This window comes from Ascidiella aspersa, chromosome 1 (assembly GCF_963924565.1).
Source record: "Ascidiella aspersa chromosome 1, kaAscAspe10.2, whole genome shotgun sequence".
In the NCBI taxonomy this organism is placed as follows: domain Eukaryota; kingdom Metazoa; phylum Chordata; class Ascidiacea; order Phlebobranchia; family Ascidiidae; genus Ascidiella; species Ascidiella aspersa.
The window spans coordinates 10,066,943-10,130,560 of NC_139447.1; the positions used below are offsets into that span (position 1 = coordinate 10,066,943).

At 36.4% G+C, this 63,618-nt stretch overlaps 2 protein-coding genes and 7 non-coding genes across 9 annotated transcripts; 3 read left to right on the top strand and 6 right to left on the bottom strand.

The window, feature by feature from the left end:
- The first annotated feature begins 281 nt into the window (after positions 1 to 281).
- LOC146167404 (protein kinase C and casein kinase substrate in neurons protein 2-like) lies at positions 282 to 21,490 on the top strand. Its single transcript, XM_083388728.1, has 10 exons — positions 282 to 428; positions 1,203 to 1,346; positions 2,591 to 2,719; positions 3,585 to 3,767; positions 4,122 to 4,214; positions 6,890 to 7,065; positions 7,988 to 8,108; positions 9,101 to 9,255; positions 17,919 to 18,109; positions 18,990 to 21,490. The coding sequence occupies exons 1-10, from the start codon at positions 366 to 368 to the stop codon at positions 19,097 to 19,099; spliced, it is 1,365 nt and encodes a 454-aa protein (XP_083244854.1). The 5' UTR covers positions 282 to 365; the 3' UTR covers positions 19,100 to 21,490.
- Positions 21,491 to 24,639: 3,149 nt separating this feature from the next.
- LOC146167405 (uncharacterized) lies at positions 24,640 to 58,111 on the top strand. Its single transcript, XM_083385563.1, has 23 exons — positions 24,640 to 24,647; positions 24,727 to 24,910; positions 27,023 to 27,158; positions 28,001 to 28,193; positions 29,412 to 29,562; positions 30,104 to 30,223; positions 30,908 to 31,039; positions 31,578 to 31,671; positions 33,123 to 33,148; positions 36,298 to 36,621; positions 36,906 to 36,951; positions 37,631 to 37,759; positions 38,532 to 38,662; positions 39,282 to 39,452; positions 40,206 to 40,597; positions 41,513 to 41,627; positions 42,446 to 42,571; positions 42,947 to 43,066; positions 43,468 to 43,564; positions 45,083 to 45,163; positions 45,786 to 45,909; positions 46,904 to 47,020; positions 58,000 to 58,111. Exons 1-23 carry the CDS (start codon positions 24,640 to 24,642, stop codon positions 58,109 to 58,111), a joined length of 3,129 nt encoding a protein of 1,042 aa, XP_083241689.1.
- Trnat-ggu (transfer RNA threonine (anticodon GGU)) lies at positions 33,793 to 33,867 on the top strand. Its single transcript has one exon. It is a non-coding gene; the product is annotated as a tRNA-Thr (tRNA).
- On the bottom strand, positions 51,251 to 51,322 carry Trnad-guc (transfer RNA aspartic acid (anticodon GUC)). Its single transcript has one exon. It is a non-coding gene; the product is annotated as a tRNA-Asp (tRNA).
- On the bottom strand, positions 51,442 to 51,513 carry Trnad-guc (transfer RNA aspartic acid (anticodon GUC)). The gene has a single exon. It is a non-coding gene; the product is annotated as a tRNA-Asp (tRNA).
- Positions 52,181 to 52,252, bottom strand: Trnad-guc (transfer RNA aspartic acid (anticodon GUC)). Its single transcript has one exon. It is a non-coding gene; the product is annotated as a tRNA-Asp (tRNA).
- On the bottom strand, positions 52,371 to 52,442 carry Trnad-guc (transfer RNA aspartic acid (anticodon GUC)). The gene has a single exon. It is a non-coding gene; the product is annotated as a tRNA-Asp (tRNA).
- On the bottom strand, positions 52,562 to 52,633 carry Trnad-guc (transfer RNA aspartic acid (anticodon GUC)). The gene has a single exon. It is a non-coding gene; the product is annotated as a tRNA-Asp (tRNA).
- On the bottom strand, positions 52,753 to 52,824 carry Trnad-guc (transfer RNA aspartic acid (anticodon GUC)). Its single transcript has one exon. It is a non-coding gene; the product is annotated as a tRNA-Asp (tRNA).
- Positions 58,112 to 63,618: the final 5,507 nt, after the last annotated feature.

Here is a 63,618-nt window from a genome sequence, read left to right on the forward strand (position 1 = left end):
TCTGTAGTTAAGTGTTGCAAACTTGTTAATGCATATAAAATAATAATATAAAAAACATATTTTTTTAATTATTCAACTAATATAGCACTTGACAACCATACTTTAAATTCCAATCATACTTTAAATTCCAATCATGGCACAAACTGCTCCTTAACTAATAAAGTAAAAGTTAATTAAACAGATTTGATTTATTAAACAGATTTGATGTGTTTTAATTAAACAGATTTGATGTGTTTTTGTGTATAGTAGTTATTTTATATGTGTCTCCACTTGTTAGCAGGTTTCATACTAAACTAACCTTGGAGTAGAACTGTTCCATTGTCTGCATTTTGTTTGATATTTCGGATTACCCCTCCGGCTCAAAAATGTCTATGACAATTGCACCTTACGATGCACCGGTTGAATGTACAAGTGGAAGTTTTTGGGAGGTAGGTTCTGCGATTTGTGAAGGTTAAATATTATATCAACTGTTGAACTACCAGGCATATTATAAATTAAAAATAGCTGTGTTGGTAATTTTAGTTCTTCTCAAATGTTTTAGAAACGTTATTAGTTTGCTTAAACTTCGAAGAGCCAATAATTTTCCAGAAGAGCTGTTATGTTAAAATTTATTTTAAGTAAGAGATCTTTTATTTGATGCAATAATATTATGTGTTAAATTTAAATAATTTAAAAAAATGTTAACTCTGTAAATTAGGTCATTCTACAATTATTATGTGTTAAATTTAAATAATTTAAAAAATTTTAGCTCTGTAAATTAGGTCATTCTACAATTATACATTTACTGACATTAGATATTTTTTGTTTAGTCTAATGTGGAAAATGTATCCTTATTTATTAGATTGCAATTCATCTCATTTAATCGCAAGGTATAAATCTAGGTACACACAATGTATGGACTGTTATATTTTTAAGTGTATATTGATAAATGGTTTTTAAACCTTAAGCGCTTAGATATATTGTGGCAAGTATGCTTGTTAAGTTTAAAGAAAGTATACTGACTATTTCATGTCTTCAAAGTTCAAGATAAGTATCAAACATTCATTTGAGACATTATTTAAATGAACACATAATAAATGGTATAGTGCCAATAGGACAGACCTCATTAGTGATATCCATATGGTTCTTAGCAAATAGCAACCCATTAATGCAGCATGAAACTATTAAATATGTAGCAGAAATAAATGTCAATTATAATTTAGGTAAACCAATTCAAACGGACAGTTACGCGTATTGACGATGGAGTAAAGCTATGCGATGACCTTCTTGCATTCATAAAAGAAAGGGCTGTAATCGAAGAGCAATACAGCAAGTTGCTAAAAGCTTGGAGCAACAAATTTTGCAAGGTTTGTATTCTGTGAATGGTTTGTTCTAATGGTGTGTATAAATCAGGTTTATCTTAATAGTAACACAAAGGCAATACTATTCAATAAATCATCATTTTCGATGCTTACAAACATTTCAACAATACCTGACGACAAACGTTTAGCTTTTTAAACTGATGATGTGTTAAGTAATGTTGCAACAGTTGTGAACAACAAAATGTTAATCTTATTAAATACTATGGCTGTAATATTTTTATTGAACCACTAAGAAAACCTGTACATTGTGTTCCATGTTTTGCTGTGAAAGGTTTTATTGAAAGAGCACATTTGTTCTGCCTGGTTTGCCAAACACAATAAACTGTTTTCCAGCAAAATTTGTTAAACAGTTAATTTTTAACGGTTTAGCAATACTGACCGAAACTGTGTATGTGTAGTGATTCCAACCGGTGTCTTTTGCATTTATATATAAGTACACAAAGGTCACTGAATACCAATAAGTGTTAAATTGTTTGTTTTGCATGTGGTAATATGTGGCAGGTATTCACTGCACACAGTCAATCAGTCATGCATGCATCATGTTGTTCTGTTGATTTAAAGTATCCATTTAGCCTCGAGCAAACTATAAGAAGTTGCACTATAGTGACTAAACTGCAAAGCCTGTTAATCATCTTTCTGTCTTCTGACTGTTTCACAGTCAAAAGCTCAGAGTGGCATTCATACATTTCTGTTCAACTGCCACTTATGCACCATAATGGTGATTTTGTGTGAAAGAACAAACAATTTAAAGGTAGCAAGGGTATGATAATCTAATTTACTTATCATATGCCTAAAATACATTTTTCCAAATCAAATTGGTTTTGAAACACAAAGTTAATATTTATGCTTTACTGTCAATTTGTCATTGTCCCGTTTTATTTTTCCTCTTTTTACCAAAAAAAACAACTCGCAAAACTGAAAGATAATAAAACAGGTTTTTCACAAAGTCTTTGAATGGTTAAATGTCTTTAAATTTATTTTATGTGCAGCTTAAGCTATGTTTTTCGAAACTACTGTAGTAAAGCAAACCTGTTTTATTATCTTTTAAACTTTTTGTTATTGTGGTGACCATTGCTTTAAAAGTATTTTGTTTTAGAATTACATTCAAACAATTTGAGTGTTTTAGGTCATTTAAACTTTTTTTTTTTTGCCCATAGATGTTTTAGAATTTAATTAGGAAAAAGTGTGCCAATCCTGTAAAACGACACAAATCTTCACTTTTAATTCAGGTGATTGAAAAGAACTCATCGTACCACACTCTTGAAGGGACGTGGGGAAAAATGTTGGGCGAGGCTGATCGAAATGCTCAGCTACATCAGAATGTTAAAGATTCGTTAATGTCGGATCCTTATGAGAAGGTTTGTTTTGCATCCCTAATCCAGTGATTAGCCGTTTGGTTTGTTTGTCTGTTATCTGTTAGTCACATGCTTGGAATTTCGATTATTTACTTTTAACTATTTACCATTTGTGCCATAGTCCATAATTTTGTTTACTACCTTTACAGATTTTTTCCCTATCCTTTACACATCAATAAATGAAAACGTTAATGTTTAAAATTAATAAATAGATCTATTTTCAAAATTTTTCCAAATATTATCTTCTTCTATATTGACTTTGATATTCCTACTGCAAATAAACCTGGCCTAACCAACTAAAAATCACCTGTAATGTCACTGACATAGATAAGATATTATTCAAAAATTGATAATGTGAAAGAAAAAATCATCCACATTTGTAATGGTTTTATAATGCGGTCTGTTTTACTTTTAATTTATTATATTCACCCACATTTAAAACTAATTTTGTTCTTTTGGGCCTTATGGCAGCGAAGAAAAACTCATTTTTACAATTAACTATAGCAAGCAATACAATAAACTAAATTAAATACCTGCTATGGAATTCTGCTAGCTTAAAATATCAGTTATCTCTGTGATTCAACTGATAGTAGTTAAATGTTTATCTATTACGGTGTCTCGTTTAAAAACCTGAGATATGTAGGCCAAATGCCATGAATATTTTGTAAACATGGTATTGTGCAAACAAGCAAGACATTAAATGAACCCACGGCCACAGGACTTAACATTAGTCATTTTAATTTAATATCAGTCACAGCTCAAAATTTAGTCGCTGTTTGTTGTGTTTGGATCATCTACTACACTTAGATTTGAGAAAATTGTTGGAGCAATAATACATTTTAATTTATTATATAATTGTCTTATTCAGGTTAAACAGTGGAAGAAGAACAACTATCACAGCTTGACGCTGGGAGGCTTCAAGGAGACAAAGATTTGCAACGACGAGTTCATGAGGGCACAGAAGCACTGGGCAAAATACCTCAAGAAAGTCAATGACACAAAGAAAATGTACTTTACTGTCTGCAAAGAGGAGCGATCAGCCCAAATACAGGTTTGCCAATGTAGATTTTTATATCTGGTTGAGTTTAAACTGTTTTAAAAAATCAAAACGATGTGACAGTTTGGTAAGCTTTTTGCCCACAATAAACTTTTATTATTTTTTATAAACTTTTTTAATTTCCTAGTTTTGTTTGTCAATGCCACCTTTTGACATGAGGTGAAGATTTTATTTATGAATATGTGGCATTTAGAGTATTTTTCTTGACGTTCTATTTGGTAGTTTAAAATTACATAGTTAGGTAGTTGAAAAAAAACAGATCCAACTTAACATTTTGTATTGCTGCAACTGTCACCATATGTTATTTCTGGACAATTTCATTCAGCTTAAAAGCAAACTTCTTCTCAGGAAAACACAGCGAAAAGTGACCCCTCCCTTCCGCCAGAGAAAGTAAAGAAGCTTCAAGAACTTGTGGAGAAAAAGGCATCTGATAGAATTAAGGTAACTTTTAAGGCTAAGCTCTTTGCAAAATATTTCTTAAGATAGTGTTTTTTAACGTATATGTAGAAAATAACAAAAATTGTGTCATTGCTTGATTTGGTTGGGTCGCACTGTAATAGTTTATATGGTTAGATTTATCAATATTGGTTCTGAGGTAGATTGCTTTCCCCCTATTTAAGAAAGATATGAAGCAATACAAAAATATGGCTCATCCTAATTTAATATAAATATAATAATACTTTTGTCTTATTTGTGTTTGGTTCACTTCGCAAAAAGTTTAGTGAAGAGAAGTGTGTCTCCTAAACTTCTTTGTTTTACATACGCTTAGTATTTGCACTTCCTCGCAAAAAAGTTTGAGGAACACTGGCTTAAGTAAAATAACAGCCTTTCCTAAGGTTATTGTTTGCTATAATAATGATAGTGAGATACCAGTTGGTCTAAATTGTTATTGTTAACAATGAATCCTATATTGACTACTTCCTTTGCATTGTGCTATTTATGCTACAGATTCCAGAAGAGTGTGCTTATTTTTCTTTCATTTCTATTTAAAATGAAACATAGATTACAGTGACAATCCATTCAATCCCTTATAATGCAGAATAGTTGGATCCAATATCTGTAAACGCATCCTATTGAATGTTTTTTACAGCATTACTTACAAACAAACCCAATTTGCATTGGTTTAATGTGTGTGTGTATGTGTGTTAAGAAGTAGAACAAACCATCTTTAATAAATTAAACTTAATGTAACAACTAAGGCAAAATGTAATAGCCTGTTTAATTGTTACAAACTAACATATAGAAGCTGTAGTTGAATCTTTAGGGAACAGCTTCAAACAATTTTTTGGACAGGGATATCCCTGTACTCTGTTCTACAGTACCAAAAAACTTAGTGTAAGTGTAATTAAAAGTTCACTTCCCTAGGGATTAGGAATGGCCTTTCAGTGAAATTGCCTAATTTACTTGTAAAGCTCATTTATTTGCACAGTGGTATACACTTAGTTGGATTGCTATTGATTTTCTAATGTTTTTAGATTGTCAATGTACATAAATTTCAAAGCACTTTACAGTACTTAAAAAATCTAATTACTGAAATAGTTTACTTAGTTGCTTTGTTTCTGAAGTCTATGTTCATTTTAAACTTACCAATGTAATGTTTAAAGCTGAGTAAATAACATACATTTTTTTAATACCCGATTTTTTACAGCATTTGTTACCAGGTTTTTGTTTGTTGTTACATTGTTATGTAATAGTTTTCCCACGTTCTTCCTTCTTATATTATTTTTGAGAAGGAATATACATCAGAAATGTACATTTTTTTTGGCATATCAGTTTCAACTTAACTATTATACTCATCAAACTAACTATTGTCTTTGATGCATATTTATAATGAATATTGGAATTTTTACACTTATATAAAAGCAATTTAAATCGCATGCCTAATAATTAATGGTTTCTTTGGAATATTTATAGCGTTTCTTCTGTTAATTCTTGTGTTATTCAAATAAAACGTGCAGGCGCCAAAACGGTAAGCTCATGTGGTAAAAAATTAACAACTTTGCTCTGTGCATCGCAAAGACAGGTCTTCGCTTTTTAACCACAATTTGTGTCCGTTTCCAACTGCTTGGCCAGCTGCCCTTGTTTCATGTCACTTGTATCCAGATCAGCGGTTTAGGCCAGACACGAATTGCCCTATGTTATCATTGCCAAAAACGTTTGCCAAAAATTGTATGGACCACTTGCCGTCTCTTTGCGTCCTTATTTAGAACAAAATAAATGTTTGTTCGTTTGCCAACATCCAATCTCACTTGATTCTGTATTTTGATAAATGCGAAATATCGTTTCGCGGTGTTTGTTGGTTTTATCAAAACGTTTAGACATCGCCGTAGTAGGATGTATAAATATAATTCTCGGTCTTTGGGACTAAGGACCAACACCATTTTTGCTCCTTTGTCTACCAATTTTTTAATTTCCCGTCATAAACCGAATTGCCGTAAACCGAAACATGGTCAATGTTTTTTTTGGTATTTTTGTGTTTTTCCGCCAAGAACTCTAAGCAAGAAAACAAATAGATTTCGTATTTTGATGTTCGAAGTTTGAACTATTTCACACTTTCTGTTTTTGGTTCCTTGGGTCGACTTTTGTTTTTAGGATTTGCATGTGTTGACGACGTTTTTGCTGTTTAAAGGAATGGGGCTAGAGCATTCCTTTGAGTTTGAACCTAACCTGTGTAAACTATGTCATTGTCGTATTTAAACGATTTTGAGCCTAGGTCAAGGCTACCGCGAAATATTTGAATCGCCCATTGCCTTTGAAGGCTTGGATTATTTTTAAACATTTAAAAGTCCTTGATTGTTTTTGAATTAATTTTCATGTTAAAGATTCTTTGAATATCGTTTTGTCTTTGGATTTATTTTACTTGCAGCTTACGTTATTTAAGATTTTGAAAAGTACATTAGTAAAACAATTTTTTAAACTATTTGTTATTGTGTAGACTGTAGGCCATGGTATTTATACTTCGTTTTCGAATTATAGTCAAAACGTGTCAGGTGATCCCATTTTAGGTGTTTAAAAACCTATAAATTTTCTTAGAAAATCTATTTAAATTCTTTTTGAACTCATTTCATAAAAAATGTGAGAAAACCCTGCATGTCCAATAAATGATCGCTATTCAGCAACGTGACAAGTACGAGAACGCGGTTCGCGACCTGACCGACGACACACCCCGCTACATGGAAGACATGGAGAAGGCTTTCGACAAGTGCCAGGACTTCGAACAGAAACGACTCGATTTCTTTAAGGAGACCTTCTACGCCGTTCACCAGCACCTAGACTTGCCGAGCAACCCTGAGTAAGCTTTGGAATTTTTTTAAGATTTAAATATAATATACACGAAAGAAAAATTTTTATTAATGTATTTTTATTCAAAAAAATATATTGTTAACTTTGGCGTATTGTAAACTTTGTTGAACTACATTATTCCACAGTGTTTAGTTATACGCAAACATGGACAAAACATAGGGTTTTCTGGTCCCCTTTATTTCAAGGCTATCCTTTACGTCACTGCTATAACGTAAAATCTATTTCGTTTTTGCAGGCCTTTTTGTTTGGCGAGCGTGTCAAAATACCATATTACATCATCAATTAAAGACTTCCTCAATAACCCGAAATAGACATAGACGCTGTTTTTTTCACTAAAAACCGACTCTTGGCATGCCAGCTTGTGTTTCTAAATCTAACGACAAAGTAATTCTTAAAAAAAAGTAAAACTGCAAGTTGGAAATGAAGAAAGATTTATTCGAAACGTTAACAATGTGCTGCATACTTGCTTTGATATTAATTATACTTCCAAGTAAAACTCAAGTTTTGAAAATACTTCAAATTAAAAATAAAATAGGTATACGTGTTTATAAAGTCAACAATCAGAATACAGACCGTTAGAGTCTGTTTTTTCAAAGGATTTAACATGGAAAACAGTTCGCATTACTTAACAAGACTCTCTTGTGTGTAGTGCCTATTGTTAAACGTTCGGCACCTTTCGTAATCAATCATCATCCTAAAACAACTTGTTTCGCCGTCACCCAGGACGCTACTCCACTATTGCTGCATGAGATATGAGAGCGCGTTTTTAAATGTAACTCAATTCAACATGCATAGTCGACATATCCAGCAGTACCGCCACATACAGCTACGCGTAATTGGCATCTGTTGGCGCTGGAACGCGCTAATACGCTCTAATAGACCTCACGACTCACGACGCCGCTGTTGCTTAGACTGGGAGCGATCTACCGAGACCTGCGGACCAATATAGACCAGGCTAACTCGGCCGATGATCTCACCTGGTGGAGGAACAACCACGGCCCCGACATGCCCATGAACTGGCCGCAAGTCGAGGTAACGAGCGTTATGTGCTGTGCCTTGTGTAATTGTCAGCTCTCTTCGAAATGCGGCGGTTTAGCGTTCTATGCTCCACATGCTATTCGATTTGGCCGCATTTTCGGCGACATTTTTTTAATCTGGTATTTTTTTATTAAACATAACAAATATACTTAAAAATAATCAATTTTTTTTTTATGTAAAAATTAATTAAAGATGTTAACTGCTGCGTAGACATTATTCGATAATGCCGCACAAAATGCCATTATTTGTTCACTTTAATCTTATGTTTTTCCAGAAATGATTATAATAATCTTTAAATTTATTATGCTTAGTGTAACTGCCTGTTTTTGAAATGCAGAGGTTTAGCGTTACGGCGTCATGTCGATTATATCAAACATAAGCGTGAAATGATAAAAAATAAGGATTTTTTTAAAAAGTCTTTGAATGTATTTGAATATTTTGAATACGTGTTTGAATATGTTTTAAAAATATGTGGCAACCCTGTATTACCTATTAAAACGATTGATTGTTAGATCTTGAACAAAGGTTTATGTCTTGACTTAGCTAAAAGAAAGCTAAAGAAAAAATCGCCCATCGTTCAATTCAAATCTATCGATTTTGTGCAATATGATAAAAGAGACGTCCTATTAACTTATTGTGTACTACCTTTAAACTTTATGAATTGTTCGAACTTTTTAAAATACATTTGATATATGTCGAGACTATTTAACGCAGAAATCCACCCTAACTTAGGGTTAATTTTTTTAGGTCTCCCTCAGTCCGGTCGTTTTTAAGGTTACCCGATATTTTTTGGGTGCAAATCAAAAATTCAATCTCTAAAATGAAAATGACTTTATTATGCTTTTAATAGATGTTAAAACGGTAAAGGTGGCCAAATAGCTGTCGAAACTGTAAAGATAACATTTTCTTCACTACGAAGGTTCTATTCCACCAAAACGTCCAAAACAATCAGATATTTTGAAGTTTTCAAACCAATTTATTTCCAGGAGTACGACCCGGAAAAGATCCATGTACAGAAGTCCCTGACGAGAAAGCAGGGCAGCAAGGCTTCGAAGCACGTGGCTGGAATGGACGGCATGTCCGGGGCTCAGTTCACCTCAACCTACCCCAACAGTGACGTCAACAACACAACGGACAGCAGGTGTGTGATTGAGATGATTTTTCGTTTACCGACGTCGATTACATTTCGTGGTGGGAGAGGCTGTTTCTGGTAGTTGTTTTTTGGTGGGGTTGGACATATTCAGGGATGACGTTATACAGTTGCGTCTTTATGTTACGTCGTGAAACAAATTATATTGGAATAACGTGCAATTTTTAGGTGAAGCTGGGCGCCAATATGCAGCTGAAACCCAGTGTATTCGAAAAAAGTGCGTTTATTTGATTTACAAAGAGATTTTTTAAATAGTTTTCAATTTTTTTTGTGGAGATTAGATGAGATAAAAATTTGACGTTGTGAAGATAACTGTTAATACACTCAAACGCCTAAATAACTTGCAAAATACATTTTAAAATGGTGGAGTGGTTTCCTAAAAGCTTTTACCATGTGAAATAATATCGCTAGGTCCGTGTTAGAAATATAGTAGTTTTTGGTGATTTTGACGAGATGTGGATAAACAGCCCAACCTGGAGAAGTATTTTCAGCCGAATAGAGTGAGGGCATTTAGTGGTTTATTTGTTTTATGTTTTTACAAACTCGAAAAACAGATGCTTTGATTTTTTTCTCGTCACAGTTAAATTACGCTTTTTTAATTTTCTTTTTTATATATTCAACACTTTTATAAATTCATTTCGTGTACATTCGATGATCGTTGCTGTCAACGGGTTTTAGTTCTAGCAGACTCATTCGTATATCAGAATATTTCGAAGTGACTGAGCCATTGAATCCACATGTGTATGAATACCAGTGGTTTCCAACCTTTTATATGTCTTACTACGCTCTCAGAAATAATAAATAGATTTCGGCACCTCAAGTGGAAATTTCGTCTTGTGATTTACAATAATGCCACAATAAAACGAACTTGAACAATACACATTCACTCAACACAACGTCGGGAAAATTGTAATTTGATTTAGTGTAGGCCCTACAATCAATCTTGCCCAGCTAAAGTAGTATCGTCACAGGATAACGGCATATACTCATATAATAATATACCGGGTGCCGGAAAGGTTACCAAATCAGTTGTGGCCAAACCATTTGGATAAAAGCCTTTCTGATGGCACTAAGTATATTTGGAAGTGTCGCGGGCTGCAGCCGTATTTGCCTTAAAAGTACACGTTAGATTACTAAAAAAGGTTGGTTAAATCAACTATCGATTTTTTGTATTGATTTTTATCGTTGCGGCGTTGAAAGTCGACTAAATCCTCCTACGAAGATGTTTTTAGCGCCTTATAGAGTTTTGCACATTTCTTGCAAGTGGTTAAGCGCAACACATTCGACACATTGTAAATGTCAATTTCCAAACCTTGTTATCGGTGATCTTTAACACTTTGGCATCGTCCCATTAGCTCGGTGTTTCTCAACTCATCGATTGTCATTTGATTTGGTTGGGTCACCTACTGCAGTATAGTTTTATATGGCTAGATTTATTAAGATTGGTTCGGATACAACATTTATTCAAGGTACACTATGCACGGGTCTGTAATGTAGCTCGATAATTAATGTCAATGCCGAACTGGTTGAGTAAATCGTCATCCTTGATAAAAAACGTTTCGTATCATCATCATCAGTTAATGTAGTAAATGTACTGTAGTCGCATTAACTAATGGTGATACAAATGTATATGTAAACGTCTTTATCAAGATGATTCAGATTTCTCAAATACTTGAGAAAATTACTAACGCACTACAAAATTACGGATAATATCACTTTAAACTCGAAAATGCTTAAATCTTACATTTGCTCGCTTACAAAAAATCTGTCAAGAGAATTTGGTAGCCGAATCTTTGCCGTTATACTTACTCTCAGTATTCGGGTAGCCACAAAACCAGAAACTCGCTACTTTCTCAAGCATGTCGCCGGGGGTTTATAACGCTTAGCGATTTCGCCGGACGACCAGCTTCATTATTAATTCATTAATGATTGGAAAGCCGAGTATTAAAATTCTTCGCTGACCGGTTATAGTAGTAGCTTATAAAGTTTGTCCTTTTCTCGACCGCGTTCGTATTGTGGAACGCTTTCGGTTTGCTGGACATTGTTTTGTGGGTTGCCTACTATACTCATTTGCAATTTGCGTCATTTCTTACCGCGACGTTTCCTGCTTGAAATTATGACGCAGTTTGCTGTTTATTTATTTATGACTGTTTTGCTTTAAACAGTATCGTATGTGGTTTTCAAAATTTTCACTTGGCCGATTCGTTTTGCCAACTTCGAAGGAGAAAATCGAAGGACCCTATATTTTTGTTAAACAAGTTAATAAAAGAGGAGCGCAGTACAATAGGTAGTCAATCACACAAATCAGTACTCATGTACACATACTGTTAATTCTCCGTTTATGCTGTCCTATGCTTTACATAAAAAAAACACACAAGTGCATAGTTAGGTACCTAAAAGTGTGATTCACAATTTTGTAATTTGCGAGTTTTGCTCTTAATTTGACGGTTTCTAGAAATTTGACCGCATTTTATTTTTTACCATTAATTTTGGACTTTTTTTAGTCCGAACAGTCTTAGTCGAAACAATTTGGTAGAGATAATAAAAATATGATTGGTCAATGATTTGCTATAAAATTTTATTGAGAAAGATGTACTCCAGGTAATATACATTATATCAGTCAATAAATTTAACGTATGTTGCGTGATGCCATCATCCTCACGTAGCCCAGTTTGAGCCCGTAAAAAAAATGAAACTTACACTCTTTGTTGTTTTGTGTTGTTGTTCTGTTTTTATTTACTTGCGTATCATGGCGTTAATTGTATACAGGCCAAAATTATACTCCCTCTTTGTTGTAGGAAGCGAGGTTTATTTTAACGATATCACTGTGTTTTCCTGTTGCCGTGACGTAAGAGGATATCGGTCGACGTAATGATGACGTCATTTTGTCGTGTCTTTGAACCTTTCGAAGGCCGATCGATCATTTTTGCGATTGACTTTTCCTTGATATTTTGCGAAAGGGCAACCTCCCAAACACGAATTTCAGCGTAATCTTTAAAGAGCTCGTCGCGGCCCAATGAACAGGCCAGGGTGATGTTCTGGGATTGTTTGCGAAATGCCAGAATAGTCATTTGGCTGTTTTTTCCGCTGTTTTGACGGGTAGTTTGCACTCAGAGGTTAAACGAGTCGTCTGTCATTTTTTTGTTGTGCTTGGATTATATATATTTTTGTAACATTTTTTTAACAAAAAATATTTTTTTGTGTTATTTACAACCTATTCAGTGAAGTGTATTTGCTTGTTGAAGAGCAAACCTGTTTTATTCTACATTAACTCTAGTGGATTTTTTGTAAGTTTAAATTCCCCCGAAAAACATTAGGCGGAACAAAACGTAAAAAACTCTTCAGTTGGAAAATTTGAAAACGTTCGCACAATATTACCTATTTCTGTACAGGCCTTCATATATCTCACGTTTACAACAAGCTTTAACAATTACACCACAATTCCGGGCCGAAGCTATAAGAGCGGCCAACACCCTTCTAGCAATATTGCTACCCTTGGCTTTACCTGGCTCGCCACTTCCTATTGCTCCAGCGTCACCGCCATACATTCAATGAATTTGTGAAATGCGGTGCCAGCAGTTGTAGTAGTAGTAACGGTTGGTTGCCGGATTGTCGTAAACAGCTTGTTACCATTTGTGATTTAGTCAACTACACGTCACCGTTGGCCAAAGCAAGCGCCTAAGTTGACTGCCTGCCTTACAAGGTACTTGTGGTTGCAGGGCTTGTTGGGACGACCTATTTTACACACATGTGTCAGTGTTTCGAGGGACCGCCAGACTCTCAATTTTTTTCGAAGCAGCCTCTAAAATTTAGCGCTGTGAGCCGTAAACGGTTTCCTTCGTGGTTTAAAGAGCTACCAAGGATTTTCGAGCCCAGACGAAGGGCAAGCGTTGTATTTTTATTGACAACGCTGTTTTTATGTTTATAGGGCCATTAGCTAGACACTATAGGGTTGCCGCGTATTTTTCCTGGCCACGTATTTTATTGTAACACCTTATGGGTCCTATGGGAATGTTGTCCAGTTTTGTACAGCGTTTTTAGGGAAATTGGAAAGTGTTTTTTGGTTTTAAAATTTTAAGCAAAATATACTGGAATTTTGCCAGGTAAAAATGGCAACCCTACAATACACTTAAAACACGTACTTTTTCTTCACTGCAAAATCCCTTTCAGCCAAATAAGAACCGCAGCCCATGGCGCAATTGTGCATTTTACAGCGAAAACCCGAGATAGTTTGAAACATCGCGGATACGAGGGTTTCGAAAGCCATTCCTGTCTTTTAACATGGTTCATTGGCTTGCACGCTCATCTCGGTAATAACCCACACACAAACATTTACTACTAATTCACGATGACAGCGCTTTGACATAAGCGCGTGGTGTCATTAGAATAAAGCGGCGACACGATTATGCACATAGCATTGTATACGGAAATGCCGCATGTTTTAAAATGCGAAATAGCCATCGTTGTACTGCGCAAACTGAAGAGGCCGTAAAATATCGGAATTCGACTGCAATGTTTGTACACCAGGTTTTTTGGTTAATGTGTAACCGAAATTGCGATGTAAGCTCGTCCGAATCTCGCCCTACGGTTTATTTGCTGACGACACGCTAAGTCTAATCCAGCAGTTGCCCAAACTCTCGTTGACTGTTTGATTTGCTTTCTCGCTTGGTAAAATCTGGGCTTGAAAGCGTCAAACGGCTTAGTTTAGAAGATTGAGATGTCGTAGGCCGAAGATGGCGAATTACGGTCCACTTGACTTTTCAAAATTAACGAAACACAACCCAATTTAAGATAATAATTATTGTTTCACAGAATTTTTTTAATAAAAACTCCTGTTAAAACCATGCTAAAACACAATCCTCACAGCATAACGCTTTTGCCGAATTCGTTGATACTACTGAAAGACTGGTTGTAACTTTGTTGAATTTTCGAACCCTTATTTTTGTAACTGAAATTGAATCGTGTCAATAAACTCAGGTTTATGGTTTATGGTTTACACAATAATTTTTTATTACTTAAAAGATGGAGCAGCAATTTAAGGATTAATATTGACATGTAATTTAATATATGACCCACTTGCACCTTTTTGATTAAGGTCTCGTTCTTAACCCACGCAATAAAAACGGGTTGTTATCCCTCTCCAAGCCGCTGTGGCCAACTCTGATAGCTGAGCTAACTGGTTTGCGGCATAAATGCTAACCCAAGGGCTAAATAGAAGGTCCACGTACAATTGTGGGATTTCCGCTTGGTTTAATTGTGGATGGGAAATTTCAAATGAACAATACTTGAAACGTATTATTTGTAATTCTAAAAGGGAACTATTAAACTAGGTACAGGCGTTTGTATATTTTACGTGGCGTTTAGGCAGGGTATTTGCTTCATCGGTATTGTTATTTGCAAAAATGTATACCTGCTAATATATTCCTGTCTTTTAGCAATTATTATCGTGTACATGTCAAGGAAATTGAGTACGTTTGTTTAAAAAAAGATCAATTTTCTAACCAGTTTTCTTTTTTTTAAATAAATCTTTTACGTAACGCAGTACAAACGCCCTAAGAGATAGAAAGGCACACACACTTTTAAATAACTTGTGATTTTAATTACAAGACAAACAGTATTTGCAAGGCAACGTTCTTGCTAGATTTTTTTATAGTCCCCTGTTTGTTTATTGTTGACGCATTCGCGCGTATCGCGTACCGAAATTGCCAAAACGAATTTTTTCGTGCCATTACGAATCGACTTGTGTTCACGAACCTCCGTCACGTCACGTGACATGACGTCACATTTCCGAAGCATGTCGCCGCCACTGTTTCTCTGCAGTTGACAGCATCTCGAAGATTGATCGAAAACTAACTACGCCATTGTTGTAAACAAGTGAATTTAAAATGACTCTAGTTCAAACCAAGTTATTTTGCGAAATTGGTTTAGTCAAGTATTTATCAAAAAATGACAAATCAATTCCCGGTCAAAGCCATTGCCATAACAAGTCAATCCCAAGCCAGGTCATTGGGATCAAATTAAATGTTAAACTATTGGAATTAGTAAATCCATTCAAGCAATACTTAAGTATTTAAAGCTTAAATTTGCCCAGCATTGTTATTTTTAGAACGCTATGATATCATTGTTTAAATGCAATGAACGAGAAAACATTGTATTTGCGTTTATACTTTCCGATCATGAATAGTTTTATTTGTTTGTTTATGTTGCTTGCGCAATGTAAGTCTAAAAATACGTAAAGTTTTGTTGTTTTATCTCAGTCAGTTATTTTATAAAGGAAATATGTACAAGCAAATAGATTTAATGCTTTCCATAAGGTTGGATCTTTACAAAAGTATTTACGGATTTATAAAAGACCAATTTATCAAAGGTATCTATGAAAATTTTAGGAAAACGAACAGCAAGTATTGTAATATGCAACATATAACGATTGGCTTTTAAAAAATTCAAGCTTGTTGCATTACAAACATGTAAAACCATCGTTCCGCGGCGTTAAATCAGATCCGCACAAAAATCGAAACAACCACCTTTTTCCCGGTATAAATTGTTCGCTATGTCTTACGATTGGTGCGGTGTGTGGTTTTGATGTGTGTGGCAAACAGGCTTTATACGCCCAACTTCGGAATGCCGCGGGTACACAGAGATACAGGCTTTGCAGTCCAAAGTGCCGGTATAATGCCAACGACTGTTATCTCTTGGTTAACAAGACTGATTCTCCGTAATCGGTTCCTGCAAATTTACCCGTTAAACAGGGATAAAACACTCTTCAGCACCCGTTTTATTTCCCGAAAGAATGTCTCCAAAGGCATAAACTTGGTATATCACAGAAGGTTCGGACTACAGCTGAGCTATTTTAACCTGCTCTTGAAACTTGATCTAAAAGGAACTGTTTTATTACCGGAGTTACATTTGTGAGACGAGTGGTCGATTTTACGACAAAGACGACGATTAAAACTAATTAAGTTACCACCTAACTGCGTTTTAAACGAGAAATGCAGTTCGGTGCTATGCTTAGTACCAAATTCGTATATAATATAAATTAACATATTTTCGTTTACGCTTTTACCATAAAGGTAAACAGTGAAGCTGATAGATTGCGTGATAGTATCGCCCACTAGACCAGTGGTTCATAAATTGCTGCTTACTTACCACTAGTGCTTTCGGAAAATTATCAAGCCTAATATTGTTGGGGTTGACGTAGGTTTTATTTTCTCGTTGCCACCTTAAATCAACCTGTAATTTGAAATCTGTGGCTAGCACTACAAGCTCTTTTTTATTTTATATTTTGGCTACAATAATCGTTACTAAATTTGAGTAAATTTCATTTTTTAAATCAATTGACATTGAAGCGACAGTAAAAACCGAATCGATTTTAATCGGTGAGAATATTGGGATCTAGTCGTGTCACATCTTTTGTATTGGCTTATTTTTAGCGGTTTCGAAGTCTATTTTAACTTCGGCTTTACAATCTGTTAATTTGTGACATATACACAGCAAGCTGTAGTATAATCCTTCAGTATCAGTGTGTCTGTCGATTACTAAAAGGAACACCAGTTCTTTAAACATCGTTCAGGTAAAACAGATAATAAATCTATCGCCTAAATTACTTTCTTAGAACTAGTATTTCAATTAATAAACTAAATGCGTCGATTAGGCCAATTTTTAGTGTAGTTTTATTTTTGACTGTTTTTATTATATGCACCTTTCTTAAAATGTTTCTTAATCAAATATAGATGATTCGGAAGCCATCTTTAAGTGGAAGATTTCGATCACGACTTACATGCTTACACGATCATTATCGTAAAGGTTGATTCCGACTAGAGGTGTCACGATGCAAATGCACGGGCTTAGATTTCGCGGGCGGCCTTATGCGATTTTTATCGTGATGCAGCGTAACTTCGCGCGTGCTTAAATTATCCCAAGTGACGTGAAAGTCAATGTGGGTGTGGCCACACCTCGTCTTTCAACATGAAGAAAAGAAGAATTGTCAAACGTGTTATTTGTTTTGGACAAGTTTACCTTTCTAGGTGGAAAACCCTGTGTTAGATCGCAAATCATGACTAAATTTCGATAAAAATTTGGTATCGGATCGCCACCGATACCGTCCTAGTATCGGACGAGTTGTGAACTTTCTTTTTGAAAAAAGGAAAACAAAGTCATTATTTCTTATCCGTATTACAAACATTCTTATCCCTATAAAGTGGCCTATAAGTAGGGATGACAGGTATTTTTATTTTTACCAAATGACGTCGTTATAATGCTCTAACAAGTAAAATGTATATAGTTGAAACTTGTTAAGGATTTTTTCATTTGGTTATTTCTCCATAATTCGCTTTAGCGTCAAGCAGTTCAGTTACCCACAGTTGTTAGCCTACTTTCATTGTGTCGGACGGCTGAATTTCCTGTAATAAATTGGTGTCAGATCGGCATATATATCGCCCGAGTATCGGACGAGTACCGATACTACCACTTGGCATCGGGTATCGGCTCCCATACTATCGGGCATCCCAACTCACAATTATGCACTCTACTTGTGTTTTTCACAACAAAAAACGTCCGCTTTTCGTTGGTTAGTACCACGCCTAAAGCGGCTTATCCCGATTACAGGCAAACATACGGCTTCAATATTCTTTCTAACAACTTCTATTTCCTTACAGCGCGAACAACGCGGCCAACAACCGACCCAACTCGTGGAGTGACGATGAGCAGAATAACCCCTTCCACGATTCGGGGTCAGAGGGAAACCCATTCGGGAGCACCGAAAACAACCTGGGGTCAGGTGGGGTCAAGGTCAAGGCGCTCTACAACTACGACGGACAAGAGGACGACGAACTCACATTCGGCGCAGGTGATTGACAGTTTTAAGCTGCTTGGAATAACATGCTGGTCGATCAACTTAATTAGACAATGTGAAATCGTGAAGAACTGTTTTGTTTGACGTTTTATTACCAAAATCACAGATTCCTTCTAAGGGGAGATTGTGAAGTTTCAATAGGGAATTTGGAATTTCACATAAAAATAACATTTAATTGGTTGAAATATATTGATGCAAGTTATGAGCACAGCCCACTTCAAAATCTAAACAGTGCAAGTGTTTTTTGCAAGCGAGACAAAACTGTGATTGAAGTATTTAGCTCGTTATTGGTAAAAATGCGCTCTCTGTTATTTACTACGACTGCATGTATTGTTTTTATCAAAATATCATTAAAAAAAAAGATTACTAATAATTTGGTACTATAATTTTGCAGCTAAATTATTGCTAGTGTTGCTCATATTTCCGTCTATTGCAATGTCTGTAGCTCTTTTCAACTTAGTCATTCAATTCTATCAGAATTTTACATTTTAAACAAACGTGATTTGATAATACCATTTTGAATTTGTTAATTTTGAATTCATTACGGCGTCGAGAGTTTTGAAAACTTTGGGCGCCGTCAACAAAAAAAAATTAAAAACCGCTGGGTAAACTAATATATCGGGCTATCTCTATAATGTGCATTATCAATCAATTTTGACTTAGACGTGGAAATTTTAACCAGTCATTAGTATGCGGAAGCTGTCGAATGTTGTTATTAAAAGAGTTTTCGCGGTAAAAAACGCGGGCGGCGTTCAAATCTCAATAGGCCAAGCTGTGACCTGGCTCTGAACTTTGAATGTTGGCCGACGAGTTGACTTTGACTGCTAAAACAATATGCACTGATCATCTCTAAATTAAACTTCCCAAATTTTAGGCGAAGTTCTGTACAAGTTGGAAGACGAAGACGCCCAGGGTTGGTGTAAAGGAAGGCTCTCGTCGGGAAAAGTCGGACTCTACCCTGCCAATTACGTCGAAGCGGTGTAGGGGATTTGACGGCGGTTCATCGGCAGTGCGCAAGGCTGGCAAAGACAAAAAAGGCTCGTCTCATATCATCGATGCCCCGAAGCTCCTGATGGGACCCTCTCTGTACAAATTGAAACTGAAAACAAAACTATATAGTGCCAAGAATGCCCCATCTGAAATGTCCGCCGCGAAACTGTACTTAAAGAAATGCGCGCCCTAGCGTTTCTATCTGCCTATTGTCGTTTTCTGATTAAATTAATAACCGCAAAATGTGGCAGATAGGGACCAGACAGCTACTGAACACGCAAAGAGATTAAAATCCTCAAATTTCGATTTGAAGAGCTAATTGTTATACCGGAGTTAATGTAGTAATACGCCAAAAGTAGAAATCGTTTCATCTGTTAGAACTCTTTTTTGTCCATTGTATACGCTCTAGTGTGTTCGTCTAAACAGCAAACAATTCGGGCAAATTACACAAGCGTCCGTTTCTGATTCCGCGCGCCAATGACGTCATTTTGTTTTGGCGCCAAAATTCTGCGAACCTGTCTCCGGGCCGTGACGTCACAGCATGTTATGATTATTTGACAAAAGCATCTGTTTTGATCTGCGCTCAACGCGCGAAAACTCGTTAGCGCCAGTTTTTAGTTTTACGTATATAGGTTTGTGTGTATTTGTTTTTTCGTTTTCATCTCAGATTTTTTTCTTCTATATGATATAGTACGCGCGTTGGGGCGCCACAGCGGTGTCTTTGTGATTAACGGTCCTCGATTTTGGGTGCAGTAGCAGCAGCAGGCCTAAAACAAACGTCAAATTTGGTCACTGTAATTCTTAGGGATGCGACAAGTCAAACCTGGATACTAGGATCCGTCAGGAGTAGCAACAGTTTTTCGATCCACCAGATTGTACGTTTTGTTGTAAATTTAATGTACATCCCAATATGTGGAATTGGAATCTGGTTTTGAAACCCCCAAATAGAAAGTACACACATACACCTTCCATTTTGGCCCCCTTTTTTAACCCTGTTTATGTCACATTTTAAAACCGACTGGTTTATTAACCTATTTATATATATGGGATGTCTAATGCGGTGGTAAAAATTATTCGAAAATGCTATAAAACCGTTCGCCGCTTTAAAGCTGCATGTATACTGACTTAAAAGCTGATAAAGTAGCAAGAATATGTGTACTATCTGGATCACTGGTCCGTTTAAAGTTGCCATTTTACGATTGTTATACTAAAATCGAAGCGGATTTCACGATCTTAACCTTATTCTGCGGTAGAATTAATATCATAACCCATATAGAATTCGGTAGCATTTTTGTAAACGTTTCGAATAAAGCTTTTCAAAACGTTCGAAAAATGTCTCACTTTCTGTTAGTACTTTGTTATTCATTCTACGACTAACTGCATCCTTTAGATATTGGTCTCCAAAGCTTTTTTCTGACATTGTCATTCTACTTCGATAAATCATCTTAACGACAATCGTCACCGTTTCAAACCATACAAGTGAACCGCTCTTTTCGTTTGCTTCCTGTGGAAGACATTGTTTTCTCCCTTTCTGTTTTCTGTTTGACTCTGAATAACCATATTGCCATTGCCAGCTGGTCCTCCATGAATAGAGCCCCCTTTCGTTCATTGTTTTAAACCACGCACGGGTTGGCATATACTGTGGGGCTCTTTGAACAATTGTCTTTACTATGTTTAAGAAACTCGGTTAATTATTCTGTTCAGATTCGGAAGGTTTACGAAAAGCAACTGTGTTACGATGGCTGTCACTTTTTGTTCAGTACCGCCTTGTTTCTAGTAGCAAAAACACTAATTCTCTTAGTTCTGTTATCTTGGCGGCTATTGAGTTTAAAAAAACAGATGCTTTAACTTCGTTTTTACAGTCATGCTTTTAAGAGACTTTCGGTTGAGAATATCAAATTGTTTTTGAGGAGCCAAGACGTCTTCATTTCCGTGCCAACCCATCCTTTTATGTGGACCAAATCCGCCCTTCCTGTATTTTGCGTTTATCACAATGATTTTGAGCAAAACACACTTGTCGTGTTTTCTATTGTAACATATAGTTCTTATATTTATTCTCTTGCGGATAAGCCCATAGACATCTTACGTTTTAATTGCAGAAATTGCGATGTTTCGTTTTAGCGCACGCCCTTAAGTGTTTTGCTTCGTTGCAAATCTAAAAAAACGACCGTTGTTAATGTTATACATCATAGTATTGTTTGCGTTTTTGCCCAAAAAGTTTCGTTCGTTTCGCATTTTTTGTTGTTTCAATAATATTAGCTCCGGCGCGTTGCGCTTTGATTTCTTATGCTATCAAATGTTTATACCTTGGTATTATTATTACTGTACATTGTACAACCTCTATATTTGCGGTGAACTTGTAAATAAATAATTTCACTTTATTGGCTAAAACAGCAATATGTGTATGCTGCAACCGAAATCCACACTATTAGGATACAGACAAGTGATGCAGACATGGTTTAAAAGGATTTAGTGGATATTTACATGTTATTATATTTTTCATGTATTATGGGGAATATTTCTCTTTGCGCTCAGCTGAAAAAGCTTAGCATTGAAAAAGACTAGATGCACTATTGGCTCAAGTGATTGATTTTAAGAAAATAAAAATGTTAATAATGGCATTAGTTTTGAAAAATAAATCTATAAAATAAAGTATCGCTGATCAAACTGGTCAGTGCAGAATAACGCTAGTTTAATTTGTTTTAACATATTTATATCATAAACTGTATTGACCCGGATAGATGAAAAATGGAAAGTTAAAATCCAGCAAAGAATCAGTGGCGCGAAACAATCGCATGACGTCATATTCAGACGCCACGGACTCCAATTAGTTTTTTTGTTTGTTTTCACTTTGAATGCTGAATGTTCTGTTTATTCGCACGAAATAACACGGAACAACATTTATTTTTTGCAAATTCCTATTTTAGAAATTTGTAAACCCAGCATTTTAAAACTTCGCCCCAAGCCAATATGGCTGCAACAAACTGTTGCTCGTATTGTCAGACGTGTCGCTTAAATGCAGAAAACTAAGATTGCTGTTGATCAAATAAAAATAAAACTCTGTGCCAGTAGGGTGCTTAAATCTAAAATTTAAATCTTGAAAATACAGGTTTAGGTTTGGGTTTGTCAAGGTCAAGCAGTGAATAATAATAAATATTAAATATAATAATACTTAACCTTTACCCTAACCCAAATATTGTGCGTTGATTTAATAATTGTTCCAACGCTGTGGTAGGATCCTAGATCAGCGGCGCTTAATAGTCCATTCACATAAATATGGTAATTGTACAGGCGTTTTTGTGGAGTGCCAAAAGTTTAGGTGTGTAATCATGTTTTGTTTTCAGTCGATATTTTGAATCCTACCACAATTCAGTTTTGGTTTAACTTGAAATGTTAGTTTACTAATTCAGGTGTGCACACAAAATGTTATAAACAATGTCAGGTTATAACTTGCCACAGAATGCAAACTGGACGGATAGGTTGTAGTTCACTTTTAAATTGTTTCAGTATATCGCTTATACCAACTACCATTTTTCCTATGCTTACTTTTTTTATTGTTCCACCTTTACTTTTTTTGTAAATATAATAGTGTTTTCACGGCAGATCATATGAATCAAAGAACTGTCATACTTTGTACTTGGTTATTTTACGCTTGTTTAAAATCCAACAAAGTTATTTTCCAGAAGTACTGGCACATTTTAAGAGAGGGGTCTTTAGTCTATATTTGTTGCAACTTTAACTAAGTAATTGCCAAAAAATTGAAACTTATTTTGCTTTCTGGCACATAATTTTAGCCATTTTAAGAAAGCTTGTAGCTCAAATGTCATGCATACCCTGACAAGTCCCCCCCCCGTCAAAAAAAATAAATAAATAAACTATATCAGCAATTATTTACTACTAAAACTAGATAAGCCATAATACTTCCTAATTACAAAAAAGGCTTTTCTTTAATCTGTTCTATGTGACCAGAGGCTAGCAATGTGTGAACTCATCTATTTCTGTCAAATTAATCAACGTATTGCATTTTTGCTGTTTGTGGAAATCTTAAATGTTTAACAGCTGTTGTGTCAAAGGCCCTAAATTTTCGTCAATATCACCTTGAGATATGCCATTATGTTTAACATGAAATGCGAGTTTGGCATGTAGTCTATTTTGGGTATTTGGTCCATTAGTTTAGGTTGTTAATAGCTTAACGAAAAACCTGTATTTAAAATCTATAAATATTTTTTTTTAATGTAGGGCTAAATTATAAGTTTGTCTCATTTAGCTGCGAATCAAAATTAAAACTTAAAGGGTCTGACGTGTTGGCTTGTCTTATGGGCCTTATTATATAATCACGCTTGCAATGTTTAATTAAAAAAATATTCAAGGTGGGAACATTTTATATTGAATAATTGAATTATTTGCTTAACAGTTTTAGGAAGTTGTTAAGCAAACATTTCAGCCACTCTAATGGAAGAACTGATTCCCAAGATGCTCTGTCAGATATGCGATGAAAATGATCCCTGCCATATTTGTTTTAAATGTGTCGATTGCCGATACGGTAATAAAATGTAGTAATTTGCTATTTTTTGCCCTTTTTTTAAAGTTACTAATTTAAATTTGATTTTTGGTGATTTTAAAATTCATCATTTTGTTTTTTTTGGCGGATATGTTTTTTTATAGATCTTCCAGGAAGTGAGAGCAGTTATGCCGGAGTACTAATCTGTGCGTCTTGCATGTCAAATGTTCACAACAAGGGACTGTTTCTTTCCCACCCGACTTCTTCTCTTGAGTCTATTGACAAAACGCAATCAATGATTTCTGACATGAAAAATCACAAAGCGTAGGCTATTTTAGATTCATTTTTGCTGTAAATGTCAATTTTTTGGCAGTGTGGTAATTTAAAAATAACCAAATCTAGTCAAGTTAATGTTAACTTCTTAGTATTTGGAAATAAATTGTAAAATTGTTAAAAGCTTAAACTAATTCTGATCTGGGAGAATATTTAAATTAGTCAACAGCAGAAATGTAAAATAGTGAGAAAATTGTTTAACTGACAGAAAATGTTTCTTTTAAATTAAGCAATTTTTTTGATAAATTATTTAATAACAACACTTAAAAACATACTTTATATGATTCCCACTGTTACATATTTTCAAATAATCTGTTGTAGCTAATTGTAATATTTATTTATTGATTTAAATTTAAAAAAATATATTTTCAGGCTAGTTTCAAAAGAAACAGCTGAAGAGATTTTAAGAATAAATGTAAATTCGGGGCTCGTGAAAACCAGGTGAATATGTATTTCTGTAGAATTAAAATTAAAAATTATTGTTTGTTATTTTGTGTATCTTTATTATTTAAGTTTATTGCAAGTGCATTTTCCAAAAAAAACATTTCCTAAAAGATTATTTTTTGGTGTAAACTAACTTATCATAATCAAATTAGCACTACTTAAAAACAAAATATATTCTGTGTCTATGTTGAAAACTCAGAGCGTTTTACCTTTTTTGTGTGTGTTTTTGCAAATTAAAAACTAGAATTTATGGAAAATGGCAATGTATGAGAAGTCCATTTTCAGAAATGTTAAATTAAGTTTAATTAAGACTCAATAATTACATTTTTATTGTGCTTCACAGGACAGAGGAAGGTGAAAGGGTGATACATTCCAAACTCATTGAGGTTTATCAACTGGTCAATGCAAAACTCACCGTTAAGGAAGAAGAAATGTGTCAGATGTTGCGACAAAAATCGCGAGAAATAGTTGAGCAGAACGACACCATGAGAAGTAGATTAAAGGAAATGGCAATTAAAGTCAATGCGGTAAAACTTGTATGATATTGTTTATCAAAAAATATTTCCATGTTCTAGCAAACAAATTACAGTTGAATAACTTGTGAAACAGTTTTTGGATTATATTTTTAGAGACTGATAAATCATTTGGTAGATATAATTTAAACTAAATGTTTTTTGCATTTTCAATTAATTTAACTTTTTACCATATCCAAGGGATATAACAAAAAAAACAGTATTAACATCGGTTATAGATTGACAAAAACATAATGGTTCGCTGTATCAGTTCAAAATTGTGATATCAGTCAACCTCCCATTTTGTTATGTAATATATTTAGGGTTGGCAAGCCTGTCAATTGACCGGTCAAATACGGTACGGTCAATTGACCGCACTTTATTTAACCGGTCAAATACTCATATTGGATTCAAATGTTGTAATTTTTTAAGAGTTGTTTTGTGATATGAGTTTTTAATAATCTTGATTGTAACTTTTTTAAAGAATTCAAAGAAGGGTTTACCCGATGCAAACATATGTTCTGTGGTAATAACAAAGCGTTTTCAAAGTAGATTTGTTTTGTTTAGAATAAATGCACCATATGGACTATGTGATGAATCGTGTCTGTCATAAAAGGAAACACTAGTTGGGGTATACCACAATCTCAGGATACTTAAAAATTTAGAAAAAACAAATCCCTAGTCTCCAGTGGACCCTGGTGATGATTTACAAAATTTAAAAAAGTTGTGACAAGGAGTAAAAAATTTTGTTTACTGATGCATTACTTGTTAAATTTTGTTACTAAACTTGTTCGCTTAACCTGGTGATTGTAGTAATGGAAAATATTACTACAATACTGTTATAGTATTGATTGCAAGATGAGCATGGTTTTGCAAAAATTCTTATTAATAGTCAAAAAATATTTTTTTTGTTTTACAAACCATTGTACTTGAGCCAAAACGTTCAATTGCATTATGAAAGAGTGTATAGTATTTGACCTATTTGACGAGTATTTGACAGGTTAATTGACCGGATTTTATTTGACTGGTCAAATACCCAACCCTAAATATATTATATTAGCTTTGGTTTTTTCTTATCCTTTATATTATGGCTTGTAACCAACCAGACTTGGACAACTAGATTTATTTTAGCTTTTTAAAATTAGATTAGAATTAAAATTAGAGCATTTTAGTTTTTCCAAATTAGATTAGAATTACAATTAGATCGTTTTGAGTTTTCTCAAATTAGATTAGAATTAGAATTACCAAATTCCTAAAAAATCAAATTTCAACTAGAATTTGAACTAGAATCACATTTAGTTTTTACAACCAATTTAATTTAATCACAATTTATTCTTATAAGAACGTGAATGGTAAATACGTGTGTGCTAATTTGTATGCCTTTTTATGCTTTTTAGCCTGTAAAAATTACATACAAGTCGTTCCAACCAGAAAATCGTAATTGAAATTCTGTGTTTGAACTGAGAGACTAAAAATGCCGTTGGACAAAGTAGCATTTTTGGTAAAATCTAAATTAGATTAGAATTAGAGCATTCACGGAATTCAAAAATTAGATTAGAATTAGAACTAGCCGCATTTTGCTCTAATTCAATGAATTAGAAAACTAGAATTATCTAGTTGTCCAAGTCTGTAACCAACAGTATTCTTAGCCATTGCAAATATATTTTAGTGTATCTTTATGGGAAACCTATTGCTTGCAGGGATGCAATTCCCTTATAGAAAAGTTGTCCACGAAGAAAACATCTAAGTCAGATGAAGAACTAAAAGCGGACGTAAAAGAATTCGAAAAAGTAGGACTTCGTTTTTTCATTGGATATATATGTAATTTGTTAAAGTAATAAAATTTTTAATTCAAAGGCGTTTTTTAGCAGCATAACTACAAATCTATTTAATATATATGTATCAGCAAAAATGTTGTTGTGTTATAAAATTTGTTTTTTAATAAAACAGCACTTCTCCATAAATAAATAAAATACCTGCACTTCAAAAAATGTTTTGACAAAAAATCCACCTGCATGTTGAATCAAGTTTATAGTCTTAAGAGCAACTTTAAAAGTGCAAAATACTTGTTTAGGAAGCAGAAACTGAGTTATAGCCATCTTTCTTCAGATTTCTCAATTCCAACAGCAACTTACTGACATGAAATCAGAAATATTTAATTCAATTGGACCCTATGCAACTATACAGCTGGGAAACGTTTTCGAAGATGTCAAGCAAAATATCCAAGACATTAAATTTGAGGACATTGTTTTTCACTCCGCAGGTAAGTCTCCCCTTTTTACGTTTGTGCTATATTTTTTGGTGACTTCAGTTTATTAGCAGTTTGGTTACTTCGTTAATTACTTGTAAATGATTAAATATAGTTCCATTTTTAGTTTATATTTTGATTTTCAAGAATGTACTTATTTTAGTTCTAATTTAATTTGAGAAAACTGCTATGATCTATTTCTAAATCCAATCTTATTGGGAAAAATTAAAATCTCTAATTAAACAAAATATATAATTAAATCTAGTTGTCCAAGTTTGGGTTTTATGTGGTGTTACACAACTTATTTCTAACAATGAAACGTTTGAGCTATTATTTGCATACCTAAGAAACCAAAGAAACCAATTAAACATGCTTTAGAGCAGGTGTTTTCAACCTGTGGTACGCGTACCACTAGTGGTACACGAAGGTTTTTCAGGTGGTACGCGAGTAGCTTTCGTTTTTTTCACAAAAAATTGGTTTCACAATTTTATATTTTGGTTTAGTTTACACAAAAAAATCCGAAGCTGATTCATTGATACATAACTATCCCCGTTGTTTTGTACCCTTACGATCTTAATACAGGTCATATCAATTGTCAACAAGTAGCACAGTTGCTTTGAAAAGCGTAAAGCGCTGTAAGACAGTGGGCGGCAATTATGTCACATGATTGCTCTTGATAGACATTCATCTACAAATAGCGTTAAATATTGCTAGTTGTAAACTAAAAATACATCAAAATAAGATTCAAGCAAATTAGTTGTTCTGCAAGAAGTGGTAAAAAGGTTGGGAACCCCTGCTTTAGAGCAAAAAAACTGCTGAAGGATTAAGAAAAATAACTAAAGAAACTTCGTGCGTAGAAAATCCTTGTCCTGAAGATGAATGCTTTAAAGATCTTTCCGATATACTGGTCGAAAACTGTGAATACACCGTTCCATGGAAAATGGTCAGCAGATCGACAATATCAAGTTCCCACTCTCACATTTTGCTGCCAAATCCTGCTATTCTCAAGCACGGAAAATGGATCATCGACTTGCTTGAAAGCCACATGCAGTAAGTTGTTGCGTCTAAATCAGTGGTTCTCAAACTTTTTGTAAAAAATGACGCAACGGTCCCCCAGAATTTTTTTAATTGGTCACGGTCCCTTAAAAGTATACATAAATACTGTAAACACAAACAATGGTATCAATGAGTAGGGTGCACTTGCTTCTTTGCTATCAGCTCGGCTATGTTAACCTCTAATGTATCATTTTATTTGAGTGAAGCAACCACGAACAGTTTTAAACCGTGACCGTACGCTGTACCGCCTACAGTGTCAGCGCAGCAAGCTGTATAAGCGTAATTCTGACTAGCACAACGCATCACTATGACGTCATAATGGACAATTCAACTCAAAGCGTGCAATGAAGTAAATGAACAAAACAAATGAGCTTGGTTTGGAAAAGTAAGTTGCCTGAAAATTTTATGGCACAAAAATTATCTTCTTCAGGAGCACCGTGTTGATTTTTTGTTAGTTGCTTCGCGGTCCCAGAAAATTGTCTCGCGGACCCCAAAAGGACTGCGGACCCCAGTTTGAGAACCACTGGTCTAAATAAATCTAAACACTTTGTAAACCTTTTACACGCGAATTAAAAAAAAAAGTCCGGAGTCGGACTCGGGACTCGAGTAAGACCTTGCAAAACATTATCAAATTTTAAAATTGATATGACCGCAAAATGGAAATTGTAAAGGCGAAATAGCATATGGTGAAATATTTTCCAATCACGTAATGTGGGTGAATGAATTATATGAGACCCTTGTAAGTGAATTGCTGAATATTCGCGTTATTTTAGTTACGTAAATTGGTGAAATACAGACTGTGTTGTCTTTTTCTAGCAAATCGGCTATGAAAAATATTAACCTTGTGCATGTGCTAGTGTTTTAAAATTTACTTTAACATCAAAATTTCGAAATTGTTATTCCTTACAAGAAGTACTACGGCATTGATTCATTTGCCTGCTTTTTAAGTTTTGATCATTTAGCTCAATGTCTAACCCATGTGTCGCAATCCTTAATCGGGAAATTTGCAGAACGAATGAAAAATTAATTAAATTGATAAATGCTAAATTGTCTGATTTGTGTTCTGTTCACTTTGAAATTGGTTGCCGCGGGTTGAGAAACACTGACTTTTGCAAAATTCGAATTCGCTATTAGATCGAACGACCATACGTTTTTCCCAAAAATATCAGTAACATTTTTCGGACATCTTTAGTAAACGGTTGCGATTTCCAGACAGTGCGCCGCTATGGGAAAGCTGAGGATAATAGCGGACTCGGAGCTGTCGTCTCACTACAACACAATGATCGCAATGCAGTCAAAAGACGCCTTCGCTCCCAGACTACAACGCTGTCTCTTGATGCCCTGCAAAAATAAAAGGAGAAAGGTTAGTTTAGCAAATAATCTGGTTTATTTAACCATCTGAGGTCGGTATGCAAGACTATACCTACATTTTTTTTGTCATTGTGAATGCTTTACCTGACTACAGCCGTTTTCTGGCCAATGTTGTGCCTTTGCCGTGCTTGATCGCGAAGAAATCTTTGTTGGCAAAATACGAGTACATTTTTAGTTAGAAGCAGGCATACCGGTTTGGGTTTGCGAGCTTATATGTGAAAGCCGAAATATTTTACAAAATTAACATTTTTCAATTTCCTAAATTATTCTTTGCCAGAACAAACTTCTAAAATCACTGTTCATGTTTATCAAATATGACTGTGGTTATTTTACGTGATTTTTATAAAACGATTTTGACGCAATTTTTTTTTAGAAAATTCTCGACTTGGACTTAAGTTGTTTCACAAATAACTTGACTGGGTCTTTGAAGTTATTTCACGAATAACTTGACAAGGCATTTTAAAATTTCTTGTTTACAACACTGTCATCTAGTTTAGTTTGTAACGCTTATTCTCACGCTTTCTTTCCTTCAGGATGCTGAGGTGGCCGTTCAGTTGATTGACAGCTGGGACAGCGCTCAGTCGAAAGTGGTTCAGTGCAATAAAATCACTTTCTACGCGCTCGACGACTTCGCAAGTCAAATTCCTTCCATGGTAAGACCATTTGTGCGCTAGTGGGTTGGCTAACCAGTCAAAGACTAAGAGCCACATTTCTTGGTTAACTTCAAATATCTGCAACTTACACACATATAGGCCAAAATTAATTTCACCTTGTTTTTGGGGGTGGAGTTAAGACTTTCGATGGTTACCAAATGACGTCATTACTGCTGTAAAATAACGATATTGATGAAATTGAGATGTTAAAAGACTTTTCCAATGTATTAAAACAAACATTGCTGTGACTAGAGCAAATAGGTTTAGTTGTCTTAAGTGGTATTTTATAACCTTTTTTGAAATTTTTCTTTTAAGCTGACCATGGATGAAAAACCAAGATCGGTATAATTACTTTAGTATCCGATTCTTACCGGACCGCGTAAAAAGAAACCGGAAACACATCATATAAAGCGTTTACACGCGATTCCTTAAATAAACTTGTTTTGACAAGCTAGTAACATTAGGAATAGGTAAGGTTGCCTTCCATTTCTAATATAATTAATAATTATTCAATAAAACATTCTAAAATCAATAAATAAAGCAAAGTTTTAGGAAAATTAGGTCGCGGGGCGGATTAAGTTGCTTGGCGGGCCGTACTTTGTCCAGGTTTTCTGCATAAAACACTGAAGAGGCCACACCCACCTTCGAGTTACAAATTCGTATTTCTTCAACTTGTTTCCGCAGACGGTAAAAGGAGTGTTAAAGATAAATGAAGAACCCGAACCGGGGGTGGCGGAATGGCCGCAAGGTGCCGCTAGACGATTCTACCGCGTATTTGACTCGCAAGATGACCTTAGCATCACGTGTGTAAAAAAGGTTGGTGAAGGTTAAATTTTTTATATTTACGTAACCCATAAGTCGGATTGAAGTAGGTATCATTTTAAACGTTTGAAACGTTCAAAATGATACCTACATCTGTATGGGCTTTGATATTCTTATTACGTCTTACTACCTCCACTGACCATTATGCTTCAAAACGGGTCGGATTATTTGTTATTTATGGTGTAATTTTGATGTCTGTGTGTCTCGAAGTTGCGGGAATTGTTTCTGGGGACCATAAGTAAGGGGGACACCTAGTTTATTATATAGGAATAATTCTCCCCTAAAGTTAAAAATTAGTTTTATCATTTTTGAATTAGTTCCGAAGAAGTCAATTTTTCTCTGTTGTACTGCGAGTTTATGATTGTAACCAATTGACAAAGAAACGTTGTACATTTTTGAAAAGTTACCTTTTGTCATCGTTCATAGCGAAACAATTTGGAATGTGTGGGTTCTAAAAACTTCTAAAACGAAAAAAGCCTTATTTATTTTTTATTTATATGCCACTGTGCTACACAATTGAGCTTTCACGCAGATAACGTTGCCAAAAGCTGGCAACGAATTCATTCCGACCTGGCTGATGAAAATACAAATTGGCGAGATTGACCTGGAGTCGACGCTAAATGAAGGTAAACTTTAACAACAATAGTTCAAGTAGTAGTTGTAAAACCTCCCATGTTTTATTTATTAAATGGCGGCCGTTAAAAAACTAACGTGAAAATATGATCCTTAAATACGAAACTTTGCCGACGTTTTGCGTAATAATTAGGTGAAGTTGCGGCTTATCAACACGCTTGCAAATCCATCTTTATTGTTTTATTTTTAATGGCCTTTTATTTCGTTAAAGTTACGCACGTAATAAAATTTTGAAAAAAGGTCACCAGTCCACCTATAAGTGCTCAGTTATAGCCTTCAGTTGAAAAGCGCTGTTTTGAAACATTTTTAACGAAATTTTTATAAAGGATGAATGCTCATTACTCACATTCCTTCCATGTCTGCGAAATTACAGTTGCACAAGGGTCCCAACAAGATTGTTTTTTTCGCGGGCTTCCCATTAACGTTAAAGCAGTCATTGCGCAGTTCATGCAATGTGATAAATTCAAGTAGGAGATTTCGCCGAGTTAGGAAAAAATTGAACAACTATTTTTCTTTGAAGAAACGCTTTGTCAATGTATTTTTGTTGAGGTGAAATATATCCTCCGCACTTAGGCTAATTAAAGTCGTTATAAACGTAAACATATGGAAAATTGTGGGCTACGAAGTAATTACATGAAAAATATTGGTGTAAATTTATATATATATAGCCTAGTCCCATGATATACAACTCAAAGCGGGTTTCGGGTCGTAAAAATTAACCTACAGCTCTGACAAATGGAATTCAACTGAATGCCGTAAGTTGAAAGCCTGGTTAGCCTTCAAAACGCCAATTTGCTTGAACGTCCCACCCCATGTTGAATGAGGAATGTCGAATATGCTCTCGTGGTCGCTTCGGGGCGTTAGTTCCGGGGAATCCCCTCAAGGTGCCGCCACTCGCCTTCTCGTATATCGCCAGTGTTTATCGCCGGTTTCAATTTGTGTGTAAGGTTGTTGCCGAAAGCTGTCGTAAATTTGAACGTGAAAGTTTCTGCTTTTTTTTAGAAAAGCATGTCCAGAATTTACAACATTAAGTTTTTAGCATTTTTTTAAAATACAGATTCACAACGTACAAAATTAGGAATATGGTGGATGTTAATCAGAACAAAATGAGCAATTTAGTTTTCTGCCAGTAAAAGCAACAGTAGCTTAATGAATGTTTAAGCCTAAAAGGTCAATTTAATGGACATTATCTTGATAAAGACTTGCAGTTATATCTTCATCAGTTAATGCGGCTGAAATATATCCAAATCATTTATAAAATTTACTCGACCTTTTTTCGGCTTTGAAATATATTGTTAAGCTGCATTCAAGCCCCGTGTGTACCAAAAACAACAGTGCTTGATAGCTAACGTCGCACATTTAATGCTACGATATGTGACGTTTCCTTATTTTGATCACGGCCTTGCCAATAATAAGAGGATATTATTTTGCTTTTGTTTTTCAGTGCCAGGAAGTGAGCCAGAAAAGAAGGTTAGTGGACGTTTTGCTATATTGCCATCATTGATAAGATATATGCTTGACGGAACTATATTTAATAAAAGTTGGATAATTTTTAATCCAGTTTGTTTAAGGATATTCTTAAAAACGATATTTTCTGTTAAATTACTACTGATCTTGGGTATACTATGTACGGATCTGTAATGTAGCTTGATAAGAATTGCAAAGCTTGATAAAGAACTTTAACAGAGGACGATTTAAGCTCGCATCAAAACTTCTTGTTCGATGGTGTCGATCTACTGGACCTTTTTGGCTTTGCAATTCATTATCATACTGCTGATCTGTTTTGATCCCGAATCCCCAAACTATGGCTTGATTTATAGTATATAACTCAGGATTATATTAGTATACCGAAAGCCATTGCAGACTCTTCACCGAATCTGTCGATCAATGATGCAAGCAGGGCAGACTAGAAAAACAACTAGCCTGCAGTGAGGTTCGAACTCACGACCTCCGGTCAAGCCGGGACCGTCGTTCTACTAACTGAGCTATGCAGGCTCAGAAGGGGACGAGTCGAGAAACAGCTATACGCCAATGCTTGCTCAATCTGTTAGTACAAGCAACTTCAGAAGTTGAAGCATTGGCGTATGGTTGTTTCTCGACTCGTTCCCTTCTGAGCCTGCATAGCTCAGTTGGTAGAGCAACGGTCCCGGTTTGACCGGAGGTCGTGAGTTCAAACCTCACTGCAGGCTAGTTGTTTTTCTAGTCTGCCCTGCTTGCATCATTGATCGACAGATTCGGTGAGTCTGCGATGGCTTTCGGTATACTAATGATATGTAAGCCGTAATCGTTGGTCAAAAAGCAGCTTCAGAAGGGCTGTATTTCAGTTGTAAACACACATATGTGTGTTCATGTTTCATTCGATAACTTAGGAATATGAAGACTTAAGTGAAGTGACGCTATGAATCCTGTATTAGTATGACGAAGGGAATATGGATCTGTAACTCAAAATGATAGTCAAATATGTTATTATTATTTTAAAATTTAAACCTAATGTCTGTCACAGCCTATGGGTGAATAACTAAAAAATGACTAATCGCTTGTTAAAGTCGAACATGCATGTAAAACGTTGTTTGTTGTCTCGTGTCCCCCTTGTACTAAATAATGCGCCATCGCTTCTGGCTGGCAAGTCTGGGCAGGCCTCCGACGGGGAGAGAAGGCGATTTCAAGCCCTGGCATAATGTTAGAGCTGACTGCTTGGTTGTGCAACACCCCGTTCTTGAATGCAGACGTACTTTAAATGGCGGGTGGTATCTTCGCCGGCCGTGTGCTTGGCTATTTTTCAGCTTTTTAAATTAGATTCAAAAATATTTTCAGGTTTTTAAGTAAGATTAAATTTTGTTTCAGATTTTTTAATTAGTTTATATTTTTTTTTCAGTTTTCAGGTAAGATTAGAGTATTTTTTCAGATTTTAAATTTTAAATAAGAATTAAGCTGAAATGAGGGGTGTCAAGCATCCAAGAGGGAATTTTGTAGTAAAAAATAATGAATTATCCTACTCAGTGCCTCATGATTTAACTTTTCTTTAGCCAACAACTAATCTCCAGAGTTGCGTTTAACTTGAAACCTAATTTTGAGGTGCTTTTTTTAATTTTCTAGTTATCTGGTGTTTGGATATCTAGTATCTAGTGCTAGGTGCTCCAAACCCAGTCCTATCGACATCATTATCTGTGTCCGTGATGGCCATATTTTTTGTTTTTCGCTCGGAAGGTTCAGTCTTCGTGTTCCTCTTAGGTACAGTATAACATCAAAATTATACATAAAAGCAGAGCACGGCTAGGGACACCAGACCATGGATCTGTTTTCGCTAACAAAATAGAAGTAGCATAAAGCAAGTAAGATATTTTTTAGCGCAAATGCACTAAAAATGACCTAGAAACTGGTATTTGTCAAAACGTAGCTTAGTATTTTAAAGCGACATTTATAGAATCAGCAAACAGACCATCTTTAAAATGTTTAAATTATTTTAGAGAAGTATACTTACGAAAAAAACAAATATAATAATAGGTTTAATAAAGGTTCTTAAACTGTGTGTCGCGACGCCCTGCTGCGTCGTTTTTAGTGTTTTCAAGGCCGTCGCACTATGATTTTCGTTTCGTAATTTAATGTCTCCGATTAATAATAAACTTAGCGATTCCTGTTTAAACGTAACTTAATAAAATACTAACAGGTATTATTATTCTTTCCTGAAATATGCATTCGATTTATTGTTGCTAAAAACTTTGAAAATAATTATAAGCAATTAGTATCGATTTAAAAAACAATATTTGGATTATTGTGTAAAAAAATGATAAAATCCTATAGATTAGTGCGTGCCTATTAAACTTTCCCAAAGTCGTCGCAAGAAAAAATGTCTGTAAACCACTGGCGGTAAAATTGCGAAAATCTTCTATACATGTCGAGATGTTTCGTATACAAAATATATTCAAACATAATTTATTCTTATACTTCGTGCAGGTCGAGGTGGCCTATCCACCTGTTTTTAACTCGACCTGGCTCTATTGCAGTGCTTTTCAAACATTTTTTAGCTTGTGGCACACCGAGACCCATTGAAAAAAGCGCAACTCTCTTTAATCACTGCTCAGTTGTTCCAAAACTTTTCTTATCCTGCTCACTAAAAAATTAGAACAAATCAACGCTGCTTTTTCAAGAAAACAAGCAATTGACACTTTAGAATCACCCGTAATACGCGACAAGGTAGTAAGCAAATTCAATACCTTGTTAAGCTATTAGTTGTCTAATGGAGAGTGTGCATTTAGGTAATTTCCAAAAGTACAAAAGTCCCACGACTCACTGAGCCTTCTTTTTAGGCACAATATTCGAAACTATCTTCTCTGTAGCACACCGAAAAGCCATCGCAGACTCGCCGAATCTGTCGATCTATGATGCAAGCAGAGCAAGCCAGAAAAACAACTGGCCTGCAGTGAGGTTCGAACTCACGACCTCCGGTCAAGCCGGGACCGTTGTTCTACCAACTGAGCTATGCAGGCTCATAGAGGAGCCAGTCGAGAAACATAATCGTTGGTCATAAAGCAACTTCCGAGGGGCTAGATCACAGATGTTATTAAACACATATGTTTGTGTGTCTTTCATTCATATCTTCTCTATACTTTCCCTCTTAGCCAATTTGCCAAGATGTGCGCGTTCTTCGCGGCGACAAAATCCCCGTGGTTCGGGAGACCATAGGCGCAGTTCCGCAACCCGACAAGGGGGCAGGAGGGGATGCCCCGGGGTCAGCTGGCACCGAGGAACCCTCAGGGGCCGCTGATGAAGGATCGGGCGACCGCGGGTCATCGGAGGCCGTTTTACCACAGGATAGAGTTATCAAGCAGAGTGGAATTGGTGACCCCGACGTAAAGCACACAGCTACTGAAGATGTTGTGCCCTGTGTTTCTTCTGGGGTCGTTACTGGCTTGTTGGTCGATCTGTGCGACCCCAACCAAAAGGTTTGGTTGTTTTGTTGTGAGGTTATTTGATATTTCTTGAATTTCCAAAACCGAATTTTTGGGCACAAGGTTCGATTCCATTGCAGTAAAAATTGGTGTATATAAATATTAAAACATTTTCACACTATGTTAGTACCTTTATGGTCCACATTTAAACTTCACTGTAACAATTAAGAACTTTGCACTTATAATGTTAAACGTGATATTTTTTGTAACTATCTGGGGCTGCTTTTATGGCTTCCGTGGCGGTAATATTTTTTTTGATTCTGACCTATTTTCTAAAGGCAACTGAAACGAAACTGTCCCCGGAGCAAGTTTGTATCGACGAAGGTGAGCTGTTGTTGACTTGATTTAGTTTTTGCTTTGATTGTTATCCTGCGTTACTTAACTGTGTTTGTGTGCACGTCAATTAGGGTTCCTCTTTTTCCCGGATTTTTTCACTACCGGGAAACGGGATTAAAAAATGAAAATTCCCGGGAATCCCGGGATTCCCCACGAAAAAATTATACCTAAAATTTCATCATTATGACGTTTAAAATTATTTTATATTAGCTCCAAAGATTTAATTAAGCTCATTTATGTTCTGTAGTCTTGCTTCTGCAATCTTACAAGACCTTCTCGTATTAAAGTTAGCACCCTTTTTTGTTTGTATTTAATAAAAAGCCAATTTTTTTAGGTAGAATAAATTTAATTTAGTTATTTCGCAACCGGGATTAAAAATAATTTCCCGGGATTTGGGATTGTTAATTCGCGGGAAATCCCGGGAATTTCCTGTCGAAACATTCCCGGAGAGGAACCCTAACGTCAATTGGGTCAATTTTGCTTATTTGTGCATAATTATGGCGTCATGTGCCTTAGAATCGGAAAGAAATCACGACCACGGAAAATTGCTATGGCCCAAAACCTAGTTTTATTAGGTATCGAATCGGAATTGATAAAACCACAAGCATCAACACCTTTCGTATGTCAGACAAGTCCGATACTACTTTTTTATTGTTTTTTTTTTTAGTTGGGCAGAAGCTGCAGGAGATTCTCTTGCACAGCAGCAACGTGCCAAGAGCCGCAAAATATCCGCTGAGCGGCGCACCGGACCCCACTTCCGGTCAGCTGACGTCACCATCCGAGGGAATATCGCCAGGTTGGCAAACGCGTGGTGCTAGACTCATACGAAATAACGGTCAGAACAAGGTTTTGCATTCCCAATGTTGCTGGGCGAGATTTTGCTGTATGATACAATCTTATGAACAGGCTGGGGAGCCGAACTGGAGTCCGGAGCTCCGGAGCCAAGCATTTTGCCATAGCCGGAGCCATTTTTATTATGTTTGTGAAGCAGGAGATGAAACCATTTTTTAAATTTGTAGAGCAATGAAATTTTATCTGCTCTAGGTCAAAATAATTTTTAATTACTCAAACGAAAACTTAACAGTTTAGTGGCAAATTAAAGAAAACTTAAAAAAAAATAGCACTACGCACTGGAGCAGGAGCCAATGCTATTTTACTATTGCTTCCCAGCCATGCTTATAAATTCCAATGAATTTCTGTTAATGAAGTAAGCGTTATTTTTTAATTGCTCTCTATCTTTTCAAAACGTTTTGTGCGTCATATCAGGGCCGGTTTTATATATACGGTAAAGCACAGGCAGATTCCAATTTTAAACCATCCTTTTTTACTTGCAATTATTGCGTTATCCACTGCACACAAAAAGCGATTTATTTTGCCTTGACATGTGATTAAATTGGATTAAATATCCGTTCACCAATTTTCAGTAAAACATTTTTTTACGCCAAAATGCAATTGTGTGTAATCCGAAATCATTGGCGACAGTGACACAATAAAAAATAAAACCTTGCTACATTAGGCAACTCACGGTTTTACCTTTAATTCCCTTTGGCTATATTCATATATCTCAGCCGAAATGTACTCTGATGCGTCCACCATGAAGGTGACCATCGACTGCAACAACAACAAAGATGGAAACGAGGAAAAGTGCAGTGAAGAAGGCAACGAGGCCACATTTTCGAACCACGCCACTGTCGGAGGGGTATGCACTTCAGATATTAAGTTCGGTCTAATGCGATGATTTATAAAATTTTTGGATTTGAACCAACTTCAGTTTAAAAATTAACACAATTCAACCTATTACCTGCAATCTAAAAAATAGTAAAATTTCCAGGACTTGGTAATTTACTTTTTCATGTTACAAATTTAAACTACCTAATTGCTAAAATGTACAATGATCGAATCTCAAATCATTGCCTTAACAAATCCTAAAAACGTCACGGTAATCTTGATTCTAAATATAGCGGTCTGTTAATAAAAAAAATACAGTTAACAAAAGTTTATTTTTAGGTTTTGACCATAGTTTTTTTCATTTGTTCTAATTATAAACTCAATTATATGTTTTAATCTTTATTTTTAGTTTTATTAAAAAGTTTAGTTCATCCCCATGGCCTAGTTAGTGGAGATTTTTGGTTTAATTAAAAAGCTTAGTTCATCCCCATGGCCTAGTTAGTGGAGATTTTTGGTTTAATTTATAACACAAAAACTTAATGAAATCCATTTTTCAATTCTATTTCCTTAATTTCATGTCCCCATATTTTTATTTCAAATATATCAGACATCGCAACTAACATTTCCGCTTTCCGCCATATTTTTTTTAGGTTAGTTCGCACTTCATGCCTCACGTGACGTCATCGGACCCCGTCGACCTTGAATCGGAGCTGGCGCAGTACGCCCCCGAGTGTTCGAGCCTGTCGTTACGTCACGAGCTGGAGTACACGTCACTGGCTAGAAGCCAGAATGACGTCAGCGGCGGGTGCGCATCGCAGCAGGTAAATTTGTAAATGTTGTGTTCTTGGCATGATCCAAGTAGTTTTATATTTGATCATAAGTCAAAATTAAGGTTTCTTCTGGGGTTTCAAGCAGTTACATTGCCACTATTTTGTTGTTGGCATGATACAAGTCGTTTTACATTTAACCAAAAGTCAAAATTAAATAGTTTTATTATGGGGTTTCGAGCAGTTGCATTGCCACCGCTTTGTTTTTTACATTGTTGGAGTTTAAACAAACAGAAGTCAATATTAAATTGCTTTGAATCTGGGTTTTGATCTGGACCACGCGGGGTCAGTTAAACCTCAATTTGTAGTTTTAATTCTGAATTCAGAGACCATTTTTGTGACTTTCTGGACGTCTTTTCGAATCATGAATAAAGGGGATACATTTGTTGAGAGCCAATGGTAGGGGGTTATCATACATAATAGTTAGGGCATCACTAGTTGAAATAGTTTCCCCCTCAATTTTAATATATTTTTTTCGGCCCATTTAGTTTTTTCTCTGGTTGTAGCCAGTTGACTAGAATATTGCACAGAATTCTTTGGGTATTTTTTATTTCATTTGAAATTACAGAATCAATTAACATATCATTTTCTTGCCTTAAAATTGCTGGACAGACTGACAACTGTGTATTTGTCCAAAAACACTTTTAACCTGTGTGTCCTAACCGTTGCTCAGTACAACTTCACCCAAACTCAGTTAGTCACGTGTGGACGTTAACCCTCGATCACCGTCTCAATATTTTTTTTCAGGAAGAAGGGGGGCAGCTAAGCGTTAACGCGTGCCAATTTCAAATGCCCCCTCACCCCCACGACTTCACCCGTTTTCCGGATCCCCTTGCAATGCAGGCTTTGAACCAAAACGCCCCAATGATCCGTCCTATCACCGTATCCACAAGCGCCGCGCCTTCGCATCCAGACCCAGGCGTCTGCGGCAATTTCGGCTCTCATTTCCCGCAGACTGGTCCGAGCGACCCGGTCTGCGGCAATTTCGTTCCCAATTTCCCGCCGACCTGCTTGGGCGACTCGGCCTGGGCGCCGCCGGTCAGCGAGGCGGAACGGCAGGCGGTCGAACGGCGTACGCTGCGTTATCTCACGCTCATTCTGTTCGGCGAGGATTCGCGCGAGTTTATCAACTCGGAAATGTAAGTTGTTTTTTATGTTTTTAATTAAACCTCATTGACAAGAGTTTAGTGCTGGCTGCAGTTTTTCTTTTATGGAATTATAAACCAGTGGGCCTGTTGCTGTTCCTATCGAATATTAGTGTTTAAAATTTAAAAAACACTTCAATTTTTTGCTGTTTAATAATGGTTTGTTTAGCAACGTTTATACAACGTTACCTACACGGGTTGTGATACTTTACCCTTTTTATTATCACAGTATTTATGCTCAAACTGCAATTTCTAAGGAATTATAACTTATTGAAAAATTGTCCTTATTATCTCATTTTTACGAAAAAGTAGCGTAACACTAAGTAAAAACAGACTTGCCAATCTTAGTTACGACATCTGTAATTGTTTGGTACTACAGTTCTGCTTTCTATTTAATTTGCATTACATAACATTTTGATAAACATTAAACTGTTTGTATGATTATTCACATTTGGAATGTCCGATAATATCGGATCGGAACCGATACCCGTTGCCAGGGGTTAGTATCGGTACTCGTCCGATTCTAGGGTGGCACCAGAGCCGATCTCGATACCAAATTATTTTGTGCATTTTAGCCATGTTTTGCGATCCAATGCAGAACTTTGTATTTAAAAAATAAAAAAGAGAAAATGTTACGTTAAAAATCGAATATATATAGGCTTCATAATTAAAAGCAAGTTTCTGCCCGATACCCTGAAGGCCTAAACCAAAAGCATTACCATTGCACTGATCAATTTAATTAATTTTGCCTATTTGACCAAACTAATGACGTCATTTGGTATCGGATCGAATCGCGATACTTTTTTGCCCAATATATCGGTTATCGGTATCACAATAAAACAGTAAGTTTCGGTGTCTTTGAGATGTCATTTCAACATTTATTTTTTATGCATAAATTATAACTTTCAGCATTCAGGAACCTCCAAACGCAGTGAAGAAGGCTTGGTTAGAGGTGATTCACCAGCAGCAGACTTTGTGGTCGCTAGTGCCCAGGCAGCTCTACCAGCACTGCTTGCAATCCGAGGCAAGTCCGTGTTAATTTTTTCCTGGCCAGGCGTGTATTCATTTTTTCACCAATTAGAAAGGTAAAGGAAGCCACACAAATGTAGCCCGCCAAGGAATATGCGTACATTTATAGCAGGAGTTAATTGCACCGGCCCGCGGCCGATTTTCTTAATGAAGATGAAGTACAGTTAAAATGCAGTACAGTTTCAATTCCAAACTTAATTTTTATGACATTTTGAACTGCACGATATTTTTTAAGGTTCAGGTCAATTTTTGTTGAATAGGTATTTATATGTTTTTGTTTAACGATATTAATTAAGGTAATAAGTTTGTCACAAAATTTTATATCCGGCCCGCCATCTTAAATGCGTACAGTTATCCGGTTTTGGCCGCGACCCATAGGTTGAGAAACACTGCCTTCGACGAACAAAGGGTTTTTGTCAATTCGGTTTAATCATAAACAAACAGAAGTCTTTATATGTTATAATTACATATACTTATACCACATTAACATGTGTAACTTAATTCGAGTAAATATAAAACAACAATGTTAAATAAAACAAGTAAATGTAATAAATAAACACATTAGCATATTAAGCAAAATGTAACTGAACGACCAACAAACTATAGTACAAAGGTTAGGGCTCCTGACTGCTTGAAGCGCAAACACAAAGTGAAGGACGAGCTAATATTTAAATCACATGAGCCCAACACATGAACTAAATCGCATGAGAGATAGGAAAACTTAAACAATTTAGATAACTTAACAGTTTTAATTATAAAAAACTATAAAATAAAGTGGCATGTATCACATAACCCAAACTTGACGGTTCACAGATGCAGCGCCTGTCAGGTTTGCGCGATGAGTTTATGCGCTTTGGCGTTCCCTTCAACATGTATCAGCTGCAAGCCAGGCTGGGATCACAACTGCCCGTCTACCTACACCACTACCCCGAACTAAAGGTGTTGTTTTTATTCTCGTGGCAATTTATCTGTAACTTGCACCTAATATGTTAGAGCCTAACTTTTTAAAGCGCCGTGCTTGCATGTCAAATAATAAATATGACTGATGTTCGTATTTTCATAGTTTTCTAAAACTTCAAATGTGCATAAGGATATACTTTGTCCAAGCAATGAATGTTTGCAAGTTTTCTATTTGTCTTTTGCCTGCAAGAGAAAACCAATCCACCGTCCGTTAATCGATTCCGGTTCAATTTTTTCATAAGAAATCACGATTTAATTGCTTCATTTCGTAGTTCAACAACACCAAGTCTTTGAATTTAAGTCCTTTAATAAAACACTGCTTTAACCTATACAATTAAGTTCTATTGCCCACAGGCTGTGCTCGAGTTGGTGATTAACACTCCTCCGGGGAAATTCCCTCCACGTCACGTGATCGCAAACAACGACACCTTGCGGATTTCGGTCCCGGTTACACCACCTACGTCTTCAGATCAGGTGCGTGTGTTTAAGATATTCTTCGAGTCTTATGTTTGTGTTGTGTTTTGTTCTAAATATATTTAATGGTGTTCAACCGCGATGTTGTTTCTGAAGTTCTATTGAAATGTATTTGAATTTTTTTCTCTTTGTGTAGTCATTTTAGTAAAACTGTTTGTGCAACCGTAGATGCAATAATAAATGTTTAAATAAGCACAGCTGATGTGTGTTGTTCACTTTCGTTTATTGTGCCATTACAGTAAACCACTAAGTAAAAATGTAAATCCCTCCTTGCTTGCTTGCCTTACGCGTAACATTTATTAAACCTAGAAATTTTATATTAAGAAGGCTGTTCTTATAATAACGTGTGAATAAAAGTTGTATGTCAACGTTAAACACCCGAATGGCATTTTACTCTTCAGACGGAAAATTCCAAAATAAGCGAATGGAGAGCTCTACAAGGTCGTGAACAAAACCAACATCCGAGTTCGTACGAGCAAAGTAACTGCCTAAGTACAGGTACTTTCACCGTAGACCCCTAAAGCGTATGGTAAAAGTGATTTTTTTATTATTTTAATTCTCATGCCAAAATTTTCAGAAAAAATGATTTACTTCAATTCTGAACTCATTAAATCGTCTTCTTTAATTGCTATATTTTAGCATTTTAGAAATGCACTTTACTTGATTAGGCCTATGTTGGAAAAACAATGTTATCAGTTGGTCTGAGAATTTTTAATGCCCTTATTCGAGAAAAAATATCTAATGCTTGTAAACTCTATACTTACAGGTGGTTTGATATTTAAAAAACAGCAGTGATAATTTTTTTTAAGAAATGTAAAAAATAAATTGCGACAGAGTGTTTGAAACTTAGTTAAAGCTGAAGTATAAAGAAAAGAATTTAAAACGATGAAATTAAAAATATAAAGATAGTCTTCATAACTGAGTGTCTTGATAACTCCTGGGTAAGCGAACTAGCGAACTTGTTGTTTTAATAAAAAAAAAAAAACATAAAAGTCCCAGCAAATGTGACACCAGTAACGTCGGAATCCGGACCAGCACAGTCAACAGACCGCCACTCTCCCGCCTCTCTTCCCGAGTTTCGAGAAGTTTCGAATCTAACGACACCGAAGAAAACCAGCTCGTCGCTAAATGGTTCGTTACATGAAGTATGAATAACATAAAATCTTCTGTTGTTGAACCTTTGATTAACACAGAGGCATGTTGTAAAATAATATGTCTTTGGACGTTTATGAAGTGTTCCCTCTAAATCAGGGTCCATCAAGCTTTTTCATAAAAGAACGGACAACTGTAAGGCCTGACCAGCGCTTACCGAATAATTATAATGATTGACGATCGCCAGCCGGATATTAGATTTTGCATCAAATTTATTACTTTGAAAATTTTCAAACGAAGAAGATATAAACAACCATGCAACAAAAACTGTAGTTATAAGCCTTAATAAATTGTCGAACAGTTTAAAACTTAAAATTTTAACTATACTTCATCTTCATTAAAGAAATATCCCAGGATGTTAGAATTAACTCTGCGGGCCGGATCTGGCCCGTAGTTTAGTGACCCTGTTATAATTGAACGATTATAGGTATAATTCGTGTGCGTTGCATTTGTCTGGTTTCGTTTATCTTTTTAAATGGTATACCAGGCAGTTATATACCAATTTTCAAAAAATCTTTCTTCTTAAAATGTCAATAAGCTAGATGAAGGCTTCTTGATGTAACGGTACATAATTATGATCTTCCATAAGTAGCAAAAAATATATTTTTTTTACTAGACTTAAAAATACGACCGAACAGCGAACGCTCTTGTTTTACATTAGTTGTTGAATAATAATGTTATTATTTTGTTGCTTAAAGAGGATCTATGCCTGTTCCAACAATGCCAGTTATTTTGATTAGTTTAAATAAGGTGTCCTGTTCCAAAATCGCCGTGTTAAGCTCTTATGTGTGCTTTTTCTTTATTCGTTTGTTTGTATTGGGTACAAGGTTTTGTTACAGCGATCACCCGATTATTACGTCACAGGTGACGCGGTCGGTGCGACCTCTTACCCGGGGACTCTCAGCTCGGGGGAAGGCCCCATCAAGCTGCTTGAACGGCCCAAAGGTAAGCTGAGTTTTTCATAAAAAAACAGAGCCATTACACGGTAGGTTTATCAAGATTTGACGAAAGCACGGCGAAATGGGAATTGATAGCTTTTATTTGCAAATTTTCCACTTTCATTTTGCAAATTTTCCACAATTCTTTCTGGTCTAGTTCGTTTTTTTACTGTTGCTTTATTTAACTTTTGGTCTCTTAGTCATAACAACGAATTCAAATTGCTAATATTTTGTCGAAACGACTTTTCACGCATGTGTGTGGATTTTATAGTCTAGCGAAGCACTTTTTTTTTCATTTACATGCCTATGAGACTAAATTTTAATTTAAACCAAATTGATTAGGAATAAATAAATGTAATTCTAGTTGGTACTATTGTTTAATTTGAAGTGTTATGAATTCGTTAATTCTAATTTTAATCTAATTTCGAAAAAAATGGAATGCCTAAATTTTAATTCTTATTTAAATTTTGAAAGCTAAAATAAATATAGTTGTCTGGACATTACTTAACTAGTTTATTAGCGCAAAATTATTTCCGTCTTACTGAGGTTTTGCAAATTTCTTACACAATAAGTGTTCCCTTGAAAGTGATAAAATGCGTTTTTTACGTTTTAAACCGCTTGTATGGCAGAAGCGCCAGTTGCTCCGCCCGCCCAAGAACAGGAGAGCGATTGGCTGGAGGACGAAGAAGAGTTTGATATTCGGAGCCCCTCTCCTGGATCTGAGCACTCCTCAACAACATCCGGACACGCAAGGTGATGCGCGGCCAAATAAATCACTCTGATTCTAAAAAATTAAATGTAGAAAGATCGAACGACAATGCACTGAATCGCGTTGTATAAATTATGCGTCCATACTTGTGTTTAGTTAAATTGTGCCAGAGCGGCGGAGCCGAAGTCAGACTCGGCAATCTGGACTTGACTTTAATTTCGGTCGGAGTTGGATTCACGGATGGGAGTCGAGCTGTTTTAAACCAGGTTGCGAGTCAATTAAAAATAACCCGATAAGGACTTCGGACAAAAAAATTACCCGACGGAGTCCAACTTTGCCCAAATGTGCGATTTTGTAGAGTCCCGAGTCCGCCCCCAACTCTACACTGTGTACAGCCTGTATTTCACCCAATTACGTAACTAAAATAAGGTGGATATTCAGCAATCCACTCATAGAGGTCTCATACACTTCACCCGCCCGCTACACGTGGTTGTCGAATATTCAATCTAATGTTATTTGATGTTTAGAATTTACAGTTTGCGGCCTTATCAGTTCCGAAATTTAGTACTGCGCACGTCAGACCCGGGACTCGGGTCGTCTTACTTCAGTCCCGAGTCTAGCAAGCAAACCGACTCACTCAAATTCCGAGTCCACAACCGCAGCCCTGTTTAACCGAATTCGCAGGCCTGAACTTTGCTAATTAATAGAAAAAGGCGAATCTAACTACCTTAAAGGTGGATAAATATTTGTTGTGCTTAATGCTGTAATCTGTTTTTTCTTACAAAAAGCTATGTCGACCGCGTTTTTACAGCTTATCAGTCGCAAATCTTAGATTACGAATTAATTAATTGCCAGTGAATTTATTCTAGATTGCTTGTGACTTTTTTTTTCGTTCTGTAATTTTTTTCTCGAAAACGTACCATGCCAACTTTATTGTAAAACCAAAATTTTAGGCGTTTAAAATTAATGTAAGCTAAACTTCACATGCCAAAGTGTTTTAATCCCGCCAACCTCAGTTTAATTTGCAACTGTCGTTAGATCATCGAGGGATCGCATGTCAACAGCAAGTTGCTACAGATGCGGAAATCGCGGCCACAAGATGTCGTCCTGTCCACAGTCCGAAGGACAAAACAGGCGCAGACCAAACTCGGGAAGGCAAGTCTTAGTTTCTACGGTTATTAGAACCAACCAAATCCTCTACCTTCTATTGTTAAGTACCGATACGACCGCTTGGTATCTGATAACAGCTCCAATCCGATTTGTTTGTCATTTTATTTTTTTTAAAACCGGGGATGTCTGATACTTGACATTTTATTCCGATATCAATAATTTCGATCCGATACTAAATGACGTCATTGCTATGCTTGAGCAATCAAAAGCTCATTTTCCAGTTCATTAAGCCACAAATTCATTTAGCGTTAAAAAGTCTAGTTACCTCCAATTGTTAACCTACATTTTTTTTAAATATTCACCTCTCGAGGTAGAAATCGCTGCGTTAGATCCCAAATCAAGTCTGAAATCCCTTTATTGATTTGGTATCGGACCGGCAGCGGTACCCCTAGTATTGTACGAGTACAAATAGTATTACTTGGCATACAATATTGCCGTACGTTTCTATTTATTATAGCTACGGATGCCCGATACTTCATTTTTTATTCCGATACTGATACCCGATATTTTTCACTCAAATAACTTCATTACTTACTATGTTGAAGCAATCTAAACAGACAACGTTTTAACGTTAGAAGGTATTTTCCAAGTTACCAGGCGTTAAGAATTCTATTTTCATTCTTTTGTTCTACAAACAAATTTTAGATGGATCCACCGTTAAAGGTACGCTTTGATGGATCGCAAATAATGGCCGAATTCTTAAATCATTTAGGTTTTATATCTATATGCACTACAGCGATACTACCCGCGTATGGTACGAGTACCGTTACTCTAACACTTGGCATCGGGTATCGACCCCGATCCGATATTTTCGGTCATCCCTTAATTATTTTTTCTTTACTGGAACAATGTTCAGAAATTCGCGAGGCGGCAACAGCAGAAGAAACAGCGGATGGGAGTCTGACCGCGATCGTCGCAACAGGCGTTAAAAGCGGCAAAACTGGACAAAAAATAAACCAAATCTTTGCTCGTGTGCCCTAAACACTTTACTGCCATCCTTTGAAGCTGCGTTGCTGTTTTTGTTTTTCTTTGTTCTTTCGTTGTTGGTAGTTTACCATGTTGTTGTCTGCGGTTCGTTTCTGTAAGTTTTAGTTGGCCGAAGCCTTTCTTTCGTTCTGTTGACTTCGTATTTTCCGCCCCCACTTAATATTGTGCACCACGTTTCGTTTTCAAATTCAACACAATCTTGTCGCTGGTCAACAGTAATTTGTTCTTTAATTGTGTTTTTTAAAGTTCAGTTTTGCATTTGTTTGCTGTATGCTTGAAGCTTGTGTTATTTCACGACTGTTTTTTTTTTCTTTACAAAATATAGTGACCTTCACTAAAATATCGGTTTGTGGCCTTTTTCTATAATTGTAAACGTAATATCGAACGAAAAATTATGACAAAAGCCATTATGACACGTTTAATTTGAATTTTTTCAAACACTGTTTTTTTCGTTTGTTTTTGGTGTTTCTTTTACCACTTCTTTGTTTTTACGTTTCTTTCGTTTTTGGTGTTCCATTTCTTAAATGCACCCTGAGTTATTTTTGGATTTCGTCTGCCGAATAAATGTCACGTACTGAAGTTGAGTGTAAAGCATCTTTCATTTGCAAGTTCTGCCATATTAGTCTTTGTATTAAACATTGTTTAAGGGTAAATTGTAATTTCACTATTTTTTCATAACCCTGTCCACCAGACAAGGTGTCTTAAACATGATCTGAAATTCTCGCACTAAGCGCCGATTTTAGTGCTTTCTAAATAATCTATTTCAGAAAACCTTGGCTCAGGTAAGACGGTTTATTAATGTCTCGTCGAATATTTTTCATCTAACACTTGTTTTCTTGTTTTTTATTAGGTTTAAAAGAGCCGGAAAAACTGATGTGAAAAGGAAAAAAAGCACTTTTATTCACCGCCCTTTCTGTCTTTCCTGTTAAATTAACAGTGGGATTCGTCCAGTGAAATTTCGGATTAAACCTGTCGACACTTTGGGCAAGCTTGGAAGGCATTGAAAGGTAATATATATGTTTTATTTAGTTTCGTTACATCCACTAACATTATCGAGCAAAATTGATTTACCGAACCGATTTCTCGATAACCCTAGATTTGCTTTTAACAGTATATGTCCATATTCTGCAGGGGTTTGTTTTGTTTAACTTTTCATAGTAAAACGCCATAATATTGAATGTTTAATTTTGTTTAATAAGGTAACAATTTAAGTTTAATTTGCCTTAATGCTAAAAGAGAAAGCAAACCTAATTCAAAATGACATAGTTTCGCATTTGCAATGTTGTGTTTAGTGAGGTGTGTGACAAGCACAGCAGCTAGTTCACATTAGGTTTGTGATGTTTGTTTAACAAAATTTGTATTGTTTAACAAAAAAATGGTCAAAGCTGAATATAAGTGAATATACTGTTGCTGCCAGGCATTATATCAATTATAAAGAGGGTTTTTCTGACAAAAAAACAAAAAAACAAAAAACGTCGGCACAGAATAAATATTTGTCAGAAGAACCCGCTTTATAATTGAGCTGAATATAAGGTTAATATGAGAGGCTTCCTCTGGTAGGGAGGAATAGGCGATGCTTCACACTTCAAAGCAATAAACAATAAGCAGATACTTTATTAAAGCATTCTAAGCGTAACTTTTATTAAACACGTGTCGTCCGCATTCGCATTTCGCTCTAGAAATCCTTTTCTGTATTTTTAACCGCTGAATGTTCGAGCGTTATGCTGGGGTTTAAGTTGAATCCAGTACAGGCATGTAGCAATTTTGGTCAAGGCTTTTTGTTACGCTTTTCTTCACCTCACTCCAAATTGTGCGTAGTGGTGACAAGAAAATTTACGTTTCACTAAACTCAGGAGAGCCAATCCTGTTCTTTCGATCAATCAAAAGTGTGCTATTTCTGTCTGGTACAGGTGCCTGTCCTGTTTGCAGATGTTTCCAATTACCCAGACAGCGTTTTCAAATCCATCTACTTACTACTCACGATGTTTTAAACACGTTTACAGAACTAGTGGAGACTTGTGCGTTTTACATTAGTCATACCTTAAAACCAACCCGTGGCGAACTGTAATGTTTATATTTGTTTGCAAAAGCAAACCGTAGGGTTAGACTTTGCGCTGACTCAGGGACAATTTGGAACCCGATTGTTTTGGGATCTGTTTTTTTGTATTTTTCTGGTTTCCTTGCTTTCTAGAAGACGCGAAGCCAACCCAGACAAAATCATCCTCGATTTCAGTAAATTAAAAATCAATAAACAAATATTGATATTTCACCCAACACACAGCAGTAAACTAGTTTAAATAGGTATTTAAAATGGCCTCAGGCGTTTCTAAAAAAAAAAAAAAAAAAAGCGCAGAAAATAGTCAAATTACAAAACGGCCTTGTCAAACTGCCCCCAAATTGAGGGTCGTATCCATTTTTTTTTTATCTTGGTGTAATCTCATCGGCCGAACGCGCAAAATCGTTTTCGTCTCCATATTTTTTTAGGTTTCCTGCTGTAGGCCTCGCAACGGCAAACAGGCAAACTTGTGTGTTTGCATACACAAATCCTACCCCTGTTTATTGGCGCGTTAAGAGTGTACGCGCGAAGCACATTAGCGGTGAACCGCCGTCAATTTTCAGGTTTAGCTGAATGCTGCTCTGTGTGTAGTTGTGCTACCTGCATTTCCTTTTGAGTTTATATTAATTTTTTGTAATCGGAAACTTAAAGCTGCTCACAGGGTTGCAACAAGGCCTCTTAACCTTTAAAAAAGTCTTTGATTGGTTTGTATAGTGAAAAGATTTGCCGTTTAATTTGTTGTAGTAGCCAAGTCCTGTTGTGGGATTTTTTAACTATCAGTCTGTAATGCGACTCGTTTATTTTAAATTGCAAGTTTTATTGGCCTTAACCGAATAAACATATTTTTCTCGCCCTTGGCGCGATGAGGCCGGATTCAACTGCAATTTGTGTACGAGTTCGCTCTAACAACCAGTGTTTTTAAGAAGTATTGTTTATGACGTCACGTCATGACTTAACTTTTGTGTTGTTATCCATAACCTTTTTAACTGACACTATAAAAAGCTACAAAAGTATAATGTCTGTTTTCTAAAGTTAATGTTTTCAAGAAATATAAAATTATCACGGTAATAAAACCTTTATAAAAACTAATGCACACAAGTATCAAATGTTTTTAATAATATTCTGTTTGGGAGTGTTAAATTATCAAATAGAAAATTTACAAAAAAATAGTGCTCCCCGTCGGGGAATCGAACCCCGGTCTCCCGCGTGACAGGCGGGGATACTCACCACTATACTAACGAGGACGAGATAATAACTTACAAAAGGCGCTTATCATTTCAATTGTAGCATTTTATGGAATGAGAAAGATGTTTTTGCTTTGGAACACACATAATATGCATTCGTAAATAGAAAAAAATAAGTGCTCCCCGTCGGGGAATCGAACCCCGGTCTCCCGCGTGACAGGCGGGGATACTCACCACTATACTAACGAGGACGAGTAAAGCGAGCGCGAAACCGCTTTATCAACCTGGATCAAATATTCGCTGCGGATTGCGTACAATTAGTATGGGAATATTAAAATCGCTAAGGTCAACGACTTAACTTGCTTTTATATTTGTTATGCCAAATATTGCGCTAAATGTAACGATTGCGTTACTTAAAATAAATTTGTTATGACAATAACGTTGACTCGGTTTGGTATCTAATGACTTAACGTGACTTGCTTATTTTTGAAACGACTTGATTTGGACTTTAGGTACCTATTTTGCAAATGACTTGACTGAAACTTGATTTATTTAAAAATGACTTGTTTACAACACTGGCAAACGACTGTAAAATATTGGATTTTCGCCTACTAGTTGATTCGCACATTAGAAGCGAATATGAAAAATGGCACAAAAATACCCAATTCAGTTAGAAGAACTTGTTAATTCACACAAACTAAAGAATTCGCCCTAAATTTTGAAATAACGTTGTATGCTACCGTTAAAACGACAAATCAAATTGTTGTGTTAAAATTAAAGAATAAAAGCAGTTAAAATGCGCGAGTGAAATATGTTAAGTCAACATTTTCACAGGCACGGTGTGCAAATACCTGTTCGTGTACTTATTCTGTTTAGAGTTAAATTTTATCAGATGACAAAATTACAAAAATGTTGGTGCTCCCCGTCGGGGAATCGAACCCCGGTCTCCCGCGTGACAGGCGGGGATACTCACCACTATACTAACGAGGACGAGGCAAGAAGTTACAAAACGCGCTTATTATTGCAATTGTAGCATTTTATGGAATGGAAAGATGTTTTTGCTTTGGAACACACATAATATGCATTCGTAAATAGAAAAAAATTAGTGCTCCCCGTCGGGGAATCGAACCCCGGTCTCCCGCGTGACAGGCGGGGATACTCACCACTATACTAACGAGGACAGGAGAAGTACTTACAAAAGGCGCTTATCATTGCAATTGTAGCATTTTATGGAATGAGAAAGATGTTTTTGCTTTGGAACACACATAATATGCATTCGTAAATCGAAAAAAATAAGTGCTCCCCGTCGGGGAATCGAACCCCGGTCTCCCGCGTGACAGGCGGGGATACTCACCACTATACTAACGAGGACGAGAGATGAACTTACAAAAGGCGCTTATCATTGCAATTGTAGCATTTTATGGAATGAGAAAGATGTTTTAGCTGTGGAACACACATAATATGCATTCGTAAATAGAAAAAAATAAGTGCTCCCCGTCGGGGAATCGAACCCCGGTCTCCCGCGTGACAGGCGGGGATACTCACCACTATACTAACGAGGACGGGAGCTGAAGCTCGCGAAAAACGGATATAATCACAAGCGGGCAAAAGCGTATCTCCGTAGTGCTTTACGTCAATCATCTTGATTGGCAAATAACGCATAATAAATCAAATGGTGCTTCGAATTGGTTATTTACAAAAGGCTACATTCATTCTTATCGTCAGTTTTATTCAAAAGGCCAGTCTTTTTAAATCGAATTGCGGGGCTTTTATCATTTAGTCTTTGTACCTATCCAGTATCCATAGTCTGTACAATTTATTCTTTTCCTTTGGCAAAAATCATCAATACTTGATATACCTTGAAGTTCAAAAGCCATAAAATGATTGTTAGAAAACTTCTATATTTTGCAAAATATGATTTTGAAACGTTTACATAATGCCAGTGTTGGAAAAAAGCCACCTTAAAATGACTTCAGTCACAGCTAGGTCATTTAAGTTTTGGTCAAGTCTTCCGCGTTATCATTAAACACTAACATAGGCTTGATATTTTTTCTTCGTAGATATAACTTGAACCATTTATCCCAATCTTCCTATTGTGTGAATGCTATACGGTAACACCGCGTGGTCAATAATACTTACTTTGCAGAAAAGTCGGCAACCGATTGGCCGTGAAATACAGATAAAGATCTCGCATATGACCTATACACCGCTGCTCGAGTACTTTTGAAACCCAAGGCTCGGATTTGTCTGTTTCGCCTTATACTTGTCAGGTGAGTCAGCCGAATGCAGACGAGCCTATTTGTAGAGGATTTTCGGCTATTAACTTCACCTCACTTTAGAGCGACGAGCTATCAATATGAGTCGTCTGACATTGTTCTTAGCCAGGGGTCACCAAACTTTTCTCACAAAGGGCCGGATCACTGAAGCCCTGACCATCGCGGGCTGGACAACGTTTAGGATTTACGGTGGCGGGTCGAATATATGCCTAAACTTTTCGCCGAACTTTATTACCTTGATTAACGAAGGAAATATAAACAACTCTATACGCAATCAAAACATTAAGCCTTAATAAATTGTCGTACATGTAAACATTTTATCAAAACTTAGTTTGAATTGTATGGTGCAACATTTCAACTGTACCTCATCTTTTTTAAGGAAATAGTTACGTACCAGCATTTGGTGAATGCTGAGCCATGATCTTTCGGCGTCGACTTTGATTCGTAATTTTCTTTGGGCTGTTATTGCTAGTTATTACTCGTTCAAGGTTTGTCGTGCATAGATTTCTTAAGGTTGGTTCTGAGCAATGATTTTACTTGAGGTACTTGGCGTCGATCTGCGGTCTTTTCGTATAGCTCGAAGTTTTGTTTATTTGAATAACTAAACTGCAACTTTTATCATGCTGTTATTTGTTTAAAACGACTACTTTTACCGACCTGTCTGGTATAGTATAGGTTCATCGGTTACAATTTATTTTTTTATTTATCCTGTTATCCTTATTCGTACGAAAATAGAGTGATAATGTCGCTGCAAAGTTGTGTCCGTTGAAAACTTGTCGTAAATGTCCATAATAATAAAAATTAAAAGTCAATTAAAACGATTTCCCATTTTTCTGAACCCCCAATTTGATTTCTTGGCGTTTCTTTACCCAAACACGGGCATTTGATGGTGTATTATCGGTCATGGGAACGCATGGAACATGAGCACCACGCAGTCTAAATGGCCGGCTTTAAAACGAACTCTTGAAAGCTAACCCCCGTATTTAACAGATTATCTCGCGCTAAGCTGTGATTGCCGTTATCGTTTGCGGCAACCCGCATCGTAATAAATTGGCACAAAGGTTGCTGCTGTGGCTGATTCCATTTAATCTGCTCGCAGTATGATAACGGATGCGCAACGAAATCTTGCTTCAAAAATATTTAACGACAGGCCCAATAGCAAGGTTTTTTACTTTATTTTAAAGGAATATTTCTACTAAGACATATTTCAGGTTTCCCTGCTTAGTTTCGTCACAATTTGGCATTTTTTTTTAGTGTTTCTGTCCAAAGATATGACTGTTGGGAATTCATTTAGCCTAGTTCCGGTAGATTTAGCTTTTTCTGTCACAATTGAGCAGTACGTTTATTGGTACGTTGCTAAAATCTCGCAAAGAGTTGAAGATATAGAATATAGACCTAAAAAGTTTAGCTTTGCGCTTTTCGAAATAGCTAATCGCCTTTATCGTCTCACGCAGATGTCAAATTTCGTAGCGAATGGAAAACACGCAAAACAACAGTAATCTTACGTATGCACGTATCGGTAATGTGTCGAGTAAGTCGACATCATCTTAAAAAATACATTAAATGATGGTGATACAAGTGCGTATCGGAATGTCTTTTTGAGATGATGTCGATTTACTCGACCTGTTTGGCTTTGGAATTCGTTTTCAATAATAGGAATCTTTTCGTAAGGAAGTCGAATTCTTTGGCGGCCATCGGCACTACCGAAGCAAAAAAAGAATGAGGACAAGTCCCAAAACGCCAAGCCCTCTGCGCAGTTCCAATAGCTATATCTCTCGCTAGCTTTACTCCGTTATTCCTCGCCACGGCGATTTGCACAAGAAAGGCTTTTGCTGCTGCCACCAGCGCAATGCCGCAGTTCGCCTCACAATGCCCTGACTCGCTTTTCTTAGTCTCTCGAATACAAATTTAGGGGTCAACAGGTCCCGCTGGGTGAATGAAGAGCCCCCATTGTGTGTTGTTGTTTCGCCCCAGTGCGGTTGCCAGGCCAGCAAATTGATAAAGGGCGCCACGAGCTGAATTTTTTGCTGTGATTGTATAGGCTTTGAACTTGACAGAAAGGTTGGGCATATGAGTCTGCTGTCTGGACGCAGTCCATATAATCGGATTAGAATATTTGGGTCAATTATTGGGCCACGTAAAAGCCCTGTTCCTACGCATACTTCAGGGACGTCTAGATTTATTTTATTTTTAATCTATAGTCATTTGATTTTATACTTTTTAGTATATCAGCTGGCTAACGCATTCTCGTTTTAACTATTAACCATGGTAAGGTCAGCTGGTACCTGCTGCCGAAACGTTGGTTTATGACTTCGTTTACACCAGAAGAGCTGCCGTTAAGGCAAGTATAAAAAAAACAAACACTCATGAATGCGAATAAATGTTTGGTTTCGCAGTGCAACTTTCTCGTTTTAACCTTATTCGTTTGTATGGTTTAAAGTTTTGCATTTCTTTCACCTGTTGCAATAAATGAAGAAAACCACAAATGATTGCTGAAACGCAGCAAGCGCAATTAAATTTTATTGGTGAGAGTTTTATGTTCAACCATGGTTGAGAAGCCACTTGCCTTATTTAAATTAAATTTCAAGTTTTTTATTAATAGCTTTTTTGACAAACTTGAGTTTCAATTCGAAACTTTTTTTCTTAGTTTAAAAAATATTTAAACTTGAAATATATTTAAACACTATTTTCAGTCTCCATCGAAATTTAAACGATTTCATGTCAAACTTTTCTTCATGTTGAAAATGTGTTTTGCCCTTTATTTTTTGACCGGAATGAATACGTTAATAAAAAAAGTAACACTTTTCTTTCAATGTTACCTTAAAACGCTAGTAAGTACTGGTTTGAAAATGCGACTCGCCGCTCAAAACAACCTTTTTGTTTCATGTTAAACATTTCGTGATGTTGTAAATGTGGTTGCACTTTATTCGTTCGCCGGACTGAACAAGGTAAGACAATACAAGTAACACTTTTACCTTAACGCTGAAGCGTACAGGTTCGCAACTGCGACTCGTCGCCCAAAAGAACACCTCAGAGCAATCGCAAAAAGAAGGACGTTTCCTCGAAGGCGATCGCCTATCCTTTTTCCTCACTAACTGAACGAAGTGACTTGCCGAAGAAGGTTGTCATTAACTCGGGGCTGTGTTTACGCTCGTGTGGCTGGCGCGCGGAAGTCAGCGAGGCGTGACAGCCTGGGCGATTCGGTTACGATAAGCCTCGGTCGGCGATCCTATACCAAGTCGTCGTCTCTTGTGTGTTGTATCCCGAGAGTTTGCCTATAGGTTGGTCGGTTACTTTTTTGTGCGACTGGCCACACTTCGTGCGCGTTCAGAGTTTTAGTTCAGTGGGATTGCTGCAGAAACTGGCAGGTTTGTGTCCTGGACATGCTGTGCTAAATATACGAAATCGTTGTCTCTTGTGTGTTGTATCCCTAGACTTGCTTCTAGGTTGGTCGGTTGCTTTTTTGTGCGACTAGTCACACTTTGCGCGCGTTCAGAGTTTTTGTTCAGTGGGATTTCTGTAGAAACTGTGAGGTTTGTCGCTTGGTCATGCTGTGCTAAATATTTATGCATCTATGTTCTGTACGGAGTCGTCATCTCTTGTAACCCGAAACTTCGCTTTTACGTTGGTCGGTTGTTTATTTGTGCGACTTGTCACACTTTGCTCGGGTTCAGTGTAAATGCTTGCTGACTTTTTAGTACAGTGGGATTGCTGTAGAAACAAGGAGGTTTGTGGCCTGGGCATGCCGTGATAAATATAACCAAAAACAAGCAGATCGGAAGTTTTCCGTGTAATACCTCCAAAAGTAATAAAGATATCGATAAGTAATTTCCACGCATTATTTAATGCAACCTAAGTTAGCCTACAATCAGACTTTTATAAATGCGTAGCAGCATTTGTTGGAAAACCTTAGTAGTAAAAAAGCCTTGAAGCATAGTTGAAGGAGGTTGTAATTAAACTTGGAATGTACATCAAACCCCATACAGGAGTGGGTAGCATTTTGTTAAACTTTGAAAAATAGTTCTTGCTTTTTTAACGTCTTGAACATAAATTCTAAATTCTTCGAAACCTTCACATAATTCAACTTCTGTATGGGCTTTAGTATTCAATTCTACTAATATTCAAAGTAATTTTAAAGTCCACACTAAAGTACGTACTTAACTAACTAAGTGTGCTTTATTTATTTGTTCAACGAACGCTACAGATAAAGTTACAGTTTACACAAATGTACTTCAGCACAACTAAACTGTGCAATATATCGTTTGTCCAGTGTAGAGAATAAGCTGATTGGCTTACACCCTGTGATTCGCACATATTTTAGCTTTAAAAGGGAAATTGCGTTTAGTAGCCTCGTACTTCGGCCGCTCGCAGATAAATGCAACATGGCAGCTTTTTAAAAAAAGCGGCACCAAAAAAAACCCGAAAAAAATCAAAACTAAAGCTGTCTGTTCACGAATGCAGGCTCGACGCGAGTTTGCTCAAGATGCAGCGTTTCAAAGTCGATCTGCGAATCGTGCTTTCTGTTACCTCTACTTTCAGTCGGGCAGACGGCTTCGGGCGCCGAGGCAGCTAGTTTGTTTGCGCTTAACGGACGATATTGGCATTTTACAAGAGATCGTGATTGCTGCGACGACTTGGGCCGAGCGAAGGGCGAGATAACGGCCTTAACTGGTCAACAAGGCCAGGTAAAAATCACTCGTGGGATTGCGATAAGCGCTTTTGCCGTTCGCTCGTTTTGGGTCTGTTGATACGCGCACTTGAAAAAACGCTTTTTAATCACTGTCGTCTGTCGTTATCTATGTTTCGCCTATTAGCGGTTGGGCGTGACAACATCATTCAATTATTATGCAGTAGGCCAGTGGCCAGTACCAAAATAAGTGCATACATTGACTTCTTGTATTTCTTTAAGGGGGGGGGGGGGGGGAGGCGTGGATTACAAACTTAACTTGGCTGCACGCTAACCTACCAGGAGCCTTGATCGTGAGTATGTATATTGGTGATGGGTCCTTGCCTTTGCATTTTCAGCTTTGTTGACCCTTGTCACTCAGACGTATACGTTTTGTATTAGTTGACTGTGCGTTTGCGCAAATCCAATAAAAAAACTAAAAGCAATTGCTACAATGCTATTGGACCCTTCTGGTTGCCACTTATTCTGATACATTTTTGCGTAAACAGACTGAATTTGCTTTGTGTAGTTAGGATGTAATGACTTTTGTTAATCCAACTTGGTACGATGCGATGTACAGTGCAGATTATGATTACCCAGTTTTTACCATTGAAAAACGAATGCATCTGAAAAAAACACAGATTTTTTACAGGAAAACTTTTACTAGAGTATTGCAATCCGAAACCTAACCGCCCCTACACTGTTATTAAAAAGGGTTGCTATGTTATTAGCTGGCGAGCCAATTCTATGCATTTGTTATGAGTCTGACCCAGGGGACACAATTGTCTAAATCCGGTCTGGTGTTACGACTTGAAACAAAAACCACAATTGAAAATGGATATTAGGTTTCGCTTTCATTGTGCAGTGTTGAATGTAGATTAGATTCCTGTATTAATCAGTCCTACATGACATATGTTGATAACTGTTATCATTTTATTTTAATAACGGTGTTTTGGCTAAATTACTGCCAATACTCTAATCTAAAATTTAAAATTGATAAAATTTAACGTAAAAATGTAACATTTTTAGGCATGCAATATTCTTTAGACTTTCCGGTCTTAGTCAAAGTCAGTCATTAATAAGTTCTAGTCATTTAAAAAAGAAATATATTTCACAACAAAATTAGTCATCATCTGTTTCTAGAAAAAAACAACAACAAAACAATGCAAACACGTACACTGGATGATAACAATTAAAATTAAAAGTAAACATTGTAGTTCAACCAAAAGCCATGTACGTTTTTACGGATTTGTATTGTTTTGTTCTTGTTTTTTTCTATAGACTGATAGTGCCTTATTTTGTGGCGATATACATATCTTTTTGAAATGACCAAAACTTATTAATGACTGACCTTGACTAACATAGGAAAGTCTAAAGAATATTCCCCCCATTTGAAGTCATTGTCGTCGTTCATATTTTACATATTCACTTTGTCATTTTAGGCTTGTTGTTCGTTTGGCGCTTGAAAAATTGGTTTTAATTCAATTAAAAAAAATATCATTCTTTCAAAATAAAAAACACCGATTTTGTTTAGACGTATTAGACGAGATCCGATACTACCACTTGGCATCGGGTATCCAATCCGATATTATCGGACATCCTGTGTGACATTTTACGACGTTTTCGTTTTAAATACCAAGGTTTGGTTATAAACTTTAGAACCTGAAGTTTAAAAGGTATTTGGTTCGCATCAAGCCTTTTATAATATAGGAAATAAGTTCAAGCAGAATCACAGCTTGGACGGATTGCAAAATTTTAAAGGACCATAATTTTGCCAGACATTTCCATAGCGGTTTTGGATTGTACAAACCGTATTCAAATTAAAAACATCATACATAAGTCCTACTAGCTTTTTGAGAAGAATTAAGCCTGTGGTACCTCAGGGCGAAATCTTATTTGTTCGCTTTTCGACTACCTTTGCGTCTCTCGTAAACGCGGCTGCGCAGATGTTGATGTTGACCCATCCTAAGTGCAGTTTTAATTCGTATTCCCAGCTTCCAACTGGCCAGAATTACGCGGCCACTTAAAGGTAGCCGCCTCTTCTTTTCAGCAATCTATTTTAAAGTTTTTGTTTAAATTGCTTTCCAGGTGTTGAAGTTATACACTATGGCGTACATGCTTGTACAGTATTAGAAATCAGATGATAAGTCAGACTCTATGGTGATGCAACAAAAATATAGCATTTTGTTTCACATTTTTTTTAATTTTCCTCACACGAAATTAAAAACATTAACAGACACCTTAGCATAAAAAACAAGGTAAAAATACGCATGTGTTCTCGCAGTGAAAGTTTTATATTGAACAAGTCGCTGTTCGCAAATGCAGCCAAAACGAGCGATTTTGCTCGGGATGAAGCAAGATTGGCGTTATTCTTTAACAAAAATTTCACAAACTTTGTACGAAAAGGCGCGGACTGCTTTACGGCACAATTTTAAAATCGACCAAGACATTGAAAAGGGTGCACAATTATGAATACGAACTTTTCACAGCCCAGCGATTAGCAAACGAAAGGTCTACCTTCGCCGCAGCAAAAGTTTGACCAGACACACTTGTCCGTCTCATTAAATTGAGCTTAGGTTGTTGCGGGCCAATCGAGATTTGATCGAGTGGCGAACAGAGGTCTTGAGTTCAGTTCTCAAGTGTTGTTCCACTTGTTCGTATCTTCAGGTCGAAGCGAAAATTTCATATCAGGCAGTCTGAAATCGAGCGGATGTCTTAATAATTAGTTTCGCGGATGTCTAAAATGTTTTATGCCTTGGTACCATAATGGTTGGTGGTTTTAGTTAGAATTAGAATGAAAATCAAAGCTCATACAGAAGTTGGTAGCATATTTCGAGCGCTTTTTATAATTTATTTGAAACCTTTTTTACCTACTTCTACGTGGGTTTTCATATTCGTTTAATACATGCCACCTACTTCTGTTGGGGCTTCGATACGTTCATTATACTGCTTATTAATAATGGAAGTATCTTTCGAGATTTCGGTCTGCCAAAAATGAATTTGTTAATATTAACATTCAAGCAGGCTGCTATTGAATGAATCGAATAAAATGGTAAATGGGTAAAAATTTAAAACTAATTGCCTGGGGCTTTTCGGACTTTTCTCAAATATGTAGCCAGATTATTAGTAAAATAGCATTTGTGAGTCAATGTCCTCCCCGCGTTGGCAAGGCGGCCATAAATGGAATTGTATTTCCGAATTGTTATTGTTTTAGCGTCGCCTTTGGGAGTCTGTGTATCTTGCGACATTTGGCGATAATTGACAGCCTGGCAGTATAAGGTGTTGTTGTGACACTTGTGGCCGACGTTAAGGCTGCTATGGTGCTTTGCTTGTTTTTCGCCATCTCTAATGATGTGTCTGGTTTTGGTATTTTATGTGTACGATTAGAAACAGTTGAGGAATATTCAAAATAGCAAATTCCTCAAGACATATAGTATGTAGATGTGCTTCACTGAAACTTACACGTCTATGATACGCACTAATTAGGCCATTTAAATCAGCAAAACGTACGAGTTGTAAAAGTCCTTCTGGTTAAGTAAAATCGGAAATATTTTCTTTCTCTTTTTTGTTAATTTTTTAATGCTTAACTTCTGCCCGAATTTACTTTCGCACCGAGGACAAATACGAATATGTACGAAACTACAAAACTGAACCTACTTACAGTTGTCGCAATTCAATGTCACAGTTCGGCCATCATGTTTACATCTCTACCCTCTCGTTATCTCACCACGTTCAACCCGCAACCTCATCAATCTACCGATGCCCGTGCGCGTTCTGTCTTAACGAAATATCTGTCGGGTTTGGCGCAGTCATTCAACCAGGGTTCGTCTCGGTCTCAAAGGTCTGCAGACCTCGGTCGGTCAGCCACTTCTAACAGCTTTAGTGGTTCGCGCCGACTTGCAAAATAGCTCTGCTCAGATGCTTGGTACGGAGAAAGGGCAGTTTATGCTGTGCGAGCTGTAGGTGCAGTTTCTCTGTGCTTTGTTGTTGTGTATAGTTTCTCTATGTATGGTGCGTAGATAGCCTGCTGAGTTTAAAGTTTGTTGTTTATACCAGTTTTTTCAGCCTATGGGTCGCGACCCAAAAGTTGGAGGCCGTTTGACTTTGTTGTGTCGCCGTCTGTAGTAGTTCACATGGCTAGGTGTATTTAAGATTTGATATGAACACGATTTCTCCAAAATTTTAGAAAACTGTGGGAAAAATACTTAGACTTAGCTAATATTAAAGTTTTGAATTATTTCGAGCTTTTTTATTAGTGTTTTGCTCAGTTACGGCTTACAACAAGTTAATTGAAAAGAATTGTGTCGCTTTTATACTTACGCTTAGCATTTAAGTTACCGGAAAAAAAGTTGAGAAACACTGGGTTAGACAAAACAGAAAGTAAAAGGAAGTTGTATTTTGCGTGTTTTCGGTCATTGCGAAAATGTGAATCCAGCAAAAGAAGCGATTAAAGGCCACTGCTACACCTTTCAATCAGAATCCCTAAAACCTGAAGTCAGCAAAAGTAGACCTTTTTATGGCCACGTTAACCTTATGGTTGAGTCAGGTTATGTGTGCTTTATTCGGGATAGTTTTAGCGACCAACGTATCGCTAGAGTAATCCAATTACAGCATAACCTGAATAAGTTCACCGAAAAAAACAAGTGTACCGCAAAATTTAAAACAATTTGTTAAATGAGTATTTTCCGCGATTTAAATTGTGAAACTGGTGCGATTGACATTTTCCAAATGTAAAAAAAAGCACATTCTCCAAGTAACGTTTGTTGCAATATTGGTTGAAAACCATGTTCGAACCAGGAAGTTACCAATGTGCTGCACGAGGAAAAAAATGTAAAAGTCACCAGTTATAATTTACAAAGGCATTGTCTAGCAGCGAGGTATAGATATTGGTCCTTTTTAAAAATCTTTCTTCCTGTGTTTTAACCAAATTTAGAAATACCGACAAGTGCAGCGCGTGATAATAAAGCTGTTGTTTTTCTGCTGTTTCAACTTCACTCCCAGTAGTTACCCGACTTCGAGGAAAATAACAATCTCGCTTCCGGAAAATCGAGCTTCCAAATATTAACGACCAATGCCGTGTACACGCCTTTATTATATTGCCTGTAATACCGGCATTTATTATAGTTGTTGCGTAAAATCGGTCTGTTTTTTTGCTCTACCAATTTTCGTTCGTGTAACTTATTTGCTATTTTTTTGAGCGACATGAATTTAAAGCTAGTGTCATAATAAAAACGCGAACACCCGTTTCGTTAAATAGGTGTTTTGCGTACAACTTATTTGGACGCGAATGAAAACTTAGAAAACTACTTATATTAAAGTTTATCTTTTTTCTATCGAGGCAAAGCAGTAGTCAGCTTTAAACTCTATGCTTGAATTTCATCCGCTTTCGTCAACGAATGATAGCGTTAAGTATC

Bases quoted from the DNA above. Each gene is read 5' to 3' on its own strand.
- LOC146167404 (XM_083388728.1), top strand. From the start codon at position 366: ATGTCTATGACAATTGCACCTTACGATGCACCGGTTGAATGTACAAGT. The intron at 4,215-6,889 runs GTAACTTTTAAG...ATCGCTATTCAG, and splicing joins AGGCATCTGATAGAATTAAG to CAACGTGACAAGTACGAGAA. The intron at 9,256-17,918 runs GTGTGTGATTGA...ATTTCCTTACAG, and splicing joins AACAACACAACGGACAGCAG to CGCGAACAACGCGGCCAACA.
- LOC146167405 (XM_083385563.1), top strand. The intron at 31,672-33,122 runs GTAAACTTTAAC...TTTGTTTTTCAG, and splicing joins GGAGTCGACGCTAAATGAAG to TGCCAGGAAGTGAGCCAGAA. The intron at 36,952-37,630 runs GTGAGCTGTTGT...TTTTTTTTTTAG, and splicing joins GCAAGTTTGTATCGACGAAG to TTGGGCAGAAGCTGCAGGAG.